At 32.8% G+C, this 72,089-nt stretch overlaps 5 protein-coding genes across 11 annotated transcripts; 2 read left to right on the top strand and 3 right to left on the bottom strand.

The window, feature by feature from the left end:
- Positions 1 to 4,973: 4,973 nt before the first annotated feature.
- On the bottom strand, positions 4,974 to 12,391 carry LOC107901326 (CCR4-NOT transcription complex subunit 10). Of its 6 annotated transcripts, none has more exons than XM_041095217.1 (8): positions 12,234 to 12,391; positions 11,763 to 11,972; positions 9,852 to 9,938; positions 9,041 to 9,223; positions 8,863 to 8,949; positions 8,711 to 8,782; positions 7,654 to 7,698; positions 4,974 to 7,363 (listed from the first exon to the last, which is right to left on the bottom strand). In XM_041095217.1, the coding sequence occupies exons 2-8, from the start codon at positions 11,949 to 11,951 to the stop codon at positions 5,414 to 5,416; spliced, it is 2,613 nt and encodes an 870-aa protein (XP_040951151.1). In that variant the 5' UTR covers positions 11,952 to 11,972; positions 12,234 to 12,391; the 3' UTR covers positions 4,974 to 5,413. The 6 variants fall into 6 exon arrangements, with proteins under 6 accessions (XP_040951151.1, XP_040951150.1, XP_040951153.1 ...); XM_041095216.1 differs by having other exon boundaries at positions 11,763 to 11,976; positions 12,234 to 12,379; XM_041095219.1 differs by lacking the exon at positions 7,654 to 7,698 and having other exon boundaries at positions 12,234 to 12,390.
- Positions 12,392 to 15,063: 2,672 nt separating this feature from the next.
- Positions 15,064 to 16,752, top strand: LOC121218373 (uncharacterized). Its single transcript, XM_041095544.1, has 3 exons — positions 15,064 to 16,237; positions 16,462 to 16,690; positions 16,743 to 16,752. Exons 1-3 carry the CDS (start codon positions 15,064 to 15,066, stop codon positions 16,750 to 16,752), a joined length of 1,413 nt encoding a protein of 470 aa, XP_040951478.1.
- Positions 16,753 to 17,690: 938 nt separating this feature from the next.
- On the top strand, positions 17,691 to 21,847 carry LOC107901329 (vicilin-like seed storage protein At2g18540). The gene is made up of 8 exons (XM_041095214.1): positions 17,691 to 18,232; positions 18,317 to 18,478; positions 18,558 to 19,355; positions 19,435 to 19,563; positions 19,651 to 19,902; positions 20,128 to 20,379; positions 20,605 to 20,841; positions 21,414 to 21,847. Exons 1-8 carry the CDS (start codon positions 17,726 to 17,728, stop codon positions 21,588 to 21,590), a joined length of 2,514 nt encoding a protein of 837 aa, XP_040951148.1. The 5' UTR covers positions 17,691 to 17,725; the 3' UTR covers positions 21,591 to 21,847.
- LOC107901327 (uncharacterized) lies at positions 21,058 to 25,146 on the bottom strand. Of its 2 annotated transcripts, XR_005914456.1 has the most exons (5): positions 24,324 to 25,146; positions 23,491 to 23,675; positions 21,940 to 22,458; positions 21,315 to 21,584; positions 21,058 to 21,239 (listed from the first exon to the last, which is right to left on the bottom strand). XR_005914456.1 is itself a non-coding variant. In XM_016827277.2 (4 exons), exons 1-4 carry the CDS (start codon positions 24,844 to 24,846, stop codon positions 21,543 to 21,545), a joined length of 1,269 nt encoding a protein of 422 aa, XP_016682766.2. In that variant the 5' UTR covers positions 24,847 to 25,146; the 3' UTR covers positions 21,058 to 21,542. The 2 variants fall into 2 exon arrangements, 1 of the variants encoding a protein (XP_016682766.2); XM_016827277.2 differs by having other exon boundaries at positions 21,058 to 21,584.
- A 12,860-nt stretch (positions 25,147 to 38,006) lies between these two features.
- Positions 38,007 to 43,928, bottom strand: LOC107901330 (putative clathrin assembly protein At5g35200). Its single transcript, XM_016827279.2, has 16 exons — positions 43,767 to 43,928; positions 43,062 to 43,186; positions 42,910 to 42,979; positions 42,663 to 42,760; positions 41,674 to 41,815; positions 41,481 to 41,581; positions 40,953 to 41,036; positions 40,765 to 40,815; positions 40,602 to 40,667; positions 40,457 to 40,522; positions 40,283 to 40,363; positions 40,099 to 40,176; positions 39,456 to 39,599; positions 39,177 to 39,252; positions 38,820 to 38,935; positions 38,007 to 38,645 (listed from the first exon to the last, which is right to left on the bottom strand). The coding sequence occupies exons 2-16, from the start codon at positions 43,158 to 43,160 to the stop codon at positions 38,274 to 38,276; spliced, it is 1,644 nt and encodes a 547-aa protein (XP_016682768.1). The 5' UTR covers positions 43,161 to 43,186; positions 43,767 to 43,928; the 3' UTR covers positions 38,007 to 38,273.
- Positions 43,929 to 72,089: the final 28,161 nt, after the last annotated feature.

The following is a 72,089-nucleotide window of genomic DNA, read 5'->3' as shown; positions in this document are numbered from 1 at the left end:
ACTAATTTAATTATATATTGAGTTACAAAACTAAAAATTTAAATCCGTAAATTTTCTCTGAAACTAGACACATATAGCTTCTTACCATAAAATTTTTAGAATTTTTGGTTTAGCCAATTAGTACAGTTTATTCATTAAAGTCTCCCCTTTTTCACTACTTGACAGTTCTGACCTCTTGTCACTAAAAATCAATTATCTCATTGTACATAATTCATATAAGGTTATAATTTATTTATTTTGAAAATAAACTCACTAAGGAATCTAGACATATAAATTATGACCTATAATTATTTCTTTTCAATTTATAATGATTTTCTAAAGTCAAAACAGGGGACTTCAAAAACCATTATGACCCTGTCACACTAAAATTCAATTATCTAAAAATATAAAATTCCTTTGCCTACACCGTTTATTTTATGTAAAAATAGACTTGATAAGCTTTAATTCTATATATCATTCACTCTCTAATTCAATTTATAATATTTATGGTGATTTTTCACATTTACGTCACTGCTGTTGTTAAAGAAACTGCTTCTTTGTATTAACTACCATTTACACATATATAACACCAAAACATAATCTTTACTAACCATTTCAATAGCTAATTTAGCCATATCATATGAACATACTCAAAATGATTAAGAGTCTATACATGCCATAGTTTTAAACATTCTGAAAAACACATAATACCGAGATGGTTATGATAGTGTGATACGAGCTCCGACAATCCCCAATTCGAGCAAGCTTAAATCACTATAAAACGAATGAAATGAGAAAATGTGTAAGCTACAAATAGTTTAGTAAGTTACATGTAAACAATAATTACTCATTTAATAATTAACACTTTTAACATATAACTAATCAAAACATTTCTTAGCAATTTCAATCACTTACACATGCACAATCTTACCAATTCACTTGCATATACATTTTCACACTTAACATTTATCACAAATACTCAATTCTTTCAATTGTACCTGCACACGCACTTCATTTCATATTCACTTTAACTCATTATTAATCCCGTTGAACGCTCGGAATATACACAGATACGTAGAGATTTAGCACATAAGTGCCACACTAATATGTAGCCGAAGCTACCACTGATCAATAACACTGGAAATGTCCACGGGCCTGCTCACACAAGCTGTCAGGTGTCTGCAACACATGCTAGATCACCCAGCACCCGGGACTCACTGTAACAATGTAACACTGTAACACTGATCTCTAGTGACATGTCACTTGTATCCACTTCTATTCCTAAGTTCAACCGGGGATTTACACTTAACACTTTATTTTCAACACTTTATCACTTGAATAATTCATGAACAATTTTCCTTTCACATTCAATATTAATTCACATATCAAATATAATTCACAATTTATAAAAATATAACTATTATTTACACGTAACTTACCTCGGATGCAAAACGACTATTTTTGTAAATTAGTCGATAACCTTCTCTTTTCCCCGATCACTTCCACTATTTCTTCTTTCTTGATCTATATTAACACAATTTAATGCATTTTATCAATATTCCATTCAAATACAACTCATACACAATATTTTGACGAACTTACATTTTTTTCTCATAACTTTTCAAAAATTCCACTTTTGTCCCAAAGCTCGTAAAAATAAAATTCACTAAATTCTTAAATTTCAAACTTCACTAAATCATATTTCATGCTCATAACAGCCCCCAATTTTACAAAATCACAACTTCATGCACACTTTACCATCTTTCACAATTTAGTCCTATTTCAACATTTTCATTGAAATTCATCTAGTAAAACTTGTAATTAACACTTCAAGCATTCATTATCTAACATCACTAATCAGTTTACAATTATATCATGAATGGTTCAATTTTTAAACTTTAATTTCATTTAAATTAAATGGTAGAAACATGAAATTCAAGCTTCAATAAGCATAAAAATACGAAAATAATTAAAAACGGGGCAAGAAATCACTTACAATTGAGCTTAGAAAAATCAAGAACCCTAGCTATGGTAACATGAATTTTTTTGGCCGCAATCGTCTGATTTTGAAGAAGATGGACACTTATTTTCACTTTATTTTGTCTTTTTCTCAATTTTGACAAAAATGCCCTTGACCCATTACTTAGATAGTTTTCTAGAATTACCCTTTTGTGTCCATATCACTAATTTATGGTCTAATTCCACATAAACACTTCCAATTTCATGCAATAATTCCATTAAGTCATTTAGTCACTAATTAGACACACTTTGTATTTTTCTCAATTTAGTCCTAAAAATTCAATTAGGCACTAAATCATTAAAATTTCCTATCCATATTTTCACACAATATTTCAATCAATTGGAAATTAATAAAACTTTATAAAATTAAACTATTTCACTTCAGATTTGTGGTTACGAAACCACTATTCTAATTAGGCCTTATTTCGGGCTATCACAAACATCATGATAAAAGTTAGTAAGACCATAGCTGAAAGACACTATGACATCCTTTGATAGTCCACCGGGACAGTAAACACAAAATAGTCCACTAAGACAATAAAAATAGGATAGTCCGCTGAGACACTAAACACGAGGATCCCAAGGTGTAAGGCCATAGTTAGACTATGGCACTAGTGGAGTCCGCCAGGACATTAAACATGGGGTTGTACTGTGTAAGATCATGGCTCGACTATGGCAGTATAGAGAGTCCACTAGGACAATAAACATGGGTGGAAAATCAAGACAAAAATTGTGGGAAAGTCCCACCACTAAGGAAAAAGGGTTGGAAAAATGGTAAGTAACGAAGACGATAGTGAGCCAGCAGACTATTGGAAAATCAGTTGAATAAGAAAATAGAAAAGTAGAAAGGGAAGCAGCCCGCTAAAACAGTAGTCATAGAAGCTAGAAAGGCATAAGGAAGGTAACCGATGGGAACCAAACATGTGAATTTTTGAGACCATAGTGCTTGGTGTATAAGTAAGAGAAAGAGAAAGTAAATAGGGGATTGCAGTAAGGATCCGCCGTTAAGAACCGTTGAGAGATGCTCAGTGAAATTGGTGGGTTAGAGTCAATATCGTAAGCACCCCAGGTAAAAGGGTCATGGAACAAGAGGGCTTGGTTGGAGACCCAGGATAGAAGAGTACAATGAAGGATAACCCTAGTGACAGGTATGACTGTTAAGACTATTCCTCTTTAAGGGGGAACCGTTAAAGAAGTGTCAGCCAAAAGGCTAGTTACATGGGGATGCTGTATGAAAAAGGAATCGTGAAACCAGATGGCCACTCCTTGATAGTTGGTTGAGTACGATAGGTCATAGCGACTCATAACATGAAGGCGTGTTATGTTTCAAGGTAATTTAATACAACTAAAGCGAATTACAAAATACTAGTTTGACCAAGTTGGAAACTAAGCTGACCTTGATTCGCCAGAGTGGCGAGGGATTGCAATAAGTTATCTTGACAGTTGGGATGCCAGTAAGTCCTTCGAATTAAGGTAAGAGGAGGAGTCGCCTTAGGCTAAACAGGATTGAAATGGTCGCCACGGGGGATATTTAAGGATTAGTAGAAGGATAGGCCAAAAAACAACCTTATAAGAATAAGGTGAAAGGAAGAACCCACAATAAGAATAAGTTGAAGAAAGAATTTAAGTAAAAGAAAGGATAGAGTCCGCAAAGACGACGAGACATTCAGAGGATTTATCAAGGTTGATCGAAGGTTGGTAGAATGGTCAGAAGGAAATCGCTCAACAATCTATCCGTAAAAGGATAGGATCGAGAATAGTAAAAAGTTCACTATGACAGTTTAAGAGAAATATCCCAAATGAGCAGGGAGTTGTATTAGTATTTAATTAAACCCCGACAAGGTAGGGTACATTTTGTGCAATGAAGAAACTCACTAAGTTCATTTGAACTTACAAAGGTTGACTTGTGATTGCAGGATTCACTGACTAAGGAACTCAAGAAGGGACCAATCCAGATCGTGTGGAATCAAGGAAGGGGGGCACCTTTAGGAACTTCGCCATGGGGACAGATATAATGTAATCAAGCGGTTCCCTTAGAGTTTGAAATTAGAGATAGTAAGTCATATTTTCATTTAAGGTTTCAGTTGTAAGAATAATTATTGATGAGTAATGAAATTTGTTCTCCAAAAATAGTTAAGTAGGAAATTTGTAGTTAGGACCAGTCCAGTTCAATTGTGACACTCCATACCCAGATTCGGCGATCGATTCAGGTAAGGGTGTTACTCTTTGAGATTGTATCATATCATCCTCTAAAAAAAAGTTATTTTTCAAACTCAGAGTGCTACATCATCAAACTTTTAAATTTTTCAAGTTTAGGGATCAAAATGGACCTAGTTAAAATGGACAAAAAAAAAGCACATATACTAAAGTGAACCTAATTATCAAGTTCAGGGGCAATATGGACTTGCTTGCCAAGTTCAAGTGCCAAAAGTTATATTATCCTCTATTTTTCACTTTCATTAATAGGATGGACTTAAATACATTATTTTCAAGTTCACAGGTCAAAGGGGATAAAAAAAAAATTAGAGGTCAAAGTGGACCTACTTACCAAATTCAGGAGCCAAAAATTATATTACCTCTTATCATTATTGTTTCGTTTTAGTTTAAGTAAAATGAATTAACTTCACTAGAGATGGGATAATATTGAAAAGAAAAAAAACATTACCAAGAAAATGTAAGACTGTCGAAATAAATAGTATCGAAATTACCTCTATATTCCAAAATCTTGACATAGTTAGCAAGATAAAAGTACCGATTCAAAATAATATTTGTCTTCTGCAAAATCTTACATTGTCTTGTAACCAAACCCACCTTAATTATATTCCCCTTTCATAATATAATAAATGGTTACTGCGAAGGATTATAGTTGGAATTTGGAAGATATATACAAGAGTCGTATCGCAGAACATACCCGTCCACAGATTGAATTAATTGTCAAGTCCAGAAATTAATCCAAGATCGCGAGTGTTCAGACATGGAAAATGAGTTTTTGAATTCTAAAATGATTACAGGGTATTACATATATGAAGAATTAAGAAAATTGGAAGGCAAAGCAATAACCCGTTTTGAATGAATGACTCAGGATTTCAAATCCAAAATGAACAAAAATCTATGCCGTTTAAATCTCTCTATTCTTCAAATACCAGAGGGGATTAGCCACTAGAACACAATATAAGCCTGAATTGGAACTACTACATAATCTCAAATTCACAGGTGGAAAATCAGCCCCATCACTGAAAAATGAACCCTAGATGTGGAAAATTTAAAAGGGAGAAGAAAAAGCCAAAAAACTTATTATCTGAATTTGAACTATATTATATATGATACAAATCCTCTAAAAGGATTGATGATCTATCTGGCTAACTACCGTGTGGTGGTCCACTCCCGGTCGAATTTGTAACCACCCACACAACAATTAAGAGGATTTATTCAACTGTAGACTGCTGGGAAGGAATCTGACGTGACTACAATGTTTTAACTTGGGCAGAGCTTCTTGTGACTTACCGAGCATGAGATCGACGTAAATTGCAGTCATAGTGGCTTTGCTGCTGTTTGGTACCAGGGACAACGCTTGTGTCACAAAATGGTGGGCCCGCTCAAGTTCACCTTGTATTGCAGACACAGCGGCAAGATTAGTGTAAAGCGTTCCACGTGCCTCTTCTGGCTTCAGAAACATGAATTCCTGCAAGCCCTCATGAGAAGGATTCTTGGCAGCTGCTGCTCCTCCAATTGGTTCTTCGCAATCAACAGGTTTTTCTACTCGCCACTGCTCAAAGTCCTCTTGACTAAACGGCAATTCAATGCTATTGCCCCCAGACAAATAAATGGCCAAATGCTCCGCAGCTTCCTTAGGTTTGTTCAGTAAGCAAAGAGCCTCTGCTGCATAGACGTGACCAAGAAAGATATAAATTCTTGAACAACCTGGTGGTTCTAACAGCAATAGTGCAGCAGAGAGGGCCTTCAAAGGATTATCTAGTTCTAACTCTACATATGCCAGATTAGCAAGAAGAGCTTGCTTAATCATCTGATTTTCTCTTCTGTGAATATCTTCATAATAGGAGATGGAGTTCTGAACAATCTCCTGATTAGCTCCCCCCTTTGACTCTTTCAAATCTCCATTTGAGTTAACTAGACCAACTAACATGGTTGAAGCCCTGGATTCGATGACAGGTAACTTCTTATGGATTAGGTTCTTGGAAGATGCACCATCACTTGATTCACTCTCCTCCACGAATGAATTGGAGGGTAAAACAGATTTAGAATTACTCCACTCAGAACGGTTCAGCAAGTGCAATGCATTATAGAGACACTGCCTAGCAAGGGATAATGAAAGTTTAGGCTGCCCATCACCACCTAAAGCCCAACCATTCTTTTCAACAGAATCTACATGTCCATTTCTTGAAACCCCATATTCTATTAGAAGTTTCCTCCACCTACCCTTGCCAATAACATTGGCTCTAATTTCTGATTTGTCTGATGGAGTTTGATTTCCTTTTACAAGTCCTTTTTCTACAGCCATTAGACAACATTCAGCAAGCCGAAGCCACAGGTGGGGTCTTTTGTAGAAAATTGAACTTGCCTTCTGGAAACAGCGAGCAGCAAGTATCGGTTTCCCACATGCCAAGTACTGCAACCCACAGTTATATGTTATGAGCAGAGATTTGTCCTGTGAGAATGTTAATAGCTTTAGAGGCTTCTCCTTCCGAAGAGATGAACAAATACTGAGTGCCTTGGAAAAGAAAACTGCAGATGTATGATACTTCCCAAGCTTATAGTAAATGCAGCCTAGATTGTTGTTGAACATGCTTGAAGTTGCTGCATCTGTCCGATTACTTGATGCCATCAACAACTTGATGGCTTTTCGATGGTTTCCACAAGCATACTCAAGCTGGGCCTTCATAAGGAGAGCCATAGATGAATCTCTCCCTCGAGCAATGTTCATAGCATGCTTCACTTCGCGTTTTGCTAGCTTTACATTTCTAGTGAGCAGCAAAAACCGAACCTTGTAAAGTTGCAACATCAGCTTTAAATCAACACCAGAGATTGATCTATCAACCGTGATCCGGGCATGATCATTTGCAGATGTAAGATCAGTAGGCTGTGGTAAGTTCTGTCCACCAATATCCAGGGTCGAAAACATTTCATCCAGTCGGTCTTCTGATAAAGTTCTAGATAGAGGATTCTCAGAGGCATTTACACTAGCAGCTAAGTCTGAACTAGACGCATCTGAGACGAAAGAGCTGCTAGGAACAGAGGAAGATTTTCCAACTAGATTCGTGGATTGCAGGGTGGTGGTCATGTTACCATTTTCCCCTTGGCTCACATTGCCAACACCAAATGCTTTTTCCAAATAATTTAAAACATCCTGCACATAACTAAAGCTGCTTAGTGTCAAGTGTATAAGATACGAACATTAATTTTAAACAAAACATTAACATGGTAAAACCTCCCATAACATCTAGACCAACAGTGGATGCCGTAAATGATAGTTTTCAAAAGATCAGCAAAGATGCTAGAAATTATCTCCTATTTACATCTTCAAACCAAGTATGACCTACAAGATGTTAAACCATCTTGTCACCAATTTATTACAAAGTACTTTCAAACAATAAGCAACATAAGGTGTATTACATAAGAACTGAACAGAGTACAAACCGGGTTTATAATAATCCGAACTCTGAACAGAGTTAGAGAGCTACGCTGAAATGGAAACCTAAAATATGAAAGAAATCCAAAAGCCAATACCATATAATAAAAATTTAGCCCCAAACTATCTAAATAACCAATGAAAAGCAGTACAGCTATAGAATCCTAAATTCACAACCAGAAAAGACTAAGCATTTTTCATGGGACAAGGAAGTTTAAGATAAATCACTCCATTTCTCTAGGGACATTTAAGCAGGATTGAGAGAAAGGGAAACGCTGAGCAGAACTAGTTCTTTGCTAAGATATAAATGTGACAATTACAAGAAGTGAGGGCTAACAGTAGCATCAAAAGTATGCAATAACATAAGAGCGTTCTGTATATTATTTAAGACATGCTAATACAAACATAAAAAAAAATTACAAAAGAAATAATAACAATAATAACAATAAAGGCTTATCTAATTAATTGTTATTTGTGACAAACTGACAATTCAAGCTAGCCTTATCACAGGACACAGACCACTTTGAAATACCATTAATTACAGAGGCATTGGTGGACAGTGTTGGGTGGTCAGAAAGAAAATGCTGACATCCTATACATAAAATGCAAGATGGAAATAGCAATAAGAACAATGAGCACAAAATAGTAAGGACAAGAAACTGAATGAACATTTACTCTAAAAACGTGCTTATCAAATTTGTAAGGCAGACAAACCACAAATCACAGTATGCAAGCGCCTTTTAATCATATTTTTCTTTCCCCAACCTCCAAGCACAAGGCCAGCAATTAGTCATAGCCATCTTACCATGATCATTCTTAACAATAAAGCACTTCGGTGTCATCTTAAAATGTGCTTATCAAAATTGTAAGTAGACAATTTTGCACATCACTTTACACAAGCTAGTTTTTTATCATCTTTTACTTTCCTCAACCCCCAAGTACAAGGCTAACAGTTAGTCATAGCTATCTTACGGTGGTCTCTAAATTGGTCCAATAGATATTAGCAAGGAATTTTCAATTTGGAAGGAATTCCAAGCAACAACACTACAAATATTTAGAACTTACAGCAGCTTTCGAAGCATCACGGCAAGCTAACAGAACATCCAGCAGCAATAAGCAGATATGAAGGGCTGTTGTCTGCATATAAATAAAAAGGGAAGCAATTAAAACAAACCAACAAATGTTTAAACAAAATGACAATAAATAAAAATAAATACCTCATCTATTGGTTCAATGTTTTGATACAGAGGTTCAAGAACTGATAATGCCTTTGAGTATTCATGAAGGTGGAACCAAATGACTGCCTATATTAAATCAATTCACAACAAACATGTTACTGCAAGCCATTGATGAAAAGATATCCTGAGCTCTTGAAAGTACAAAAAGAGGGCATACTATGTTTAGTGCAGCCACAGAGGCATCAGATTCAACTGTGTAAATAACACTGGCGCTATCTGAAGAAGAAAACTGCTGAATAGTTGTACCACTGCCTTTTGAGCCCGAAGTAAATTTATTACCACCATTGCTACCAGACTCCGCCTGTTCCCTAGATGCATGAACAAGCTCCTCACTTCTCTTCTGAATCAGCAGAAATGAGAGAAAGATGTAAAAAAATATTGCAGGAGTAGATTAAATTAAAATAAATTATGGACATAGCAATGCAAATCTCTATCCAACTAGCAATAAATCTCCTACTCAAAATTGTTTTTCCTATTTAGAGCGACTGGGAGAAATAAAATGAATTCATCACAAGACTCAACTACAGGAGCCTCAGGCCCAAATCAAATGTGATCAAATACATAAATGTCATAGCAAATCTCCTAGTGTAAATACTAACTAGTGGTGATTTCATAATGGTAATCACAGTTCATATTGCTGAAAGTCTAACCCAATTGTGATAGCAATTGAAAAACAACCTATAAACAACTTTCATTTAAGCATAGGAGAATTGCTTCACAAAAAATATTTCAATCAAGTAGAAGATGAAAATAAGTTTTTCATATTTGTTTAAAATTTTGCTATAGTATCTGCAGCAGTAGATGTCCACTCACCTTCCATTTCAACTGGGGAAAACATGACTTCAATGTTATTTAATAGACGGGCCAAGACAATCATTCTTTACAGAAGGTACATAACTTGATTAATAATGAGAAAATTCGTGGGAGAGCACAGCCAAGGAAACCAGGAGGTAAAAAATCATGTGTACCTTGACATCATTCAGGACTTCAAGCAACTTCTTTGGATCTGAGCAACCATCCCGAAATATTTCCGCAATTGCAATATTATGAAGAACCTGTTGAACAATCGATTGGATCAAAATACTTTTAACGGCACCCACAGGGAGGGAAAACTTATAAAAGAAGTAAAAAGCTACTCAAGTGAAGTTATTGATTAATGTATTCATGCTTACAAATCCTGCCGCAGCTGAACTTATTCATGCTGACAAATTTGATAAAATAAAAATCCATTCTGATCAAATAAATACTCAATTTTACTACAGCATGTTATAAGTACTAGTTAGCACTACAAAAACTATTTCGACATGCTACCAAAAGTTCCATCCCAGATATATTTAGATAATTTCTTCACTACATTGAGTAGAATCTGAAAGTTGTATAACAATAATTTCAGCCTTGAAGCCGTCAAATCTTGAATGATAGAACCACTAGCACTTTTTTTGTTTTTTTTTAATTAATTTATTATCCATTCTTTTACTTGGTTCATTTTTGAATTAAGACACTTTCTTGTTTTGGCTTGGATAAAAATTAACATAATCTTTAAAATAGCCTAAAATGGAAAATTAATTTAAAGCTGTTTTAAAATTTTAAAAAATTGCATTTTGAACATCATTAATTTTTATTTTAATAGTAATATAGAATTTTTTTCTAGCCAGAGTAGCCTAAAAAGTTTCAAAAGAAAAAAGCATCTCAATTTAATATAATATACATTCAGCAAAAACTAGTTGCCAGTTAACATTCTCACACTCATTTCATTGAATTTTTTATTTAGTTGACCCAATACGAGTAACTAAACATTGAAATTTATGATATCAACAATTTAGGAGGTCATGAAACATCATTGTACTCAGAAACTACTTAAAAATTAGAGGAACTGGAAATGCTCTTAGTCGACTCCAGCTCAACATTATTTCTTTTGATGCATTACAAAAAGTATCCGTAACATGCTAGTATTTACTAAAACTCTCTGATAACTTGAGAATAAAATATTAACCATTTCCTTGCTGAAAGAGAGAGCCCATAATATTTTGTAACATATCATAGCACATGACACAAATGTCAGTGTATAGTTCTCCAGCCTAACAATAAAACGATGATAGCACTGTAACCAACTCTGAATTTCATCTTTGATAACTACCCTCTAGTCCAACTTGTCATATATTGACTAGGTTTTACTCAATTAAGCACCACAGGATAAATTGCATTTGAAATTCAATTAAACTAAATCATAACTCAAACATCCATGTCATTCATTAGCAGGAGCCTAGGAGGAATTGCAATGGAATACACTGTTTGGTAGTATGCTTAACATAAAAGAATCTACTGTCTCCATGAAAAAAAAAGGACTATTCAGTGCACCACTGGGAAGCTAAAATCTCCACATGGGACACTACTAATCTGCTACATGCTTATTAAGTACACGATTACTATCCTATATGAAAGTTCAAAAACGCCCCAAGCAAGTTAACTGACAGCCATATGCCTTTAAGTGTAGATAATAAAATCGACAATGGAATTAATGGGTTAAATATATATAGTGAAAACACAATACAGCAATAGTAAGAATAGTTATGGGGTTTCTAAAATCCACGGTAACGTATATGATGATAATCATTAACTATACAAAAAAGAAGTGAACATTAGAGTATTAAGCTTAATTCGTTTAAGAAATTCAGCAACCGTAATCAGCTGATAATCAAGTTTTAGTGAGTCGGAAAATTACACAACAAAACGCGATAAAATAAAGTTAAAATTCCAACTTAAGGAATAAACAAATAAAAAAAAGATAAGAGATAAGAAATGAATCGGGTCAATCGCATGGCATCTACTAACGAAACAAATACGTGCATGTGCGAAATAATTTGAAAAAAGAAAAGTACCTTTGGATCGCCTTCCTTTTTCACCTTTAGCTGATCCAAAACATCGACGCACTCGGAGAAATTTCTAGACTGGAAGTGAAGAGCGGCTTCTTTAGCGAGTGCAGCAGTAACGGGAAGGACGCCATCGTCTTCGCCGGCGGAACTATCTCGATTTGGAGCCGGCGACGATGATGAATCTCGCGAATCCATGACCAGATCAGACCAATCAAACTGGCTAAGAAAATTGAAATTAAAATTTAATAATAAAAAAAAGAATCTCAGGCGTAGCGAATAAAAAAACCCTAGCTAAGAATGTGGTATAGCATTTTTAAAAAAAAATCATTTGGGGATTTTTGCTAGTAGAGAGTCCTGAAAAGGTTTAGGAGAAATTGCAAAAGAGGACAATGGGCGAGCGTTATTTTGGGATGGGTGTCTCCTGATTTGCAGAAATGAAGAAATGAGGGATAAATGTAAGAGACAGTAAAAACCTACGCCGACCCAATTCGGGGAGAGATAGACTCCAGGAGGGGGAATGAGAGATTTTGCCTTCCTTTTTTTTTCTTTTCTCTTTTCCTTTGTTTTTTTTTCTTTGAAGTCCAAAATGAGTTGAAGTATTAAACTACGGAAGGGTATGGAATTCTTTTATCTTATAAAGATTCCAACTTAGAGTCTTTGCGATTAGTGTAATAATAATAAGAATGGTGAAATTAGAGATAAACCTCACTCAAAGAGCCTTAAAATTTTCTTTTTCTTTTTTTTTTAATATTTAAAATGAAATTTCGAGATTTACTAATTTTATAAATTATTTAATATTTTAAGAGATAAAAAAAATCTATATTACCAGTAAGAAATTTAATGATTTTATAATATTTCTAATTTACATTGTAAAAGTCCTAATAATTTACTGTATTTTATAATAGTGTAAGAAATTCAATAATTTTGTGAGAAATTTAGTGAATTTGTAAAATAAAAAAATAGTAATCCTGTAAGAAATTCAGTAATTCCGTATGATATTTAGTAAATTACAAAATTGTAATAATTTAGGTAAACATTAACATCGTAAGAAATTATGTTATTTATTAAAATCATCACAAAGTTGTAAGAAATTCAATAATTTTATAAATAAATAAAAAAACCACAAAGTTATATAAAATTGGGTATTTACTAAAATCATTACAAATACCACTGAAAATATTACAAATTGGTAAGAAATCCAATTATTTAAAAAATAAAAATACTTTTTTAAAAAAATGAGTGGCCAAAAAGAAAAATTACTAAAGTTGGGGTGCCTAAAATGAGGGTATGTAGTGACAAACTAATGGCGGATGACTAAAATGATAAAATTACGAAACGAAAATTACTAAAATGATAAAATTATATAATAACAATGGCCATATTGCAAATTTTTTATTTTCGGTGACCAAAGTAAAAATTTGAAAATTAGGTGATTTACTTTTAAACTTTTCACCGAAATTAACAATTGGTTTGAGTGTTTAAAGTAAGGTGAAGATTCAAAATAATTTGCCTCACTCAAAATATTCATAAACTTTTTGAAAAATTTTATGTATTTTTTATTTTTTAAAATCAGAATTAAATCAAATAATTTATAAATGTTGAGTGTTAAATTTATTATTATATCAATTTTGAATTGCAACCTCATCCGTTATAAAGTTAATGATGGTAAATAGAGTTATTTAGATAATTATTTTGTAATTTTTTATAGTTAAAAGAAAAAAAATTACACAATACTTTACTCAATATATAGATGTAAGGGAAGTCAATTAAAAATGTCAAAAACAAATATAATTTATTATACAGGATATTCAAAATTTTTAAAATCAAGCATAGCAAATTATGTTTAGGACAAAAATGTTTTTATACTTTTTTTGTTAGTGGTTTTAGCTTTAATATATGTATGAGATTTTGAAATTGGTGTAAATTGATATTTGTGTACATCTTTCATTATTTTGAAATTTTTTAAAATAAAAACAAAATTTCCTATGATTTTTCAATATAAAATCTTGTATTTTAAAATTTTAAATAAGTAAAATATTTAAGAATGTGGGTTTAACGTATGGCCTAATTTTTTTTCATTTTAGATTTTTTTTTGTCAAAAAGTAACACCTAAATTATATTTAATTTAACCATTAATTAAACCGTTAAGTCTATTTTTTTATAAAATAAGTTTAACTCACAAATTGGTATCTAAAGTATGTTATTTTTCTTATTTTGGTACAATCATTTTTTTTTGCCACAAGGAGTACCTAAATTATTATTTTAATTCAATTATTAGTCATACCGTTAAATTTATTGAAAAAATGATAACCAATTAAAAGTTTTCATGTGTAAAAAAAAAGACAAAAAATCTTATTTTTATATATTTTTTTACTTAATCAAGGTTTTCAGAATTGAACTAATGGTCAAATCGGTTATATCACTAATTTATTGTTTGATTAATTTGTTCTTTCTGATCAAATAAATTATTAAAAAATCATAAAAATAAAAAAATATATATTTAAAAATAGAGAAAATCAATTCAACAATCTTTTGTAGCTCGGATCATTCGGTCTGTACCAACTCGCAAGTCAATTGATTTCAACAACTATCTTTGGACTGACACCCAGTTTAGTTTTCGGTCCAACCGACCCGACCAACCTATCCAGTTGTAAAAGAACTAGTTTTGATTGATGAAAGAACTTTTTTTTATACTGTTGGTCAAACAAGCAAACGATAAAATTTAAAAATATAATTAAACACTAGCGTCTGAACCTTAAGAGGAAGGGAGAATTTTAAATATTGCTAGTATTGTCAAACAATTTTTAAAAAAAAATTATATGATATGATTGTTTATTATTAGCTCAAATTTTTAAATAAAATGCACGATTAAATTAAGAGATATATCAACTTAAGTAAAAAATAAAATAGTTAATACTACACCGATAAACGCACTGTACTTCTAATTGAAATCAGTATGTATTATTTTGAATTTCCCACTATTTTTAAAAGTATTTAATATACTAAATAAATTTCAAATATAAATTATAAGATTAGATTTAAAGCCGAAGCTTTCCCTCCTATTTTCTCACCAAACAAACAGATTCTGAAAGGAAACGGATAGCTACAACCAATTAAAAGAACCCCAAAAAGAAAAACCCTGCATGAACCCCATTTTCTTGTCAAGTTAAAGCTTCTTTTTTCTTTACATATCCCAAGAAACAGTCCTTCTACAAATGTTAACTTAAATACGTCAACGTAAAACCTCGCCAAAACCCAAAACGAAGGAACAAGAACCCACCACGTCATCATCTTCTTCAACCCATCGATGGCGGAACCTGGGATCACCCTAGAGCACCGCGGTAAACATTCATGTCTTGCCAAATGGACAGTCCCTTACAACCCAGAACTTCAGCCCGAGAAAATGATTTACAGTCCTTGGTTTGAAATGGGTGACTTTGAATTCCGCTCCGTGATAGTCCCAGGAAGTGATGCCCTTGCCCTTGCCCTTGCCCTTGGCCCTGACGCTTTCTTTTCTCTCCAAGTTAGAATCAACTCTCCACGTTACTCTTTCAGATTCGGTCCCTTGGCGTCTTATAAACTAAGCATTTTGAACCATGAAGATGAGTCAAAGTCTTTGACCAAAGCGTTTAAGTTTACTTTGTTTACCAGGAATACAAATATTCCTACCGGCGGTAGCTTACAACTTGCTAGTTCTGTTTTTGGTCCAAGATCAGGGTTTTTCAAGAAAGGTTCTTTGCATTGTTCTATTGAAATTTCCATTTTGGATGAGTCATTTTCATTTTCATTTTCAAGGGACGGTAACAATGACACTGAGATGGTCGACTATTCAGCGCATTCTTTAAGTTGTGACACTATTGTTTTGGCCGGGAAATTTAAATGGAAGATTAAAAATTTTAGTTTCTTTAAGGAAATGATCGAGACCCGCCAGCAGATGAGTAGCGCTGTTTTTCTTCTTGGGCGAGGTTTTGCTCATATTAGTGCCTCTACAACCAAGGTTAATGGAGTTGAGTGTCTGTCTTTGTTTTTGGAAGCTAATGAGATGCACACATGTCCTAAATGCATGGGTCATAATAAGCCTTCTTGGTGCTTGTTTCGTATATCTGTTTTGAGTCAAAAGGCATGGCGGAGTCATATGCATAAGGACTCGTATGGGAGATTAAATAAAACAACTCCAGCTCTAGGTTGGAATGATTATATGAAGATATCCGATTTGATTGGACCCAATAATGGATTTGTTATGAACAATACGGTGGAGTTCACGGTATCTTTCAAAGCAATCAAAGATTCTGCTGCTGTCCTTACATCTGGCTTTAAAAAATTTGGTGCCTTCAACAAAAGTGGCAGTTGTACCTGGAAGATTGAAAATTTTACAAGGTTGAAGGATATTCTGAAGAATGAAAAGATGATGGGAGTGTCTGTTGAGAGCAGTAAGTTTCAGGTTGAGGATCACGAATTTCGCTTGATTGTTTTTCCCAGAGGTAACCAATGTGAAGCATTACTTTGAAGTTTTCTTTCTTACATTCATGTCTACATTTTTGCTTTCTGAGTTGTTAATAGAAAAAGATGATGGTCATGCAAGTTTGAAGAATAAATGAGAAAGTAGCTAAACAACGCTTAATCCATATACATGTACAGTTGTACTATTCATACTTACACCTGTTGGAGAATGAAGGACAGAACTGATAGAATTGTTTGACACCAGGGCAATATCAAAAACCGATCTACCTTTCGATGATTATTGAAGCTTCGGGTCCTCAAGATGCCACCCAGGATTGGAGTTGTTTTGCCCGTTGTCGGCTATCCGTTGTGAATAAGAAGAATAAAGACAATTCTATTTTTACGGAAACACAGGGGCGTTTCTCAGAAGCTGCAAAAAGATGGGGGTGGCCTGAATTTTTGACTCTTGCAACTCTCTTTAATAAGGGTTCAGGGTATTTGGTTGAGGATACTGTTATGTTTAATGCAGATATTCTTATATTGAAGGAGAGTTTAGAAATTCAGGATGTCCTAGAGTCGAGCAATAAAGATGGAGAAAAGGGAAGGTGCACAATCACTTGGGAAATGAAAAATTTCGTAGCCTTCCAGCAAACATCATCGATGATTAACGATATATGCAGCAAATATTTCCAGGTTGATAAACTAAAGCTCCGAATCGGTAAGACAGTATGTAACTTTTTGTTGTTTTTCTGTTCCTTTTGCCAGTAGATAGTTTGGTAATTTTCTAATATTATAATATGCAGGGGTATGTGTATTATCTGACAACCTATGTGCATACCTGGAGTGTGATCCATCAGATTTGGTTGAGAATCTTTATGTTAGATACAAGATGACTGTGGTTAATAAAAAGCACCCTGCCAAAAGTATCTCCAAGGGGTCCTGTCTACGTACAGACACTAGTGATAGTCATGGGCGACTGCTGTTCATGGAACTATCTGATATGCTGACAGCCAGTGCTGGGTTTGTTACCGGTGAGATGGCTACTTTTGTTTGCGAGATCCTTGATTACTGTCCGTTGTTGGATCTTTCAAAAGTAAGGGTTAACATGCTTTTGATTTGAGTTTGTTTGGATCTTCGTTCTGTAACTTTTACCTGTTATTTGATGCTATGTTTGTCCAATTATAGCTGAATGTTTCATGCAGGTTCCAAGTGATGTTAAATCACATGAGCTTCAAGAAAATGGAGATAATGAGGACAACACCGGGAAGCTTCTTGCAATGGAAGGAGATCACTCTATTATTCTGAAAAAAGAATTTAGAAACGATCTTTTCATAATGGCTGGAATTTTGATTGGAATGCGGCTTTACCACAACCCTGTAAAACCAAATAATATTTTTCGCAGAATATTTGGATGCATTGATACAGGGCAGATAGATGTTAGTCCAGATAAATTCATGTCCAAGTTAGTTGCTTCAACCACCGGTGTTGAGTGCCTACATCAGCAAATTGAGAATGCACTTTTAGATGTGATGGTTGACTGTTGCCAGCGATTACAAGGAACATCCGGTGAGGATGCACCTGATACAAATGCAGAATCATGTCAAGATACCAATGAAGTTAGCTCTCAAACTAAATTAAATAGGCAAAGTAGTTTAGCAAATACTGTTCGATCATTAATACGTGAGACATTCTTTGGTACTGGAAAGTGTATGGGCAATTGTAGTAATACATCGGGGGAAGCTATTCTTGGACAGCATGATTCTACTTCTGAGTCAGCTGAGGAGACCTTAAGGCTTATTGTAAAGTCATTGAAGGCTCTAAATGATGAAGTTACACAAGTTACCTTAGAGCAAAGCCAAGAGTGTCACTTTGTGCAGAAGGTTTTAGCAGTACTACGAGAAGCTCCCAAGCATCTGCTACCAGATCTTGTTTCTTTATTGCCAAAATTAGCATGTCAGTTTGATCATAATGTTGTTGGTTCTGCTATTTTATGTCAGCTAAAAGAGACAGATGCAGACTATTCAATGCGACTACTTGTGAGACCTCTTCATCTGTTTTCACCTGATGATCTTATAATACTTAGTTTGCTGGAGTTTAGAATCAAACATTTTGTTTTTCAGGTTCTTGAGGCCATGTGTCAATTGAAGTTGGCTATGGATGTTTGGAAAAGTGTATTTCTTCAAGCCTCTAATGTTGTGGATGATTTAAACGGTGAAGCACTTGGAGCTGCAATCGCCTTATTATTTAAAGCTGCATCTCAGTGTCAGGATATCCCTTTAGCAGTGAGAATTAGAACATAGTTTTTATTTATTTCCCTTAGAAACCCCTCTTTGAATGTGTTTATCTTTTCTTTCTTTGTAGGTAAGTATTGTCCGTCAAAAGTTACAGCATTTAGGAGCTGATGTTTCACCTTTTGTGCTGGATCGCCTTGCAAAATCTTTGAATAGTTCTAATGACCTTGCAGTAACCATGTTACAAAAAATTGATTCCGTCTTTTCAGTTGACCAAGAACGCCTGTCATCTGGTGAACATGGGCCGGCAACTGAGAGTTTGCATGCAGGAGGTCACCATTTTTCTGATATCTTTATGTTGTTAAAGATGCTGGCCATACCCTCTATTGCTAATCAAACTATGCGGGCTTTTGAGAAAGGTATTGCAAATGGATTCATCACACATCATTTGGCGGAGATGGAAAAATGGGGTTCTTCATATACTGAAAGAGCTTTTATTTTGGTTTTTGGTATTGCTGATAAGTTGCTCCAATCTAGACGTCCTCCAGTGCTTGAGTTTCTGAGAAAGTTTTATTCAATATTGTTTAAACTGTCTAATGATGAGAATTATCAGAAGAAGATGCTGAGAAAATTGGTTGACCATGCAATGAGTGCGGCTAATAATTGCTTTGAAACTAGTCTGGATGTGTTGGTTTTCTTGGTGCACAAGGAATGTAAAGTTGCTGAACTAGTTGTAAGCATGGCCAGAGATGATTTTCAACTAGCTAATTCTAACCTCTCAGCCCTTCAGAGCAAGTTAGATACTAGAAATGATGAATATAGGCGTGTTGAAGAAGACCTCAAAACTGACCTTGAAAGAAGGAAGATAGAGGAATCAATTTTCTTACAATGTCTTCGTGAGGCTGAAGTTACTTCTCTTCACCATATGGTACTTAAATATAATTTCTTACCAATTCGAATAGTGAAAAACAAACTTGCTTTTTAACTAATTTTTTCTTTGACGACAGACTGAAATGAGCCTTGAAATGGATAGATCTACTCTGGAAAACAAGAAACTTTCTGAAAAGCTTCAAGTAATTCAAGATACTTTGTCTAAACAGAAAGATAAGTTCGTGAAGCTCTCCAATGAGAAAAAGGTTTTTTGAACAAAGCCTCTAATTTCTGTAAAAATGTTTGCATTGGCCCTTTGTTTAGCGTACTGAGGTAAAACTTAAATGATGCAGGAAGTAATTCAAGAGAAGAATGATCTTGCTAAAAAGCTGAGGACCACCGAAGCTGATAAGAACAGCCTCGTTGAAGAATTGAGAACAGAAGTTGAAGCTCAAAACGCAGAACAACAGTCACTTTCAAATGAAGTCCAGATGTTGAAGCAAGAACTTAAGCAGATCAAAAGAGAGAAACAGGAGAAGGAAGAGGAAATTGGACGCTGTAAGAACTATAATGATGAGCTGGAAGTGAAGTTAAATAGTTTGCAGGTTTGTTTCTTCTTACTTTCTCTGGGTCCTACTTATGTTAATGGTTCTTTCTACCGTAAATCTAAAACTTCACATTCAGCTCAATTTTGTTTTGCATCTGACCTGGTTGTCCTTGCTAGATTATCCTCGCAGAAGGACAAAAGCCTCTATTTGCTGTAAAATGTTTCCTAGTGCCCTTTGCCTTTGAGGAGTCATCTTACTGAGGTGAAAACTTAAATGATGCAGGAAGTAGCTCAAGAGAAGAATGATCTTGCTAAAAAGCTGAGGAAGACTGAAGCTGATAAGAACAGATTCGTTGAAGAATTGAGAACAGAAGTTGAAGCTCAAAAAGCAGAACAACAGTCACTTTCAAATGAAGTCCAGACGTTGAAGCAAGAACTTAGGCAGATCAAAAGAGAGAAACAGGAGAAGGAAGAGGAAATTGGACGCTGTAAGAACTATAATGATGAGCTGGAAGTGAAGTTGAATAGTTTGCAGGTTTGTCTCTTCTTACTTTCTCTGGGTCTCAGTTATGATAATGGTTCTTTCTACCATAAATCTAAAACTTCACATTCAGTTCAATTTTGTTTTGCATCTGACCTGGTTGTCCTTGCTAGAGTATCTTCGCAGAAGGACAAAAGCCTCTATTGGCTGTAAAATGTTTCCAAGTGCCCTTTGCCTTTGAGGAGTCATCTTACTGTGGTGAAAACTTAAATGATGCAGGCAGTAGCTCAAGAGAAGAATGATCTTGCTGAAAAGCTGAGGACTGCAGAAGCTGAGAAGAAAAACTTGGCCAAACAATCAAGAAGATTGACTTCACAGAATGAAGCTAAAGAAGCAGCACGACGGCCACTTTTAGATGAATTCCATAGGTTGAGACAGGAGAAACAAAAGGAAGAAGAAATTGAATACTACAAGACCCATAGTTATGAGCTGAAACAGCGGTTGGATATATCGATGGTTTGTTTCTTCTTACTTTCTCTTCATGAAAACTTTCTGGTTTGGATAATCTATATGTAAACTGGCTTCTCCGCTCTTCCTTCTTCCCCAATCACAACCTATGTTGTCCCACTACAACCTATGTTGCTCCGACCTTTTATTTTTTTGAAGCACCTATGCCTGGCACCTATGTTTTAACACATTCCTGGGCATGGTTAGAGGGATATAATCCGCATATACTCGTGTTAGATACATCCATATCTACCAATCAAAGATTACAATGGTGCCAAATTCATGCCAATGTGATGGAATGTCTCTTCCTCTACAACATTCGCACTTGGTTTTCTTGCCCTACATTTGCCTGTGTCCGGTCCATCACTTGTTTTTGCTATTACATTCTAGTACACATGCTTTAGGACCTACAAATTCTTGATTAGGTTCCATGCTTAAATTTAATGATGATTTAAGGGTACATTGGAAAGTAACAGACTAACCTCTCCAACATGGTGATTTAGTTCTATGCCTTGCTGTATTTTGAATTTCTTTATATGGAGATCAAATCCTAAAAATTGGTGTCTAAAAATTTTGTGCAGGGGAAGATCCAATCCCTTGAGAATTCACTGCATGAAGAAAGGCAAAAAATTACCAGCCTCATGGGATTTGTCCAGGAAAATCTGCCAATGGAGCAACTGCAAGCACTGCTAAACATCCATGAAAATTGCTTACGAATATTCCAAGCTACCCAACAACTTCGGAGAAACTTTCTGTGATAAAACCGCAATGAGATTACTCAGTCATGTACACCTGTCTTCCTAATGTAAAGCTGTAACTGAAACAATCACTTAAGAAAATTATACATAATCAACCATCACAATGAGGGAAAAACAATATGGACCAATAAATAAAACAACCAACGCAATGAGTTGGCAGCTGCAATTTACAAACCAATGTATCAAATATTATATACAAATTTTACCAGTAACAGGATTAAAGTTGACCGCTTTTACTTTATTAAAACACAATTATGTGATGGTCTGATTCCCACAAGTACAGAAGTTCTACAGGTAGAAAAGGGTTTATGAAACTTTACAGTGAATCAGAAATTCATTTCCCTCTTACCACGTCGACGAAATCATCATCAGTGAGCCAGTCATTTGACTCCTCAACTTCAGAATCTTTATCTCGACAACTTGTTTGGCCTGCTTTCTGCAAAGCACCACGAGTTTCTAGTCTCTTGTTCAGCTGAACCCAGTCATTGGATCCACTGGATGAAAGAGCTTTGTCATGCTGTGTTGACTTACGCACTGATGCTCTATTAGAAGTATCGGTATCATCGTCTTCCAGATCACTGAATGAAACATCTTCTTCATGTTCCAGGTTTTTCTTGATGCTCAGGGAACTTCCACTGGAAAATTCTGCTTCTTCTAACCATTGCTCAGTGTTGTCCTCGCTGGAGGTAATCTCTAATCCTTCTGCCGCATTTACGATTTCACTGACCTTTTCCTCAGATACAAAAGTTTCTCGTTTTGTCTCACTAAAATTGCCACTCTGTTGAGATGCATCAGGACTACTGTTTTCAACCTGTACATTCTTATTCTTTTGCAGCTTCTGCAAAAGTGCGTCTCTAGTTTCAATAACCTGCAACATAAGTACAACCTTCATTAAAATGGTTTTGATTGCTTAAAACATCCACATAAAGTAGTTAAAATGGAGTGCACAAGAAAAAACACATGCATATCATTGGAGATAAAAGAGAATATACTGAAGGAGAAAATGTTAATTATATATTTTCTAAACGCCCATAGTGGATTTGATTAAATTCCTTTCTCTAGATTTTGGTGGATTTGCTACTGGTAAGTCCCTACCAACTTGGTGAACCAACTTAGTCATTGCTTTGCAGATTAAAGATAGTAGACATGTTCTCGGGATTCACAACATTTCTATACCAGAAAAGAAGGGAACTCCATACAAAATTTAAAATCCTAACCTCAATGCTCTCCCCCATTTGAAAATATTCAGTATGTCTAGACCATTGCTTGTTTCACCACTAAGGTCCAGCCAAGAATGCTTATTCCTTTGTTTGCAATCTTTCAACCAAATCCAAAATCAGCTCCAGTAGCTGATGCCTCAAATATTATAAATTTTCCACTCCAAAATGGAGAGCAACATAAAGGAGAAGCATTTCTTAGGGAAATGAAGAATAGAATGAAGTTGAGGAGGGTGTGATTTTTTTGCTCCATAAGTTGCAGATCATGGATTCAGAAGATAGTGGGCCCATTTCATGGAGTTTTCAGCAGGGCACTCTAGTAGTTGCAAAGATGACCACAAAACTTTCAAAAGTAGTAGCAAGTATATGTATACTATAGACATTATTTACATAAATACAAATTGAGCATAATTACTACACAACGACTGCAGTGTTCATGCACCGACAATGTATACAGGAATATGTAATTGAACAAACAGCATCAGGCTATTAGCTCTTCCAGAAACAAGAACATGTTAAAAAAAAAATAATGTTGGATGAACTAAGTTGAAAAGCAATATAACATGCGTCTATATTAGTCCTACATCTCCCATACCAGAGGTGTGTGTTTTGTGGCAGAAAGGAAGATAAACGGAAAACAAGTACAATTGAACAAAACAATATAAATATATTAGATCTCTTACCTCAGGGCTTGATAGAACCTCAAAATCATGCTCATTCAGTCTTGGAAGCAACAATATGAAATATATCATCCAAAACCTTTCGTCTCCCAAGTTATGCTGAAGGCCAACTCTAAGAGCTTCAAAACTTGGGACTAGGTGTTCGACATTTTCAGCATGTTCTATCTGATCCTCAGACATTTTGAAATCTGCAGTAATAAGCCAATACCTTGTTACCCATAAATTTCCATTAGCTTTCGTGGAAGAACTGGAAAAGAGAAAAGAAGCTAAAGGGTAAGTTCTCCCCAAATACCCTTATATAATATGCTCCTATGACGTGAAGACTATGGTCCAAAGTAGTGGAGCCTTAATCTCATCACAGCGCACAAATCAGAACTTCCCACTTGAATGCCAGCCATAAGCAAGCCAATTCAACCAAACAAGACTAACAACGCCCCCTTGATAATATTGCATTCAATGCATAAGTCACGCTGGCCTTATGCACATTTTACTCTAATGGCGAATTAAGCAACACCAGAAACAGTGCATAGGAAATCCCTTCTAATGATGAAAATAACTAATCTAATGTTCCACAATTGTAGAAAAGGTCAAGTACTGCAAATAATGGAGGAAGCTGCCTCAAATAACAAAACAAATAAGCCTAGTCTATTCTGCATTTGACCTTCCTTGCTACTACAACAGATTATAGATGTGATTTTGAAAACTTAATACTTTGGAGAACCAATTAAAATCCCTAGCTTAAAATCTAACTAGGTGTTAACAATAATGAAGTAAAACAAATGCAATATACAGAAAATTTAGTTTTGAAGAGATTAAAAGGTTTTAAAAGAAAATACCGTTATGTAAAGAGAGAGGAAAATCAGTCCAGAGCTCTGGTCGGTTGGAAATTTCTTCAACAAATTTAATCACCTCATCGGTAATTCCCGGCACTCCGTCATCGTAATCTTCATCGTCATCATCCTCATCATGACCACCATGATCATCTTGATCCGGGAACTGTAATAAACTCGAAGCGAATCTAGAGATCTCCGTCACCGCTCTGTTACTTGATAATAACGAAAGCCCGCTCTTGAAGCTGCCACCGATCTCCGCCAAATCGTTGCGGATCCCCAGGAGCTTATCTGACTGCGGCTCTTGTACTTGTTCCTGTTCTAGTCCTCCCTCGGAGGCGGTGACGGAAGGCTGCGAAGGAGGCGGTGCTAAGAACGCAGCGACTCCACGTAGTTGGCGGCCTATTGTTTCCCCGATGAGAGAAAGATCGTCCTTGACGCCGCCGTTTAGGTTGGTGGGACTGTGATCTGGTGAAGACGTGGGCGAACGAGGAACTTCGGATTGGAGAGACTTCAACAGCCAAGACATTATGGAATATTAGTATTATAATTATTACTTTTTACAGTTAGCTGAAATTTGAGAAAGAAAAAGAGCATAAAGTTCAGCTTTGCTCCCTCTCTCTAGAAATTTATTTTTTCTTTTGTTTATAATAAATAAAATTGAATTAAAAAAGAAAAAGAGTTGAAGTTGAAGAAGTGAGTGGCGGTGGCGGTGGCGGTGGCGGTGTTTTAGCGTTAGTTGGCGGAGAGGAGAGGCTTTAATTTATCTATCCATTGCTTTGTTTGTTAGTTTTTTGCCTTTTTCTGGACACTCTTCTATTTAATTTTCCCTTCATCGCTTTCCCTATTTTCTTTTTTATTTATTGGATTTAACATAACATTACCATATCTCCACACGTGCCGTTTTAGCTCTTCTCCCATCAAGTTAATCAAAATCGTTTTGGTATGCATGTACCTTCTTTTACTAAAATAGGTATTTACTTTTTTTAATGCATGTGTTTTTATTTTCAAATATATAATTCATGAATAAACTTTTATCCCAATGGTAAGAGTATTATGTTGTAGGTATGAATGCTTGAGTAAAACTTATTTAGAAGACCTTTAAGAAGTTTGGATGTGATTCACACCGTAGTAATGAGAGCTGCTAGGAGATTTTCATGTGTTTGGTAAGATACACTTTGAGTTCTTGATAATAATAAAGCCTTGGCCTTCGCTGGTGGAGAGGAGAGAGTTTGAGGCTTATTGTGGGTTTTATTGAGCAAATGTCCTATCACTGAGGTCCTATTGATAGGGTGGTAGTTGATCAGATTAAAGGAGTGTGTTCAAATTAAATTGATATGACCATTAAGATCAGAGCTTTGTTTTTTAGAGTTGCCACCGAAAAGTGATGGAGGGACTAGTGTTGGTCTTCCTAATGGATTCTTTAAGATTCGATAGGTCCTTTCTCGTTGAGACATTTCATTTTGGCAAAATGGGAATGCAAATGAAGGTCACTTAGCAAGGTTTTCGAGTTTTGATGTCAAATAGGGAGAACAAAATAGAAATCTTCTTCCAGTTGAAGGAACTAAAGAGATTGCTATTGGTTGTTTGCTCTTTAACTTATGACAAATTTACCTGGTGCAAATGCTTTCACGTGGTAAAAAAAAGGTGAGGGAACCTCATTAGGGAGAACTAATGGAGTTGAGCAATATCAAAGAGATCATTTTCCTTTTCTGCCTTTTGCTTTTCATCCTTTATTAGACTTTTCTATTTCTCACTAGGATAGTTTTTTCACTTTATTTGCGAGGCCATCAACCATAACGATGTGGAGGAACATATTAGCTCGCTATTCTTGAGGATGATCTCTATATGAATCCCATCTTCTCTCCTAAATGGAGTTAGTTCAAATTTTCGGTGAATAAAATCTCAAACACACGAACGGAACTCGAACAGGAAAAGAAGAAATAGGACAAGGCTCCAAGGCATGTATCAAGCCATTATCTTTAAGGTTATATTCGCCCCCACCTATCTTTGGTGTGCAAATAAGTTCCAAGCAAATTAACCTCAAGGATACAATGAAGCCAATGATTATTTGCGTTTTGCACTGACGAGAATAGTCCACTATGCATTGAGCAATGTATAACTAAAATTCAATTTCTACAAAGGATCTCTGCAGTAATACTTTATAGAATAATCTAATAATATTAGAAAATGAAGGAAGGAATGAAAGAATATTAGAATTTGTTGGTGTGTTTTTCAAATGAAATCACATTCCTATTTATAGGAATTTTTATGTCTCTTCATAGAGATATCTTTCATCAATAGGTGTCTTTCTGAATAATAATGTCTTTAAAATAAATACATAATTATTCATTTAATATTATAACTATTTTATAATATTATTTAAATAGTTATAATTCTTTTTCAAAAAATCGAATAATATAATCTTTTGGTTAATTACACCCATTCATTTATAGTTATTGAAACACTATAAATATTTGAAAATGTTCCAACAATCTCCCTCCATTTTCAAAATATTTTAGATTTTGATATTCTTGTGCATTGACTGATGTTGAAATCATTGTGTGAGATGTGTTCGGTTAATCAAATGGAATAGTTGGTTCAAAGCTTAGTCTACCATACAATTTCGATTAACTTTAACATATGAACTTTGAACCAACTATTCCATTTGATTAACCGAACACATCTCACACAATGATTTCAACATCGGTCAAAGCATAGTATCTAAGGGCACTATTATGGTCATGTGTCTGTGTCCTCTTTTCATGAGTGCTGTCAGAGCCAAGCCTTTAAGCTCCTAGAAGCAGCCACACTTCCACTCACATAGGTAGATCCCATCAAGAGTGTTCTCGTAATTATAACACTCTAACATATTTATGTTATGAGTCCATTAATAATACATTACTCGTCCTTCCCTTATCATTATGGGCACCTAGCACTTTAATCTTAGGATGGATTTATTTATAGTGCTAACAGTCACATACTAATGATGTATTTTGTCTCATTAAACTCAAGACTTGATGTTTTACCAAGCGTTGAGTCGAGTTTCCATCATGGGTAACTCTAATTAATGGGCTTGAGTCTCATCCCTTTTGAGGTCCTTTTTACTGCATCTCTAGCAAGACTTTTTGTTAAAGGATATGCCAAATTTTCACTTGACCTCACATAATTAATAGTGATCACTCCATCAGAGATTAATTGTCAGACATAACTATGTCTTAATCCAATGTGTCTAGATTTTCCATTATATACTTGGTTATATGCCTTTGCTAGAGTAGCCTCAGTATCACAACAGATAGAAATAGGTGAAATTGGCTTAGGCCATAAAGGTATATCATAAAGCAAATTTCTTAACCATTCTGCTTCTTTAGATGCAACAGCTAATGCAAAAAATTCTGCTGCTATGCTGGAATCAGTAATACATGTTTGTTTCTTGGAACCCCAAGAAATAGCTCCTCCAACAAAATAAAGATCCATCCACTAGAAGATGCATGATCTTCTAAACTTGTAATCCAACTAGCATCTGAATACCTTTCTAAAACTGGAGGATATCCATTATAGCACAATCCATAGTTAATAGTTTTATTTAAGTACCTAAGTACTCTATTCAAAGCTTGCCAATGCAAACTACTTAGATTACTTGTGTACTGTAACACCCCAAACCCGACCTAAACATTAGGGCTGAATATGGTGATGTCACATTGTAACACCTCTTACATGTATTCAATGCTGGAATAGGGTACGAGGCATTACCAGAATAAATACACTTATAGACATATTAAACCAAGTTATAAAATTTCATCCAAATTAAAAAATTTCAAATTATTATCTTTGAGTCACTAATTAGGGTATACGAGGCCCAATACATACCCATTCATATGCTCAATATATTCGTTAAATCAATCCAATATTGAAGAATCCACTTTATGTCAAAATCAATATTAATAACAATCATAAATCTTTTCATGTTAATTTCATATATCACTTACCGAACTTCGAATGTTAATTTACAAATATGTAATTCACTAACACATTCTGGTATACACAATGTTTAATTGATGAAATCATTTAATTGAGCTAAATTTCATGTTCATTCCAAATTTCTTCTAAATCCATAAATGCTTCCACTTACCATTTACCTAATCAATTTCTCGAACCAAGCTATCACACAACAATAATACATCACATGTGCTTCATGAATTCAATATTCGATTCTTATCACCATCAAATCCATGTCATTCGAATACTTAAAGTTTATTCAAGCATATATTATTACGTTTCATATACCAAGCATATGTCAAAATTACAAATACACAATCAATTCATTTGTCATTTATTTGACTATCAAATTAACCTCAGAATTTATAACATTCTATTACTTAATATATGCCATAAAACACTCCTTTAACATAAACTAGCACCATGGCCGAATTTTCATTATGCTATTTATTACCCTTTTTCCGAATCACATAGCAAAATATTACAAATATGTTTATATTTGAATACTATAATTATGCATCAACTTACCAACATGAGTTAATTCATTAGTCACTCATGACATCACTTCATGCCAAATATACCACACGCATATGCTATGAAACTTTATTTTCTCTCATGAACTTACCATGACCAGTAATGCACCAATATAAACATCACTCCTATTTCAACGTTTATCGATTATAATCAGGCATATAACCAATTATACACAATTCATTCATATACTTTCTTTTCCTCCTCCTCCTCTCCATCCCACATCCTTTATGTATATAACATACTCAAATAGCATTATACATAATTTTACTATTCACTTTTAATTAAATTCAAAGCTGTCTATTTGAGTCAAAGTCACTAAATCATTTTTATCTGGAGCTACAAAGCTCCAAATTAAGATCCGTTAATTTTTCCCGAAACTAGACTTACATATCTTCTTACATTAAAATTTTCAGAATTTTTTACTTGGCCAATTGTACATTTTATTCTTTAAAGTCACCCCTATTTCACTGCTTAACATCTCTAACCTCTTTTCACTAAAAATGAATTATCTCATTGTATAGAATTCAGATGATATGTCTGTTTGTTTTCTTTGAGAATAGACTCATTAAGGATTCTAAGCATATAAATTATAACTTATAATTATTTCTTTACAATTTTTAATTATTTTCCAAATTCAGAATAGGGGATTCCGAAATCAATCCAACCCTACCTCACTAAAATTAAAATATCTCAAAATATATTACTCTTTTGCTTGCTCTGTTTCTTTTATGTAAAAATAGACTCATTAAGATTTCATTTCATATCTTATTCACTCTCTAATTCAATTTTCATCGTGATTTTTCAAAGTCACACAACTATTGCTGTCTAAACTGTTTTGTTGTAAAATGTATTCTTTCATAATTTCACTTTTTCACTATCTCAATTCCATTGAATTTTTCACATCTCATTCCAATAGTTCATTTCAATTCATATACAATTCATTCAATTTATCACTATATTCAAAACAATCCAATTTCTCATTTCCAATTTCAAGTCAATCTTCAATTCAATTCCACATATATATTCATCACTCAATTACACTTAGTCAATTTCTCGATGAACACTTCGGAATAATAACAGATACACGGTGGAATCAACACATAGCAACCACCTTATAATAAATGATACTCGGTTCACATAGCCTGCACATAGTACTACACACGTGATCGAAGCTATCCGGTACGCATAGTAGCCTGCACATAGTACTACACATGCGACCTATCATTCCGGTACACGTAGTAGCCTGCACATAGTACTACACACGTGACCTAGCAACTTCACTCGTATCTCTTTCATTCCGAAGGTTCAACTGGGAATTTTTACTTTTTCTCACTTTTTTTTACCGATCAATGTCAATTTCTCGTCTTTCTCGATTTATAATAACATATTTATCTTATATAACATTCACATTATTCAATCCAATCCAAAAATCACATTTTGGTAAAATTACATTTTTGCCCCTAAAGTTTCACAAAATTATGATTTTGCCCCTAGGCTTGGAAATTAAACTTTATTCCTTTTTCTTATGTTTTATAACATGCTAAAAATTTTTCCCTTCTATAGCAACATCAAATTATTGCTCTAACATGCACTCATGAACAATAATAATTTTTATCGATTATGCCGTTTCACTTGTTTTCACTGAAAATCGCTTAGCAAAAATTGTTTAACACAATTTCAAGCTTCATATTCTACCATAAAACATCAAAATAAACACATTTCACCTATGAGTATTTTTCCAAATATAAACACTAGGTTAAATTATTGCTAGAATAAGCTAAATTAAGATACCAGGACTTCAAAAACGTAAAGAACATTAAAAACAGGGCTTGGAATCACTTACTACGGAGCTTGGAAGCTTGAAAACCCTAACCATGGCTTCCCCTTGCTATTTTCGTTCATCATGGAAAAGATGGACAAATTTTTGGCTATTTTGGCCTTTTTAATTATTTTAATTACTAAATGACCAAAATGCCCCCAACTTAAAAATATCCTATTTCACTTATCTCTTATCCATTTTTGTCCAAAAATTTAACCAATGGTCTAATTACCATTTAAGGACCTCCAATTTAAAACTTCATAACAACTGGACACTTCTAACATGTAGAACTCAACTTTTGCACTTTTACAATTTAGTCCTTGTAGCTAAATTAAGTGCACAAACGTCAAAATTTTTGAACGAAATTTTTATGAAATCATTTTGTAAAATTTTAGGCCATAAAAATATAATAAAAATAAATTTTTCCTCGTCGAATTTATGGTCCCGAAACCACTGTTCCGACTAGGCCTAAAATCGGGCTCTTACATGTACCTACTCAATTTCCCAACAGCATATGCAATATCTGGTCTTGTACTAGTCATTATGTACATAAGACAACCAATTAGACTTACATATTTCAATTGATCAATTTTCCTACCAGCATTACATACTAATTTTATTTGAGAATCTATAGGTGTAGATGTTGGTATACAGTTGAAAAGATTAAACTTTTTAAGCTCATTTTCAATGTAATGTGATTGTGATAAAGCTATAGTGCTTTCATCTCAGGTTATTTTAATCCCAAAAATAACATCTACTACACCCATATCCTTCATAGCAAAGTTGTTTGACAAGAATTTCTTTGTGTTTTCTATTTGTTCCAAATCCGTGCCAAAAATGAGCATGTCATCTACATATAAGCAAATTATGACACCTTTTCCACTTTTAAATTTGCTATATATGCACTTATAGAATTCATTTATTTTATAGTCATTAGCTAAAACAACATTGTCAAACTTTTGGTGCCATTGTTTTGGTGCTTGTTTAAGTCTATATAAAGATTTAACAAGCTTACATACCTTATGCTATTGTCTTGGAACAACAAAACCTTTCGGTTGTTCCATGTACACTTCTTCTTCCAATTCACCATTTAAAAATACAGTTTTAACATCCATTTGGTGAACAACTAAATTATATATAGAGAGGTAAGTGATATTAAGAGTCTAATTGTAGCAATTCTTGCTACTAGAGCATAGGTATCAAAGTAATCAATACCTTGTTTTTATGTAAAACCTTTGGCTACCAACCTTGCTTTAAATTTATCAATGGTTCCATCGACCTTTATTTTCTTTTTGAAGATCCATTTACAACCTATTGGTTTGGAACCTGGTGGAAGATCAACTAAGATCCAAGTTTGATTTCTCATTATTGAATCCATCTCATCATTTATTGTTTTTTTCTAAAAAGCAGAGTCTTGAGATTTCATTGACTCTTCAAATGTAATAGGATTAGATTCCGTATTATAACAATAAGGTATATTATTACATATACTTTCACCTTTTCCTTCTACAAGAAGCATAATGAAATCTGGTCCAAAATCTTTGACCTTTTTAATCCTCTTACTTCTCCTTAATTCTTGACAAGATTCATCATTATTATCAATTTGTTCCAATGGAATCTCATTCTCATTTGAAGAATAAATCAATTGTTGTGGTTGTAATTGTCTTGATATAGAATTAAATCTATTTTCATCAAAAATAACATCTCTTGATTCAATAACAGTATTAATTGAAATTGAATCATTTGGTTCAATTACCATGAACCTATATGCCTTGTTATTATGTGCATATCCTATAAATATGCATTCAATTCCTCTTTCACCTAACTTTTTACATTTAGGTGTTGGAACTTTGACAATAGCTCTACAACCCCAAACCTTCAAATAATTAAGGTTTGGTTTCCTTTTCTTCCATTGTTCATAGGGGGTTATTTTAGTTTCCTTATTAGGAACTCTATTAAATATATGACGAGCTATTAGAATAGCTTCTCCCCAAAAACCTTGTCCAAGACCTGAATATGATAACATTGAATTTACCATTTCAGTAAAGACTATTTTTCCTTTCAGCTACACCATTTTGTTCTGGTGTGTAAGGGGTTAAAACTTGATGGACAATTCCAGTGGATGCAAAATAACTTGGATTATAGTATTCTCCACCTCTATGCTATCTTAAGCATTTGATAAATATTCACACTAAAGTTCAACTTCAGATTTATAAACTTTAAATTTATCAAGTGATTCATCTTTTGAATGCAATAAATATACATAACAATATCTAGAACAATCATCAATAAAAGTAACAAAATATTTCTTTCCACTTAATGTAAGAGTATTATGCATGTCACATAAATCACTATGTATCAAATCAAGCAATTTTGTTTTCCTTTTAACCTTAGGGAAAAGGTTTCTTGTAATTTTAGTCAACATACGTGTATTGCATTTTTTTAATAATATTATTAAAAACAGTAATTAAATCTAACTTATACATGTCATTCAATTTTCTATAATTCAAATGACCTAATCTATAATGCCATAGATCAAAAGATTCAACCATATAAGCAGAAATAGTATTTTTATACTTATTAATAATATTGAGTTTGAACATATTCTCATACATATATCCTTTCCCTACAAAAAATCCTCCCTTAGACAAAATAAACTTATTTGCCTCAAAAATAAGTTTGAAACCAAACTTATTCAACAGAATTCTAGGCACTAAATTCTTCCTAACTTCTGGTACATAATATACATCATTTAAGGTTAAAACATTTCCAAAAGTGAATTGTAGTTCAACAGACCCTTTGCCTTTGATTGTTGCAGTGGAAGAATTTCCCATGTACAAGACATTGTCATTTTCACATTGTGTGAACTTTGGGAACATGCTTTTGTCTTTGCACACATGTTTGGTTTCTCCGGTATCAATCCACCATGTATTATCATCTTGTGCCATATTAATTTCAGATATCATTGCAACAAACTTTTTGTTATTATCAGCTTTAGAAGATGATTTCTTCTTTAAAAATTGACATTCATTCTTGAAATGTCCCGGCTTACCACAATGATAACATGAGCCCTTTTGTTTCTTTTTGAACTTAGGTGCTCTATCAGTCTGTTTGAACTTTCTCTTGAATGATTTAGTAGTTTGTACTTCCTCCGTAACATGCACTTTAGCATTTTCAAAATTTAGGTTCTGATCTTGCTTTCGATATTCTTCTTCAATACGAAGATGATTTGCCAAAGCCTCAAGAGATATTTCCTCTTTCTTATGTTTTAGACTTCTTTTAAAGTCTTTCCAAGATGGAGAAAGTTTGTCTATTATGGAGGATACAACAATCATTTCATCCATTTTTATATCATATTACTTGAATTGATTCAACATCTTTTCAATGTCACGGAATTTTTCCATAACAAAACGACCATCAACCATTTGATAATTATTGAAACGACTGACAAGAAATTTCTTAATTGTAACATCTTTGGTCATGTATCTTGTCTCCAATTTGTCCCATAATTCTTTAGTAGTGACCTCATTTTGGTAGGTGTCGAACAAACCATCAGATAAACCATTCAATATGTGGCTCATGCACATGTAATCAACATTGTCCCATTTTTGTCTTTCTCGGGTTGCAGCAACAAATTCGTTTTCATTCTCTTCAGGTCATGGAATATCCAAAACATAAGCAATCTTCAAAGTTGATAATAAGAAGTGTATCTTTTTCTGCTATCATCGAAAATTGCCACCATCAAACCGATCAAGTTTGACAAAGTTGGAAGCCAACTCCCTTAGTTTCCACTTTCATGTGTTGTGATAGTCATCATGAAATATAATCTTAAAATTGTTAGTTCAAATTTTCGGTGAGAAAAATCTCGAATACACGAACGAAACTCGAACAAAAAAAGAAGAAATAGGACAAGGCTCTAAGGTGTGTATCAAACCACTAACTTTAAGGTTATATTCGCCCCCACCTATCTTCGGTGTGCAAATAAGTTCCAAACAAATTAACCTCGAGGATACAATGAAGCCAGTGACTATTTGCATTTTGCACTGACGAGAATAGTCCACTACACACTGAGCAATGTATAACTAAAACTCAATTTCTACAAAGGATTTTTGCAGTAATACTTTATAGAATAATCTAATAATATTAGAAAATGAAAGAATGAATGAAAGAATATTAGAATTTGTTGGTGTGTTTTCCAAATGAAATCTCATTCCTATTTATAGGAATTTTCATGTCTCTTCATAGAGACATCTTTCATCAATAGGTGTCTTTCTGAATAATAATATCTTTAAAATAAACACATAATTATTCATTTAATATTATAACTATTCAAATAATATTATTTAAATAGTTATAATTCTTTTTCAAAAAATCAAATAATATAATCTTTTGATTAATTACACCTATTCATTTATAGTTATTGGAACACTTAAAAATGTTCCAACAAATGGGACATTCAACTTTACGTAGTGTCCATGAAATGCTTCTTAAGAGATTCATTGTCATGCATCAATAATTCAATACTTCAAACCCTTTAGGTTTTTATCTAATGGTCTTCATGCCATTGTCTTCCTGGTGACAAGTGGGTTGCTTTATGAAACTTCTCTAGTGTCCTTTTTCAAATGACCATTTCGATAGCATTTTTAGATGAAAGCAAGTTTCTTGCCTTGCTCTTTATCATTGTGAAATAGGGTCTTCGCCTTAGTCTCCCATTTCCATGGATTTGGTAGCATAGGATCCCTTCCTTCTTAATTTATCGTAAGATTTGTTTTAGTGATGTGTTGAGTGGGGTGTAGCTAAAGATGGAATCAAAGATCTCTTTTCAAGTTTTTGGGTCAGTGTCCTTGGTGGAGGGATCTACAATATTGTCGACCCCTCGAATCCAAACCAAAAATTTTGATCTTAATGTAAGATGGTCCTTGTTATTATTAACCCCATGGCTTTTCATCTCAAGCATGTTTAAATTGCCTTGATGAGATGGTCGTGGATTGATATTCTTCATGCTGAGGATGCAAGTGGGCTTAAAGGCATTCATTATAGGCTTGCAGCTCCTACTATTATCAAACAGTAGGTATAAAGAGAATTTCCACCAAGGGATTTTGGCGATAATACTCCTATGGGTGATTTTCCAGAACTTGTAAAGAATCATATCTACAACTTTGGTGAGCTAATTGATAAAAACATGGATTGTATAGTTCATCATAATCAAGACAACCTTGGCCATTCCAACCACTAGGGCTTTACTATTGGGGGAACAAAGTTGTCTAATATTGCTCTCGAGTGTATTCTAGGTTTTGGAAGATATCATTCTTAGGAGGAGAGACATGATTTTTTGCTCTTTTCTCATAGAAAATGTCACTTGTTAATGTAAGATTTATCAGCAAAAGTTTTCATGAGGTTTTAATTGGGGTGAGTGTTTCATTGAATCGAGTGAAAAAAATTCGAGTTAATTAAGTTGACGAATCATATTTTATCATCCTAACTCGATTTGAAATTTTTTTGAGTCGAGTTGAATGAAATGAAATTCGAGTCAAGTCGAATCGAGTGAAATTAAAAAATTAAACATGTCAAATTAAAATCTTATAACAGTATAACTAATTCCATGATAGAGGACATACATTTGAAATCATATATATTTGAAAACATTTTCAAAACAAAATAATAATAATAAAATACATAAACTTGAATCATTAATTAACTTATTTAGCTCCTAAAATTATTATTCTAGAAAATTATTATTTTTAAATTTTTTATATATATTTTAGATTTTTTTTGAAATTTTTATAATTTTTAAAAAATATAAATTTTCAATTTTAAAAATTATTTTGATTTGTTTTTGTAATTTGTGTTGAGAGAGAAACCAATTTACTCATTTTCAAACTTGATAGGGACCAAAAAGGTATTTACACCAATATGTTATTCGAGTTATTCAAATTGTAAAATTCAACTTGATTCGAACTTGAAACTCGAATTACATATTTGAGTTGACTTAAATAATTCGAATAAATCAAATATCTCGATTCGATTAACTCGAAATTTGAATTTTTTCACTTTTTTCGAATCAAATCGAGTTTTGCTCACCCCTAAGTTTCAATATAGTTCGCATCATTGTGCTGAGAGCTATTAGGAGTTTTCTAGGTGCTTAATGAAGTCTGCTTAGAGTTTTTGGTTAATAAATTCTTGGTCTTATTTAGTGAAGAGGAGAGACTTGTATAGAGAGTTTGAGACTTCATAATAACCCTATCGTTTAGGTCCTATTGGTAATGTGGTATTAATCAAATCAAGGAGTGTCCAAGTTGACTTAGTGCGACCAATCAAGGTAGAGCTCAATTCTAGAGAATTGGTATTGAGAAGTAATAAAGAGATAATTATCAATCTTCATAAAGGATTCTTTGAGAATTAGAATATCGTCGCTCATCAAATCTTTAATTTTTAGTTGAGTCAATATATGAAAGAAGTCATGATTTTATAAAGATATTACAAGATTTTTTTTCTCGTTCTTTCAATTAAAAACTTGAACATCTCTATCCAACCACTCATTCAACCTTATGAGCTAAAGCGAATCAATGAAGAAGACGGTGATGTGTACATAAATGAATATAGGAGAAGAAAAGGATTGCAATAAAATTTGAATAAATAATTGCAAACACACATGTAATTGTTGATGGAATGTCCATTTCATTTCTACAATGATCAGTAGCCTAACAATAATAATATAATAAGCCTCCGTTCCTTTCCATCAAACTTTTCTTTTTCTTACACATTCAGTTCTATACGTATATGTTACGCTATATTTGTCAGTTTCCTTGCCTCATAAGTTACAACAACCCGTACTTAATACCAGAAATTTACCTATACCATATTTCTTAAAATTACTTAAAATTTACCGTCCAACATATATTTAAATACAGTATCACCTTGTTAAAACTTTAAGATATTGGTGTTCAAAAGTGAATGATGCATATGTTTAAATTATTTCATCAATGATTAGTAGCCTGATGTAAATTACCATAATTATTGTAAAAAGCCTCTGTTCCTTTCAATCAAACTTCAATCTTTTTCTTGCATGTTAAGTTACATGCTCTGCCTTCTGGTCCCCTTCATATTTCCTCTCTTTTTCTTTTTAAATAATAATAGTAGTAATGGTGGTGATGATTTTCAGTTCCAATACTCATGCATGCCTCCTCATCATGCAAAGTTCAAAATGTTATAAATAATTTCTATCATCTACAACCTTAAAAGAACCAAAAGGGGACAATTCTGAAGGAAACAAACAGGTTAAAGCTCCGGATTCAGCACCAACAATTGATAGGTTTTAGAGAAACAAAAAATAATAATGATAAAAAAGTTACCAAGTCTATAAGCATTATTACCAACCTTGATCAATGAAAACAATCAATAACAAAATGCTCTCTCCCTCTCTCTCTCACTAATTATTTAACAAAGAATCTTAATCTAGCTAACTACAACACATTCACAACATATGGTACACAATTTCCTTTTCTTCAAGCATTTCCCAAGCTCAAAATTCACAACTGACAAAGTTTCACAGTTTCTTTTTTCCTTTGCTTCAAGATATAAAACGTGTTCTTCATGCAACGCATCTACATAAGGCCACCTGTATATGGATTGTACGTTTGAACCGGCATACCTGAGCTGTAAGGGTGTACAGGGGCTCCGTAATTGCCGAATGGATTTGAAGGCTGCTGTTGTGGGGCGGCCGCCATCATCATCTGCTGCTGCTGTTGCTGCTGCTGGAACATAAAAGCCTGCTGCTGATTGGCCATTGCTGCTATCTGGACTGAATGTGGAGCAGCAACCATGTTGGAGGCATAAAAGGGGTCATGCATTGGTTGTTGCATCATAGCACCAGACATGGAAGCTGGTTCCCATGGATTATAGCTAACGTTCTGGTTGCTTCTTCTGATCGCATCGTCGTATAGGCTGTCCAGGGTAAGCTTATCGAGTCCTCCAGCCTTTTAATTAATACAATTAAAATAGTATCAGTGAGATGTGCATGCATACCATGTTATGTATTGTTACCAATGAATGAAGCAGACATGTTTATAATCCTGGACAAAACATTATGCGATAGCCTTCTAATATAGCACACAATTTGAGAGGTTCATATGAGTAGATAATCAAAGTACCAGTTTGCTAGCGGCAGTGGCGTTTTCATTTGAGCTTGGAGCAGTGACAAGTGCTAATTCCCAGCCTGTAGTACCATTTGCTGGAATAGGAGCGGCAGCAGCAGTTGTTTGCTCGGCTGGAATACCATGGGAAACATAAGCACATTTCCCAACAAGAAATAAACCATTGAAGCACAATTGATTCAACTTAAAACAATATAAGAGAAATCGCTTGGGAGCTTATAAATTAAAAGATGTAATAATAATTTGAAACCATTCATATTAGTGTTATGTGGTTAAAACCAGTAGAAAAGCAAGTTAATAAAGTTTTATGCTGTCTGTAATTGAATTATCAAAAAGGAACGAATTGACACTTACCAACAGGAACAATAGCCAATGCCAAGGCATTCTTCTCGTCTAATTCTGAAGCAACTGGGACAGGATCATTTAAACCCTAGCCAAAAAAACAAGAGCACCCAAATGAAACTGGTTAGAGAAAAAAGCATATGAACTGCCAAGTTCTCTTATAAAACTATAGTAGGTAGCAAGAACAAAAAGAGACTACAAAGTTCATCATTAAACTAGAAAAAATGATGTGCCAAGTTCTCATATAACAATATAGTCGGTAACAACAAAAGAAAAAAGACTGGAAGTTACCAACAAATCTGGAGGTTCAACAATAGGCTCTTCCACTTTCTCCACTTTTTCTGGTTCAGGAGGAGGAGGTGATGGTGAACGTTTCTCCTGCTCCTCTGGGGTTTTCTTGTACTCAATGGCCAACACTTCCTTGGGTTTGTCAGCCTGCTAGTTCAAAAATAAAAAGTATTAACAGCAATACTTGCAAACTTTAGTAAAACAAACATAAAGTAGTAAAACTTCAAGCAGGACTTTTATGTAAATAATCACAACGTATATCATAGAGATGGTAATAGACTACTATATATGAGAAATAACCCAATGGATGGAAGAATGAACATTGGTTGATCCTCATATTTTAATTTTTTAAAAAATGTAATTGTCTAGATCTGCACAAATGGGTGAATCATCATTCATTCAAGGAAATGGGCAAACATCATTCTCTTGGCTTACTTTTCATAACAAACTAAAAATCAGATTGCTTTACTTTCCACAAATCAATCAAATAAAACAATTTTTATAAATTCATAAGCTATTGAGGATGATGTTTACAAATACATACAGATCTTATATCACAAAGGTATAGAAATATATGAAATGAAATAAAATAAAATAAATTATATTCTTGTTCAAACAAAAAACCAATTCCACAGAATTTCAAGACCTGATCTTTGCGAACTGCTGAAGACCGTGGAGCTTCTCTTACATACTCTTCCATGGCTTGTAGAAACGATGCAGGAGGCTTCAGCATAGACACCAAAAGAAAATCAGTTTTATGATGACATGTGACTAGAATTCAAGGACAAGCAAATCAGTTTCAGAAGGCACCAAAGGTGGAGGATCCTAACCTGCTCTATCTTAATAAACCTTTCTCCACGCCCTACATCCAGACTTTTACATACTTCGTAAAATTCTGAAAGCCTCTCTGCCTGAAAACAGAAAGTGTTAAATTCCTCCAGAGTTGAAATCCACCTCATTCACAAAAGGAGATGACTTTAGCAAATATTGGCACAGCAATTTACCTGTTGCCCAGATCTCCGGTATATGTCCAAAGCCTTCAAAGCATCAGGACGTTGCATCTCAAAGAACTGTCATTGTTCAGATCATCAAATACACATGGTTCACTAAATAGAAAAGCAGCTTATTTAGATTAAGACCACAGCTTACCTTGTCTACAAGATTGACTGTACCATCACTTATAGCTTGATAAATTTTGATACTTTCGGAAGCAACCTGTTTGAAATGAAAAAAGGACAAAAAGAAGAAAATGTCATCTCCAAATTCACTCTACAAATATGGAGAGTGGTAGTATGTTTAAAAAGTAACATACCATTGAAAGTGCCAACCGGATAACAAAATTATGAACAGCCGCACCTTGTGGCTGCACAAAAATTCAGTTAATACTCCCACTAAATAAAGCGAACAAGAAATAGGAGGTACAACAAGATATGCAATTAACACAAGAAGACACCATTTCCCAAGCGATATCCATGTATACAAGAGGCATTAAATACTCACCAGACAGCCAAGAACACGAAAAAGAAGTTGTTGCAAAGCTGGCAGCTGTTCAAGCAACTCAGCAGTGTCTAAATCTTTGGTTCTCTGCGAGAAGATTTAATCTATGAATATGCCATACAGTTCAGTTTCTATAAAATTAAAGAGCCTACCAGATACATAGTTACAATTCTAACAAGATAATGACAAAAATAAGGTGTTCACAGGGTAGTTTCAGTTAGTCAAACTTTAAGCCCAGTTACAGATGTGCAATCGAGCTTTTTGGCACTAAAAGGTAGAGTATATTACAAAGGGATGCAGGACAGAAGTTTTGAAACTTAATGCAATTTTTTATAAGATAGGTTAAAAAACCATACGTGGTGTCACGGAATGAAGCATGAAAAAAGTAGAAGTGCCATACCAAATACTACCTATGATGTTGCAGAGAGCCATTACAAAAATGGTAACAAAATGCCTCTCAAATGAAAATTGTAAGAGATAAAATTGAAAGGAAGTAGAATAAAGAACAAAGATTATGCATAAGCTTCTTACTGGGCGGTCCATCTCAATATCATACTTCAAGACGCGGAAACATTCCAGCCTCTCCTCCAAGAATAAGGCATAAGTGCGAACCCAGGCAGAGTAATCCCAGGCTGTGCAGCAGATGGTTAAGGATTTCATAAACAAGGAACTACAAATTTATCAAAATTAAGAGCATGGATTCTCAGAAGGGAAGTTAAGGTACCGTTTGGGCTGGAATCATCCTTGAAATGAGACATGTTAAGCATATGGTTTCTACTTCTGCCATAATTAATGAGTTCTTCATGAAATGTGGGATCCACCTCCCTCAGAGCACGATGAATGACTATTAGAGTTTTCAATGCAACCTAAATGCCAAACAAAATTCAGTCAACCAAATTTCACCAACACCCATGAATTAAAATATAATCGTTAATGATTGCAGAGATCGGGCTCCCGATCAAATTAACCAAAGTTCATTGAAGCTCAACAATATTCTTCATATTCCAATCACCATCAAGTTAACAAAGAATCCATAAATAGATCATCTCTCTTATGTTTTCATATTCAAAATGGTAACCTAAGACGCAAGTTTTGAACGTACAACTCCCTTGATAAAAGATGTAAGAGAAACTTGCAATTCCAGCAAGTTTCTGGCATATGATGCAACCAAAATTTTACTAGTCAGAATTTTCTTCTTTAGAACAATGAAGGCATAGAGCATGAAAATTATATAAATCGCATCAAAGACTATGAACCATTCAAAGTTAAATTTACCTTAATAAATATTCTATCCTAATTAGGCTCTTTAGTCTAAGTGCTAGGAAAATGCAGCAGATCATATATTTCTATCAAGCACAAAATTGATGCTCAGCTTCTTCAGAACTGAAACCTTTGCTTGTCTTCAGTTTCTTTTCAGTACAAGAAACATCCCGAAATTTTAAATGTGAAATGTAACATGATGGAAGAGATGGGATTGTTGATGAATCAGATGGTCTCTTGGTACATATTACGAGTTCAATACTGATGGTCGTAGATAACTTTAAATACTATTTAAAGCTTATAGAAAGCATTAATATACACGTTTGGTCGCACGCACACACACACATAACAGATATCTTAGTAGTTAATTAATACTTCCTCTCTAACGGTATAGCCAGAATTTTATTTTTGCAGTAACTCATGTTATAACTCATATTGGCAATATAAACATACCGCCCAATTATGTGTCCTTGATAACCGCCTTGCAAGAGCATGGATGCAATAGGCAACATCAGCCCGAGGCCTAGTAGCTGAAATGGCAGCGAAAATTGCTGCGCAAAGGGAAGAGAGCAAATCTTATATATATAAGTCATCTATAAAGTGCTCTTTCTATGAGCAGATCAAAACTTGAATTAAATAATGTCATCACCATCCACCTTAGAAAGGATAAAAAAATGCAAAACAAAAACCCAGTACACACCTCTAATGTTTTTCTCCCTTGCTGGGCGTTCATAATGATTTGTGGCCTTTACTATAGCAATATCCAATTCCTGCAAAATGCAAAAATCCATAATCAAAGGATCACCCATGGTTGAAATAACCATCTTGATGGTTATTGTTACTAAAATCCACCTTATAATCACTATTGACTTTAGCCAATGAAACGGTGGTGGTATCTTTGATGGCTCCGAGTGCTTTCCTCAAGCTATTTTGTGTGCCTCCGCCAGACATTCTATCTTCCTCTCAATCAAAAAATTCTAACCAAAAGATGTATATTTAAACAACATTACTCCCCTTCATAGAACATAAATTTTACTTGAACATGCAATAAAGTTCATCTTAGAACATCAAATATAAATATTACTTCCTAGATCATTAAAAACATAGACTTTATCCTCAACTCTTGACATTTGCAAAACACCAATTAAGATCTAATCATACCAATAAGCACAATTTGAGAAATTCCCATCACAAACAAAAGTATACACTCAAATATGGAAATTAAGAAATTCAAACAAATCCCCAGCAAAAGTTCACTTCTGATGCCATAAAAAGAACTATACCACACAATAAAAAAAAACAACCAAACAAAACGAAACCCAGAAAGCAAAAGAAGAAAAAAATACATCAAAACGAAAATGAAGCTGAAAAGCTTCAAAATTCAATCAAACGAAAAGTACCCACCTTTGACTTACTGCCAAAAAAAAAATCTAACCAAAGAAAAATGAAAAAGAAAAAGAGAGAAGACAATCGATCAACAAGTCTAGAGTTATCATAATCTAAAGCAGAATATATTGAAGAAAAAAAGAGATCAAGGAGCTTAATAAAAAGTTTTACCAGATGCTGAAACAGAGAGAAAAATTAGCGGGTGGAATTTTGGTCTTCTAGAGACAGCAAAGAAAAGTCGAACAAATAATGAGCTGAGTTTCTGCTGTATTTGGTTGGGTCGTCGGCGTCGCTATTTTTTTATTCTTTTTAATTTTCTTTTTAAATTTTGGAATTTGTTAATATTTAATTTTTTTTCTTTTTTTTTTCTAGATTTTTGGTTTTTTTTTCTATGATCTGTCAGAAAATACGGCATTGTAAGAAATTGTACTGCCGAATTGGTTAGTAAATATTATGCGGGGTTTTCTTACTCTACATTCGCTCCTATTACCATGTGCTGCGCCCACTTCCCAATTTTCTTTTCCTTGCGATTGCAAATGTGTTGGATTTAATTAATTTAAGGGTAAAAAATTAAAATAGTCATTTTTTTTACTTTATATTATATTTTAGTTATTTATATTTGAAATATTATGTTTTAGTTATTTATGTTAATATATTGTAACATTTTAGTAACTCAACCATTAATTGTGTTAATGGTGAATGATAAGCTGATATGATACGTTAAATTATCATTTCAAACAAAAAATTTAGATTAAATTATACAATTGGTCCCCATATTTTTTCGTTTGGAGCAATTTAATTTTTTTCTTTTATGTTCTTTTAACTTTCTTTTTTTCCTCCATTCTTTTCTGCTTCTCTCTCTATTTTCCTCCTTTCCCCGTCTTTTTTAACGTAGTTTTTCTATATTTTTCATTTGTTAAAACTTTTTTATGTTTATGAAAAAAGGAACGGCGAAAGCAAAAACCAAAATAAAACTTGCTTTGCATATTCTCACCCCATAATTACAAACCTTCATCGTTTATCATTGCTTTAACAAACCAATTTGAATTTCTCAATAACTAAGTCCATAAGCTCGCCTCATTCAAAAACCTCATCAATCGTAACTTATGACAGTCCACCTTTAATAAAGTTTCCCGAGCTCGTTCCCTTAAACTCCTAACCAGCCCCCCCGACCACTTTATCTATCTTACCTACAACATTCTCGTCCTCTCGGAACTACATTGCTTTACGGATTCTTCAAACAAGCTTTACACTCTCAATGACTAAAACAACAAAAACACAAAATGGACCTTCAACTTTACCCAAACCAATTTGGTTCCATGCTCTCTTTCTCTCTTTGGTTCATCCATGCTCGGCTTCAATCAAGCTTGCTTGGGAATATCCAAGAAAGTTTAGATCAATTTTATCATTTGCTTGATTTTATTCGTTAGAAAATAAAAGAAAAAGAAATGATTAATCTACGCGATTCTGTAAAAGTTTGGAAACAAAAAAAATTATTTTGAATATAAAGAATTCAATTTATGTTTAGATTTGATTAAGAATATGGTTTTTTATATCGATTAGTTAGATCCAATTTTAGTTTCAAAATTAGGTTTTATTTAAATTGAGATTTGATTAAGAATCATTGATATTCGGTTTTGAGTGAAATTCACTTTAGGAATCATGTGAAAAAATAAGACTTGGTTTATTTGGTGGGCAAAGATAATGTTTCTGCAGTAAAAAATATGAGAAGAGAGAAAAATAAATGGGAAAAAGAAAGGAAAATAAAGAAATAAAAATAAAAAATTAAATTGTTCAAAAAAATAAAAGTATAGAGACTAGTTCAAAGAAAAACTACATTATTATTCACATCATGTGAAAAATAAAGAAATAAACATAGAAAAACTACACTAAAAAGAAAAGGAGAAGAAAATGAAAAAAAAAAGAGGAAAGTTCAAAGAACATAAAAGAAAAAAAATTAAATTGCTCAAAATGAAAAAAAAATATGGACTAATTGTATAATTTGACCAAAAAATTTCATTTGAAATGATTATTTAACGTGCCATGTCAGCTTACCATTACACCGTTAATGACAATTAACGCTCAGTGACTAAAATGTTACAACACGGTAATGTAAGTGACTAAAACGTAATATTTCAAAAATAAGTGACTTAAATGTAACCTGAGACAAACAAAAGTGGCTATTTTGATAATTTACCCTTAATTTTAAATAATTAAATTATGGTACATTGGTGAAAAATTTTCATGTAAATATTATTTTTAAATTTTAAATTTCATTAAGTATTGGTGTTTTTATGAGTTGAAATAAATTTTATAAATTTCATTTAAAAATATAAAACGATAAAAATCATCATAGTATTTATTATTTTATAAAAAAATTAAATCAATTATCAATTAAATTAATATCCATTTTAATTGTGACACTTATATATTTAAAAATTTTATCATCTGAAATTATTACTTTTTATCATTTGAGTTAAATTTATTTTTAAAAAATTTTATATACATGTTTTATATGCCCACAATATATTTGTTTAAAAAATATATATGCTTTAATTTTAATTTTATTCTATTTTTATAAATTTTATAATATATATGAAATAAGTTTAATTGATGTATTTTTATATTGTAAAAAAATATTTAATATGAAAAATATCAAAAGGCTTATGTGGTAAAAGAATTAGAGTAATTAAGTATGTATGATTTTTTAAATATAACTAATTATATGTTATTTTATTAATCTGTTTAAATAATTAGGGAGAACTTACTTGTTAGAATTGTAAAATAAATCTAAAATAAATCTTAATAAACCAGGATCTATCATGTCAAATCATCAAGAATAAATCAAGAATAAAACTAGATGCGGAAGCGTACTTGAATCCATGAATTCCTTGAAGTTTTTTCGGATCTTAGGATTTGATCTTCCAAATTATGACACAAGAAATTTAGAGAATATTTGCTCTTTCCTAATGATGGGATATTAGAAAAGATATATTGTTGTGTAATTTGGGACCATAACCCTAATATTTATAACATTGGCATATTAGTTCTAATTCCTAATTAGCCCATCATTAATTAGAATTTGATTAGAACTCAATTACTAGAGTATCTACACATATTTGACTCATACTTTACTTAACAATTAAAGCTCAGTAAAACTTTAACCAAATTAGATCACTTTTAATTTGGGCTAACCTATTTTGATAGTAAATAATAACATGTAATTACCTTTATTATATATGTGGTGTCCATATTTTTCAATACTTACAAATGATAATAATGATTATATGTTTAATGTTAGAGATTAAATAGTTAACAAATATGTAATGCTAGAATAATTAAATAAAATTATATAAAATATTTATTTTTCTTGTTAATCCCCATCTGTTCATAGTCTGAGTACAATATTATTCACGTCGGGTGATATTTATAATTCAGAGTTAGTCTAAATGCTTAGAAAGAAATCCACTTCCACTTCTTTTTCTTCTCACCATGGATTACATAAGATATTTATTAACATATTACATACTATAATTTTATTTTAAATTTTATTATTTGTTTTATCTCAAATATTATAGATATTTTTTATGACAAAGAGTATAAAACAACATATCAATAAGAATAAACAATCAAATACAAGAAACACTAATTACATTTTCATCATAATCAAAACATGATAAAATCAACATTAGGAGAATAGGAGACCAAATTAATCGAAAAATATTTTAGTTCGATTAATAGTTAAAATTTTTTACATGTCGAATAATTGATTTAATAGTAAATCAGTTCAGATATTAATCGAACTGACCATTTGAACACTTCTACCATGTATAAAAAAATAACCAGATTAATCGAAATTTATATATTTTTGTCTTTTGGCTAAAATAAGTATAAAACATATAAAAAATACATTGGTAATGTTCATTTTCTTTTTTTTTAATAGTTCTAGAAAGTTTAAATGGAGGTGAAAATAACAAAAAAGACATTAGAACCAAACACTATATAATATATAACATATATTATTTATTTCAATTAATTCGATTAATTATTAGGTTTCGAACCGAATTACCCAATAGCTGAAATTTGAAAAAGTCATTAACTGACCTCTGACCAAACTAAATTTAACCACCGATCGATTAATTCTATTTTAACCAAACTGTGAATACTTGTACTAATTGCAAATATATATATATGTAAAGAAAACATGGAAAGAGATGATGGTACGAATAATTGTAGAATCCATAAAAAAAAAAGCAATATTACTAATATTTTATTTGTATTTAAAAATAAGTAAAATTGAAGAATTTATTATGTTTTGGGAATGTAATGGATATCTTTTTCTCTTGATTTGATATTTTTGTTCTAAATTAGTTTTGAAAGCATTGCTTTCGAAAATTGGAAGCTTTTCTTTTTTAAAGTTAATAGAAGAGTGAGGTGAACCATAATTGTCTTTTACAACAAGAAGTCGCTTAGAAACGAGAAAATCTAATGCTGCCAGCTAAGCCTAGTTGAACGACAACGCACCGGCTTTTTTTTTATTCTTTTAAATCTTATTTTACCATTTTTATTTCCTTCTTTTTTGCATTATTTTAAGGTTGGAAGATGATTTTGTATTTGTTTTTATCAAATTTCTTTTCCACTATGCTTATATTTTTTTTACTTTTACAATTTAATTCATTTACTTTTATTTTTAAGAGTTTAGTCTTTTTATTTTTCAAATTTTAAAAATTAAGTCTAATTGCTAGTTCTGTTAAAATTCTTTTCTTAATTTTTTGTCTAATATTTTAAAATAAAAAAATACTCACTTAATGGTGATGTAATAAAAAATGATGTTTGTAATGAAATTGAATTTAACCAAAAAAATATTTATTATTGTACTTGCAATTTTAAATCAGAAAAAAGAAATAACTAAATTCCTCTTCTTAAAGAAAAAGAGTGACTAAATTCCTTGAAACAAAAGTAGAGGTTTAAAATCCAAATATACAAATAGAACATGAACTTGGAGCATATTTTGACCAATTCTTGTTTTATACAATGCCTCCTCTCTAAACTTTTAAATCGGAGGAAAATACGTGCTTAAGCACACTCAAACCTATATCCTCCTAATTGTTATATGAAATTTGATAATCTAGTTAGAAATTGTTATACCTCTACCTTAAACCTCCTTGCCAGAACAATCAACCACTCTAAGGACCAAGCAACACAACCTTGCTATTACTTTGCCAGACGAACTCAGCTTCACACCTTCGCTTAAACATCATACTTAGTAGGCCCACACAATCTATGAAAGATATATTGGGAATAACCCCTAACAACATCCATCAATCTATCATATCTGATAGGTCCATTATCTAGTCCTTTCAAGTCAGCTTCAACAATGCTATAGGTTAACATCTACCACCTTATCACAATGCTTATACTCGAAGGCTAGGGTAAATGAGGATAAGAACACAAACAACCTTATTCTATACCAAAACTTCTCCCAATAACCTTTTTAAAATTCTTAAGTATAGCAGCTTTTTGCTCCTTCCATGATGTGAACTACCCCCGTCTTGGTAACTTTCCACACTCTTGTTGTGCGAATTGCCATAATAAGCCACCTTATATTTTATGTTGTAACAAAAATAATCATTTTTTCCCTTTTAATAACTAATAGTATTTCTTTACAGATATCCCTTCACACTTGGGTAAGCAGATATCCCTCCAACTAAACCTTGCACCAATAGCTTTGATGTTGCTACCCTTCTAGAAGAACCTAGCACACAATTGATTAACTTGCTTCAACAAAGACCGGGGCAACAGAAGCTGCCTACTCCAAAATGCCTAGATTCCAAAGAAAATAGTTTTGATCAATTGAATTCTGCCTGCAAAACTTAGATGTCGAGCAGACCATTGATGAAGTTTATTAGAAATTTTCTCAATAATGAGCTTGCAGTCAATAATAGAGAGCTACTTAGTAAGTAAAGGGACTCCTAAATAGCGAATATGAAGTTGCCTAACCTTAAACCCGGTAACCTGTAACATGTAAGCAACTTTAGTAGTTGGAAACCCTTCCATGAAGACTTCAGTCTTGGAAGCATTGAATTGGAGGCTTGATAGAGCATAGAATTCATCAAGAATTCACCAAACACCCAATACTGAATCTGCAGACCCTTTCACAAAAATTAGAAGGTCATTTGCAAAAGACAAGTGAATAAGATTCACTCTTTTACACTTTGGATGAAAATTGATAGCTCCATGGCTGACATCAATATCCAAAATTCTAGAAAGAACTTTCATAGTTAGTTAAATTGCTTTTATTTCATTTGTAACTAAGATTTCAATAGGGGAGATTTAGTGGAAGAGTGGATTTAGTTAAATGTATAAGATTGGGTTGCAACTTAGTGAATGTGTTGAACTTGAATAATATATTGTACTATTGATTCATAGTTGATCACTCTTTGAATAAGGCCCCCCAAACATGGTAAAAAGTTTTGAACTTAACCAATTCTTGCATGCACCATTATTACTTTTTAGTTTCATTTCTTTTCAATTGTAACTTAAAATACAATTGACAAACAACCCAATACTATATTTTTATTATGGTTAATTAAAAGGATGTTAAGAAGGGCGTTTTCATAGACATGGTTATATTTATTGTTTCTTGAAATGAGATTTTTGTCTCAAAATAAGAGTCATTCTTCTATTGCTGAGTGAGTTGATTGAGTCTAATCTCAGATACATTTTCTTGTTTTGATTTTTCATTTCGCCTCTTTAGGTATTCTTGATTTGGGTATTTTTTTTCTTTTGAATCTCTAGTATATTGAGTCTTGAATTTTGTGAGTCTGCTTTTGTTACCTAGGTTTTGATCCATATTTCTTGACTGATTTCCATTTATTTGCAAAAGGTAAGAAATCCCTTATTCGACATTAACTTTCAATTTTTGTTAAAGAAAATCTTAGTTTTCTGGGTCGGATTGTTCTAGTATGGATGATTTAGAGATTTGTTTAGAGGAATGTGATGATTAGAGTCTTACTTTGACAAGATTCATGGTGGTAGGGAAGATTAAGTCTGATAGGGTGCTTAATCACAAATGGTTTTAAGTATTCTTTAAGGGATCTAAGGTGTTGTCTAGGGAGGTTGGTATCAACATATTTGTTGTTTCTTTTGCTATGGAGAGAAGGACGAATCGAGCTGTGATGGATAGTCCATAGTCGATGATGGGATTCCCTATTCAATTTCAGTAATAGAATAGGGATGTAGCAATTTCAGAGTTGGAGTTCTCTACCATGCAATTTTGGGTTCAAATCCACCATCTTTCTTTGGATGGGTTATCGAGGAAAAACATTGAGATCATTGGAGCCAAATTGGGTATGTTGATTGTTGTTGATGATTTCTTCATGCAAAATGGAATTGGTAGAAGCTTTTCTACGTTTAAAAATTGAATTGAATGTGGATAATCCATTGCTTGTGGATTTTTAGGTTCCTAGATTTAATAAAAATAGAATTTAGGCACAAATTAGATATGAAAAACTTTTTTTTTTATTTTTGTTATAATTACGGATGTATTAGAAATACTTTCAGACAATATACAAATGAGATTTTGATGGGTAAGGACGAATCGACTAAAATAAAATTTGGGGATTATATGAGGGCCTAGGTGATGAGAAGGGGAATTGAAATAGATAAGGGTACCGATATTGGTAGCAGGTTTGGAAAAAGGTTGGTTGAGAACATAAATTTTTTGGGTTCTAATGATTGAATGAGGGTTAAATGGGTGAATGATACTATTGAATTTAGTCAAGTGGAGAGTGTGGGACTAAAATAGAAGGGTTATCAAGATGGGGATGAGGAAATAGTTAGAAGGTTGATCAAGAGAACGGGAAAAATAGGGTAAACATCGATGGGTTTGAAGAGTCTAAAGTTGGAAGTGACGAGTGTTTGAAATTCAATAATAAAGATCATATTCTTCAATCTCAACCTGCTCCACTGAAGAAGTTGAAAAGATGTAAGAAGTATTTAAATGAGCAGTGCAGGAAAAATGCTTAGAGTAGTCAAGTTCAAATTGATGAATTAAAAACGAAATTGATCTGTTAATGGAAAATTTTGCTACTAGTGATAACTTGTGACATGTTAGAGATTTAAAGGAGAAATTGAAACAACTATGGGTAAAAGAGGAGATGTATTGGTGTAACACCCTATACCTAGTCCAGTCGTCAGACTCGAGCTATAGGATGCTACTATAAAATCAAGACAATTGCATACAATTTATATAAATATCATTCACATATAGATTGCAATGTAATAATTTGAAGACTACAAGGAGTATATTATGAAATTTAGGCATGAAATAGGATTGATTTGTAAAATTTCAAAGTTTTAGAGTGTGACACCCCTAATTTGACCCTAGTCGGAAAGCGGTTTCGGGACCGCTAAACCGAGTAACCAAATTATTTGAACATGATATTTATTGTCTAAAATAAATGTGTGAAAATTTTAAGCTTCGATTTAGTAAATTTCATGTGAATTTAGTCAATAGGACTTATGTGTGACATTTTTGAAATGTGATAGATCAAAACATAAGGACCTATTAGTGCATGTTGAAAAAGGGGGGACTTGCATGTCAATTTTCCCCCCCATCTAGTAGTGGCCGGCCATGACATTAGGATGGACAAAGGGTGATGGGCAAAACATGTTATAGACATGTTGTGTTGGTGCATCATGGGAGGAAACAATAAAATAAAGAGCATGGGCAATAAAATATTAGTGTTAGTAGGATGAGAAACAAAAAAAAAAGAAAGGATATGTGTGATTGTCCCCCCCTTGCCGTGAGTTGAAGGAAAGAAAAAAAAAGTGTTCATCCTTTGGTTCATCCTTGGCCAAAAATTTTAAGGAGGAAGGAAGAAGAAAGATTGAAGAGGTTCGGCCATGCATGTAACTAGGCTAAGGTATGTTTGATGATGTTCCATGAGATGCATGCATGTTTTAGTTGTTAGCTTGAGTTCTACCTAGCCCATGGTCTAAATCTTGCTATGTGATGGAAATGACACTCGGCCATGGATGCATCATTCTTGCTTGGTGTTGATGTTGTGTTGGTGAGATATCAAGTTATTTTTGTGACCAAGTTGAGATTTGAATTTTTGGAATGAGTAAGGTTTTCGGTTATGTTGTTTTGTATGAGTAATGGATTGTTGAGTTCATGCTATTATGAATAAAATTGATTAAGAGAGGCTTGAGATAATTAAATATGCATGTTGGTGGTAAGATGAGCATTCGGTTTTTATCATGGAAGCATAGGAAGCTTGTTAAAGTTGAATTTTAGAAAAGTTAAATGTGTGTGTGCTTGTGCTAGTGCCGAATGTGCCTAGGGTGATTTAGCATTGAGTTTGGTGTTATATGAATTGAGTTTTATGGTTTTGGATTTTTAAATGTTGATAAATACTTTGAATAATATATATATGTGATAAGGCCTAATGGCCGATGTGATGAATGTGAAAGTGTATATATATGTGATAAGGCCTAATGGCCGATGTGATGAATGTGAAAGTGTATATGTGTGATAAGGCCTAATAGCCGATGTGATGAATGTGAAAGTGTATATGTGTGATAAGGCCTAATAGCCGATGTGATGAATGTGAAAGTGTATATATGTGATAAGGCCTAATAGCCGATGTGATGAATGTGAAAGTGTATATATGTGATAAGGCCTAATAGCCGATGTGATGAATGTGAAAGTGTATATATGTAATAAGGCCTAATGGCCGATGTGATGAATGTGAAAGTGTATATATGTGATAAGGCCTAATGACCGATGTGATGAATGTGAAGGTGTATATATGTGACAGGGCCGAATGGCCAACGTGATGGATGTGAAAGTGCATAAATGTGATAAGTCCCGAAGGGCATTTGTGTCAGTACTATATCCGGGTTAAAACCCCGCAGGCTTTATGCGAGAATATTATCACTGATTAATGTCCGTAAGCTTCGTGCTCGTACTATATCCGAGCTCTAAAGACCCGATGACTACGTGTGGGAATTTTGTCCGGGTAAGACCCGATAACTTCGAGTGGAGATTATGTCCGGGTAAGACTTCGTAATAAGAATTGCTTATAAATATATTCAATGCGAAAGGTTAAATAGGTATGTACTCCAAGTTTATATGTGAGCTTGATTTGCACTAAATCATAAGGTAGTTATGTGATGCATACGAGAGCAATCTATGAGACTATTCCTATGATTATGTGACATCGGATCAGTGTGAGAGGTGATGTGAAATCATACGATATATCTATGTCACATGAGCTCACTTTTATGTGAAAGTTTATCTGCCTATTGTATATGATGAGATGTGCATATTCGGTAAAGGGATGGTATGCCCGAAGGAAGAGTGAAATAAAAATACGAACAACTATGTTATAATTTGATTGTTATCTGTTGACACTGCTTAAAACTTACTAAGCATTGTAATGCTTACTCCGTTTACTCTGTTTCCTCTGTTTTATAGATCTCATTGCGAAGCTACAGGCTCGGGGATCGTCAGCAACTAGTCACACTATCACTATCCACTGTTTGGTACTGCTATGTTTTGGATTATCTTATGGCATGTATAAAATAGACTAGTGGCGGAAGAATATTTTGGTTAATGTATATAGCCATGCGAAAATGGCTTATATATGTTTGAGCATAATATTATAATCATTTGGTATGGAATGGTTAATCACTATCATAATTTGTGCTATTTATGCTAAAAGGGCTAGTTGAATCATAGAAACTATGAAATAGGTAAAGTCTACCTTAAAGGCAGATGCTGGCAGCAGCAGTGATGTAGATTTGGAAAATCACTAAAAATAGTAGGATTGGAATTAAATAATGAATAAATTATGTAAACGAACCTTGATGAATCTATTTTCATAGGAAAGTAACGAAATGATCATATGGACAGTATGTTAAGAGATATTCAGGTTCTTGTGAGACAGGGCCAGAACGGTTTCTGGATTCCCTGTTCCAACTTTGGAAATTCATTATAAATTAACCAGAGATAATTAGGAGTCATTCCATACATGTATAGATTCCTCTCTGAGTCTAGTTTCTATAGAAACAAACGGTATCAGTATTGAAGCTCTGTGCAGGGAGATATCCAAGTCGTAATGCGCAAAGGTCAGTGTAGTCGATCCCTGTAACATGGGAGACTTTGACTAATAAACTGTACTAATTGGCTCAACCAAAAATTCTAGAAAAAAATATGTAGATGGGCATATGAGTCTAGTTTCAGGAAAAAATTACGAAACTGATTTTCGAGTTGTGAAACTCAAGATATGATTTTTAAGGTGACAGTGTCGCAGTTAGCCAACTGCCTGGAAAATTTTAAAATGGACTGCGATAGTAAGCGAATTTAGTCTGTGAACCCCTCGTGTCCGACTCCGGCAACGGTCTCGGGTACGGGGTGTTACATAGAGTTTTAAAGTTGTTATTGATATTTAATTGCTAGGTATCGATACTGTATCAATATCGTATTTAAATAACAATACCAAATCACGATTCTGTTTGTTATGCAAAAAAAAAGGTATCAATATTTATTTTCTAGTATCGATATTTTGAGAAAAGTATTAATACTCACATAAAAATCGATATCCTTTTGGCATTCTTTTTGTTTTAAAAACTATTCGTATGGCCAAGTATCGATGCCAAATGCCAAAATATCGATACTTAAGCTCAGAAATGGTAAAATCCTATCTTTAAAATGTTTATTTCATGTCAAAATTCACTTGAACTTAAATGGTATAACTTAAATACAATGATATACATGAAAATCATCAACTAAGTGCATACTTATTCATATCCAACATGCCAAAAACATCACTTTAACAATCAACCTAACTGCCTAACCAATATGCCACATTGACACCATAATTTAATCATGAAACAAAAATCATTCCTTACCAATCATGCTAAGTTATTCATTCCTAAACATACATGTGCAACCATCATTTCTATAACTAAAATATCAATAGGAAAAGTTCATCAGATGGTCTAAAACATAAGTATCTATTTCATCAAGCAAAACACACCATTTTTACCAATGCTTTTAACCATTTCAAATCACAATTCAATCACACCAAATACAACATTTACCTAACACAACCAAAGTCCTTTTCCATTATCATCACAAGGTTACATATATAAGTTTATACACAACCAAAATGCCAAAAACATGATCACTATTTGCAAAAACCATCCATCCTTTATACATACCACAAGTAACAACTCAAAACATCAAAAGTCTACCAAAATGAGAAACGGTAGGTATGAGCTTCTCGCTGATTCGATTGACACGATCCAGACATCCAAAATTTATAAGGGACTAAAAAATGAGTAAGTATATAAAATACTTAGTAAGCTCATACATTATAACAATTTCTTACCTCAAATCCATATTACATACAATATCATTTTGAATAATTACACTTATCAATGTTCAACAACATCATTAAACATGTAAGGTTATGAGGTCAAACACAAATATAACAAAAATTTGTTCATATTTTCACTTCAAGCCAACTTATGCTTGTACCCCAAAACATATACATTACTTAGCCAACCTTCAAAGGTATATCGTTGCTTTATATTCTCAATATTTCTCGATGAAAATTTGTAAAAGAACTCCGTATATAGGTTAAGGTAATAGTGTCAGGTTACCCATTAAGGTTAAACCTACATGATGAATAGCCTGGCCAGGTCTTAATATTCCTGTATTCTCGAGTCCACAACATATGCATGAGCTAGAAACCTAAATTTGTATTATCGAGTCCACAACATATACAGGACTCGAAACTTATTCTCATATTCTCAAGTTCGTAACATATGCAGGAGCTTAGAACTTATTCCTGTATTCTCGAGTCCACAACATTGTAAAAGCTTGGAATATGGGCAAAACTCATTACTTGGTATACGAGATTTTTACTAGTTTTATCGAGATTTATCTCACGTTATAACACGATTCCAATTCACCAACAATCGGTATTAAAAATATAATATGACACATCAACGTAAAAAATTTAAATAATACTGCATGAACTTACTTGCTGAAACCGTAGCTATTTAACTAACAGGGACTAGTAGACAATTTTTCCTTTTCCTCGTAGCGATTTAAATAATACTGCACGAACTTACTTGTTGAAATTCTTGATCTAAAGTATAATTTGATTTAATAAACAATCCGAATAACATATAATAGTATATGAACATCATATAATAGTTCAATTTTTTATTATACAACAAATCTCTAAATTTTGTATTTATCACGATTTAGTCGCTAAAACTGAAACTAATATAACTTTCATATTTGAGCTTCGATTTTGAAATCAGTCTCAATTAAATCCTCCTACAGTCCAATAGAACACAAAAATTTAGAATATTCACACACATTTTGAACTTATTGCATTTTAGCCCCTAAGTTCAAAACTAACAACTTTTATCTTACAAACTAGTCTGTTAACATATTTAAGCTTCAAAACTAACCAAATAACCACAAATGCTTCAAGGAAACATCAATGAAAACTTTTAAAAAACTTTAACAATTTCATGAAATAGTCCCTGAGTTAGCTAAATCAAGCTCTCGGGATTCCAAAAACTTGAAAATTATAAGAAAAGGACAAAAATAACTTACTCAATTAAGGACTGAAAGCTTGAATAACCAAACTTAGCTTCCCTTTTTGTTTTTGTGAAAGAAGGTGATGAACCAAGCAAAATATAATGTTTTACCTTTTGATTCTTTATCCTATTAACTATTATAACAGATAAAAATATTTTATACTATAAATTATATCGCATTTAAACTAGTGAAATCTCACTTACTGTCCAACATACTTAAGTATGGTAGAATTACCATTTAAAACCTCAAACAAACTTTAATTTTTTCCTTTTAGATAATAGAATTCAATAGAGATAAATTTTTACATAATTTATGATTTAGTCCATTTTCCTCAATTAACTAGCCAAACGACAAAATTACTGGACCAAACTTTAATATGACACACATATTACTTCATAAATATTAAATAAATAATATGTACTAACTCTCATGTCGAAATTGGGTTCCTGAAAACCATTATTTTCAACACCATTGAAAAAAGGTTGTTATAATTGGTATCATCGTGCAAGGAAAAATTGGTTGGCTATCGGGGATAGGAGAAAAGATAGGGGAACAATATTTTGAAAATATATGAGAATGGTGTCTAGATCTATGAAGAGGATATCATATTGGACAAATTCTGTGTGTTTTATGAATAACTCTTTCAAAGTAGTGCTGTTGAAGGTTTAAAAATATTATGGTAAATGTTCCTATTATTATCTCTAAAGAAATGAATGTCAGGTTAATTGAAGATTTTCAACTGGGAGCTTGTTAGAATTAAGTGACCCAAATCCTTATTTAAATAAAATACAGTGGTTAATAAAATAAAATATCCCTATAGAACTATACTTCTTTTATTTTATTTTAGAATAAGGTTTTTTAAACCTTATTAAACTCCATTTATTTGATATTGATTAGAATAAGGTGTTTCAATCTTACTACACTCCTATTAGAATATGGTTTTACAAACTTATAAATAGACATAGTCTACTCATTTTGTAATAACTGGAATTCGACATAGTGAATTATCTTCTCCTCTGTCCGTGGTTTTTTTCCCGAAAAGGTTTTCACATAAAATCTGTGTGTTCTTTATTTCTCTCTCTTTTTTTCTTTATGATAAATTGTCATTACCGACGTTCTATTTTTTACAAATTTGGTATCTGAGCTTCCGGGCTGTTCATCTCAATCACGGTAAAGGCGTCTTTGAAGTATGAAATTCTACTATTGGATCGCAACACTAGATTCGCGTTGTGGCAGACAAAGATGCAGGCAGTTCTTTCACAGATGGACTTAGAGGAAGGCCTACTAGGGGTAGATAAGATGCCTTCAACATTGACGAAGGAAGAAAAGAAGCGCAATGATCGAAAGACATTAACACAGTTACATCTGCATTTGTCTAACAGAATTTTACAGGATGTGATGAAGGAGAAGACCGCTGCTGGATTATGGAAGAGGTTGGAACAAATATGTATGTCGAAAACTCTAACTAGCAAGTTGCATATGAATCAGCGTCTTTATGCTCATCGTTTGGAGGAATGTGCATCTGTGCACAAACACTTAACAGTGTTTAAAGAAATTCTCTCAAACTTTGAGGCCATGGAGGTTCAGTATGATAAGGAAGATCTAAGGTTTATTCCACTCTGTTCATTGCCCCTGTCTTTTTCAACCTTTAGAGATAAGATTTTATATAGTCGCAAGTCTCTCACAGTTGATGAGGTTTATGATTCTTTAACCTCGTAAGATAAGATGAAGAATTTTATGGTTAAAATTGACTCTTAGAGAGAGTGTTTCGTTGTTCGTGGAAGACAAGATTAGAATGCTGATGATGATCATGAAAGGACACAGGAATGGAATCCTCGCGGTAAATCTAAAGGTAGATTGAAGTCTTCAAATAGAGGTAAACTTATAACTTCTGCAATAAGAAATGACACATTAAATCTGAGTGTTATAAGCTACAAAATAAGATCAAAAGGGAGGCTACGAATCAAAATGAAAAACAACTAGAAAATTTTGGTAAAGCTGATGTTATAGAAGACTACAGCAATGGTAAACTTCTAGTCGCTTTTGTTAACAATTCTCAAGTGAGCGAGGAGTGGATCCTTGATTCGGGTTGTACCTCCCACATGAGTCCCAATCGGGATTGGTTTAGAACTTACGAAATAGTGTCTTAAGGTATTATTTTGATGGGTAATAATGCTACCTGTAAAATTACAGGTGTTGAAACAATTAAAGTTAAGATGTTTGATGGAGTTGTCAGAACACTTAGTGATGTACGACATGTTCCAGAATTAAAGAGAAATTTAATTTCATTAAGTACTCTTGATTCAAAAGGGTACAGATACACAACTGAAAGTGGGGTTTTGAAGATTTCCAAAGATTCCCTCGTTGTGATGAAAGGGCAGAGAAAGACTGCCAAGTTATATGTTTTGTAGGGTTCTACTGTTACCGGTGATGCAGTTGTCGCATCCTCTTCCTTGTCAGATGATGATATTAATAAACTTTGGCATATTCGCATAGGGCATATAAGTGAGAATGACATGACAGAATTGAGCAAAAGAGGACTTCTTGATGGGTAAGGAATTTGCAAACTGAAGTTCTGTGAGCATTGCGTTTTTGGGAAGTAAAAGAGAGTTCAATTCACCAGAGGAATCCATAACACGAAGAGAACATTGGAGTATATTCATTATGATCTATACGGGCCATCCAAAGTGCCTTCGAGAGGTGGAGCTAATTATATGCTAACTTTTGTTGATGATTTTTCCAGAAAAGTGTAGGCATTCTTCCTGAAGCAGAATAGTAATGTGTTTTCCGCATTTAAGTCTTGGAAAACTATGATTGAAAAATAGACGGGAAAATAAAAAATACCTACGCATAGACAATGGCTTAGAGTTTTATTCTGATGAGTTTAATAAACTGTGCAAGTCAGAAGGGATTGTGAGAGACTTGACACTTCGTTATACTCCACGGCAAAATGGCGTTGCAGAATGAATGAATAGAATGATCATGGAGAAAGTTCGATGTATGTTGTCAAATGCCAACTTACCAAAGTCATTTTGGGTCGAAGCAGCCTCTACTGCATATTTTTTGATCAACCAATCTTCAACTGTTGCCATTAAGAAAAAGATTCCATAAGAAGTATGATCTGGTAATCCTGCTAACTATTCTGATTTAAAGATCTTTGGGTGTTCTGTGTATGCTCATGTTGATAATGGAAAATTGGAACCAAGATCCATTAAATGTGTTTTTCTTGGTTAAAAAGTTGGTGTAAAAGGGTATAAGTTATGGTGTCCTGAAAATAGAAAAGTTGTGATTAGCAGAGATGTTGTTTTTGATGAAACTGCTATGCTACCTAACTTATCTCTTAAAGGCTCTTCCAATAAACAAAATCAAAAGTAGGTAGAACATCAAATTAATCCAGAATCTACAATAGAATCGACTCCTCAAGTCAGTACAAAAATTTAAAATAGAGCTGCTTCTTCACCATAATACTCTATCGCCAAAAATAAAACTAGAAGAGAAATTAAACCTCCAAAGAAGTATGCAGAGGCTGATCTAGTTGCTTATGCTTTAAATGTGGCTGAAGATATAGATGCAAACCAAGAGCCATCTAATTATTCTAAGGTGGTTAGTTGTGAAGACTTAGACAACTGGATGTTTTCTATGCAAAAGGAGCTAGAATCACTCCACAAAAACTAAACATAGGATCTTTTGAAACTTCCTAAGGGTAAAAAGGTTGTTCGCTGTAAATGAGTGTTTAAAAAGAAATAGGGGACTCCAGGAGTTGAAGAACCCAGATATAAAGCAACGCTTGTTGCAAAGGGTTACAGTCAAATTCCAGGAGTAGACTTCATAGATGTGTTCTCCCTAGTTGTGAATCATAGTTTGATTCGAGCTTTGCTTGGTATTGTGGCCATGCATGATTTGGAGCTTGAGTAGTTAGATGTAAAATCTGTATTTTTGCATTGAGAACTTGAGGATGATATTTACATGCAACAACCAGAGGGTTTTACAGTCTCAGAAAAAAGATAACTATGTTTGCTTGCTGAAATAATCCCTTTACGGTTTGAAACAGTCACCAAGACAGTGGTACAAGTGGTTTGATTCCTTTATGACTTTTCATGATTTTAAAAGAAGTAGCTTTAACAATTGTGTTTACTTTAAGAAAAACAGTGATGGTTCTTTTGTGTATCTACTCCTTTATGTTGATGACATGTTGATAACAACGAAAGATAAATGAGAGATAAGAAAGGTCAAAGCCTAACTAAGTGAAGAATTTGAGATGAAAGATTTGAGACCAACAAAGAAGATACTTGGTATGAAGTTTCTCAGATATAGAAAAGCAAGTAAATTATACCTAAGTCAAAAGATGTACATTGAGAAAGTTCTTTGCAGATTCAATATGAAGAATGCTAAGCCTGTTAGTACTCCTTTAGCAGCCCATTTTAGACTTTTATCGGCTTTGTCTCCACAATCAGATGATGAGATTGAGTACATGTCACATGTTCCATGTAACAACCATATACCCAGTCCAATCGTATAGACCCGGTATAAGATTATTACATTTGGTTCCAAAACAGTTATGGCTAGATATTGTTTAATTAAAACATTTGTTCATAGAATTTTAACTTACCAACCATATTTGCAAACATACTTATAGTTTCACTAATTCATTTCATATATATCAAAATACTTCAAGCACCTCAAAATAGATAGAATTCCAAGAGTTTACATTTTAGTCCCTAATACATGGGAACACAACTGAACTGCCTATGTACATGCCATTTGAATTCAAAATATGGTACCTACTTTTGAAGCTCTTGAGGATGTGGTAAGATGGGAAATCTTCTAGTCCAACTTTACCTCTTCGAGTCTAACTGAACCTACGCATTAAAATTAAACGTGTTAAGTCAGTGAAGGCTTAGTAAGCACTACAAGAATAAATAGATAAATAAATCCTAATAAAATATTTTAAATTCATTCCGTTAATACATATTTAAATACATATAAGTTTCTTTAGCTATGCTATATATTAATAAAATATAATATATCTTTTTTTTGTAAGTTATAAAACTTACCTTAACACGTTGATGATTTGCTTTTGTTCACAACTCATATTCTTAGCCCAAAGTAGATTTAATAGAACACACTGAATATACAGAACAAATACAGAGGTGCATTATTAAGCACTAATGAACAGAGAGCACTAAAGTGCTATACAGAGAGCATAGATGTGCTAAACAGAGAGCAATGACGTGCTAATAATCAGAGAGCGCGCTAAGGTTCCTTAATGACATGCCACTAATATCCTAGTAGTTCTAAATTTCATCTACTTGGGCATTAAAACTAAACTTCATACATTTAAATACTTTACAAAAATATTTCGAAAAAGATTTCTCATTTCTCCATCATTACAATTAAGTGCATATTTCACAATTCACAAATATCACACCTTTTTCACATATATATATTTTTGTCACAACATGTACTTAACGTTCAAACAATATACCATCTTATATTCTCCATCTATAATTTTCTTTACAAATTTCATAGTTCCATAATATTTTATTTTATAATGATTTTATTTTATAAATTTAAATATATATTTTAAATTTTTTTATTTCTAAATAATTCTATTCTATAATATAAGCATTTAATTAAAAATAATTTAAAAATCTTGTAGTACTTACAACAAAAAGGTTGAGATGATGTCTTCCTTCACTTGTTAGCCTTCTCTTTTCCTTTTTCTTCAATTAGGTCCTCTCATTTCTTTTCTTTCTCTTCAATTTCATATAAAACATATAACATTTATATATTAGAGAAAAACAATCAAATGACTTTCCTATACTATTTAATAAAAATAAACATGTATGATATAATAAATTCATCATTTCTTACCTTAGCTCACATTTCAATTTAATCCATAACTAAAATCATTTCTATTTCTATCACAATCTGTACATTAATTTTACTTAAATTCTACTTGTAACTTAACTTACTCTCAAATTTTCACTAATAAACCCTAATTTCGAATAAGGTTCTATTTCTATCACAATCTTATATTTTATTTTAGAATAAGGTTTTTTAAACCTTATTAAACTCCATCTATTTGATAATGATTAGAATAAGGTGTTTCAATCTTACTACACTCCTATTAGAATATGGTTTTACAAGCCTATAAATAGACATGGTCTACTCCTCTTGTAATAACTGAAATTCGACATAGTGAATTATCTTCTCATCTGCTCGTGGTTTTTTTCCCGAAAGGGTTTCCACGTAAAATATGTGTGATCTTTATTTTTCTCTTTTTTTTGCGATAAATTGTCATTACGGACGTTCTATTTTTTACAGAGCTTTTAAATCTCCAGGACCGAATGGTTTTAGCAGGATGTTCTATCATAGTTATTGGAAAATTATTAAAAGGATGTTTTGAAAGCTACTAAATTTTTTTTAAGGAAGAGAAATTATCGATGGGTTTAAATGAGATAAAGATAGTCTTAATTCCAAAGATTAAATATCCTAAATTAATGACTTAGTTTAGGCCAATTAGTCTTTGTAATTTAGACTATAAAATCATATTGAAGATCATGGCGAATAGATTGAAAGGGATTCTAGGGGGAGTGATTCCGAATAATCAAAGTGCTTTATGATAGGTAGACAAATACATGATAACATCATAATTGCCCAAGAGGTTTTCCATCATTTGAAATTGAAAAAGAGGGGTAAAAAGTGTGAGGTTACTTGGAAGCTCGACATGAATAAAACATATGGCAAGATAATGTGCTGTTTTTTTTAAGTTATTTTAAGAAAAATTAGATTCACTTTAACATGGATTGATTGGATAATGGAGTGTGTGAGGAGTGTTTCTTACACTTTGCAATGGTAAATTTAGTAGAAAAATCTACTCGTTTAGAGGTCTAAGGCAAGGGGAACCTCTATCACCTTACCTTTTTCTTTTTATTGTGGATGTCCTATCTCGTATAATTATTAATAGAGTCGAGTCTAGTTTTATTTATGAGATTAGACTTAGTAATCACTGTCTAGTCGTATCACATTTGTTATTCGAAGATGATTCTTTATTCTTTTTGGAAGCTAGTTCATTAAATTGCAGGAGAATGATTAACTTGATTGAAGAATATTGTGCAACTTCTTGAAAAAGGGTCAATTATGATAAATCAAGCATGATTTTTAATGCGAATACTCCCAAAGATCTTAAAGGTTGATTCAGGCAGAGACTAATATAGTGGTGGCAACTAATCCGAGTGTCTACTAAGGTGTCCCTTCTCTGTGGGGGCTTTCGAAGACATTAGCTTTGAGGTATATCAAAGATAACATCCTTACCAAAATTTAGGACTGGAAGTAGCAAACATTATCTTTAGGGGGAAAGAGGTTCTTATTAAAGTGGTAGCATGCATTGTACCAATGTATACGATGTCTTGTTTCAAATTTCCAAAAATGTAGGGGGCATGGATTTTAAATAGGGGTGAGCAAAACTCGATTCAATTAAAAAAATTTTGAATTTCAAATTAATTGAATCAAGTTGTTCGAGTTATTCAAGTAATTCGAGTTCGAGTCGAGTTGAATTTTACAATTTGAATAACTCGAATAACTTAAATAACAAATTGGTGTAAATATCCCTTTTGTCTTTGTCAATTTTGAAAATGAGCAAATTGGTATCTCTCAACAAAAATTAAAAAAAAATTCAAAATAATTTTCAAAAATTCAAAATAATTTTTAAAATTCTAAATATTTATAAAAATTCTAAAATTTATATTTTTAAAATATTATAATTTTTTTAAAAAATATAAATAAATTTTAAAATTTCTAAAACAACAATTTTTAGACCTAAATAAGTTAATTAATGATTCAAGTTTGTCATACTAAAATATATTATTTTTTATTTTGCTTTGAAAATGTTTCCAAATATCCATGCTTTCAAATTTATGTGTTATAACATGGAATTAGTTATATTGTAAAAATATTTTAATTTTACATGTTTAAAATTTTAATTTAACTCGAACAATTTTACTCGATTCGACTCGACTCAAATTTCATTTCACTCAACTCGATTGGAAAAAAATTCAAATCGAGTTAGGATAATAAAATAGGATCCGTCAACTTGATTAACTCAAAAAAATTTCCCTCTATTTGACTCGATTCGATCAAACTCTCACCCCTAGTTTTAAAGAAATTGAACTATTTAACCTTGCTCCGCTTGTAAAACAACATGGCGGTTAATCCAGGATCCTAGTGCTCTTTGGATTAGGATTTTAAAAGAACTTTATTTCCCGAATTCTAATTTCCTTAAAGGTAAAAAGGTAGTTAGGTTGTCATGGGTGTGGAGTAGCATTCTTGAATGAACAAAGTATTTAAATGAGACTTTGGTTTGGCAGGTGTTAAATGGTGAAAGCATCCACTTTTGAGAAGATAGATGCCTGTTGGAAGTTAAAGATGGGAAACTAAAGCATCTTGGAAATATTAAAAGATTTTTACTAACAAGAATTGCTAAGATCATTTGTTCAAAAGAACTTAATGTGACTTATCTTGTACTTTGATGTGGTTAGAAGATACTGAAATTGCATAATATTTGAAACTTCCTCTTCATAAAATAGATGAACAAGATAGATTGGTGTAGTCGTTTACAGTTGCTGGTCAATATTTGGTGAAGTCAGGGTATAAGAACTGAGAAAGCATTATAGAAATTATTATTCTTTACAACCTTTCAGCTCTCACTCAATTTATAAGAGCACTTGAAGAGCTATTTGGAGCTTATAGGTACCAAAAAAATTAAAATTTTATAGGTACCAAAAAAATTAAAATTTTCTTGTGGAAATTGTGTTGTAATGCTATTCTATCTTGTTTTAATCAGTGGAAAAGAAAGTGTGATCCAAACCCATATTGTTGTTTATGTGATATTGAAGATGAGACTATTCAACATATTATACTTAGTTGTAAGTAGGCTGGGGAAATATGGTATGGATCTTGTTTTGGTCGTCAAGTGTTAAGGGATTGTGTAACACCCCTTACCCATTTCGTTCATCAGACCCGAACTACAGAGTGCTATAGTCAAAGCCAGAATAGAACGCATTCAATTCACATCAATTATTTCAAATAAACATTGAATTGCTTCATAACTACACAATTAACATTCAAATTAAAAATAAATCAAACAATCATAATCATTTCAATGCGCAATCACCAGATATATTTTTTTCTCAGGCTTTATATGAGCTTACATATGCTCTAGTATAAACCTAGAATTTAACTAGGACTAATTTATAAAATTTCAAAAATTACAGATCAATTATATCATAAATAAATTCTTCAAATAATCAATCATATCATTAACATTCAAATATTTTAATATACAATTAAATTCTTGTCTTGATCGAGCTTACGAAAACCCTTAAACTAACACGAGAACAAATAATGACTTAATTGAAAACTTAACAAAAAGTATGAAAATTTTAGCAAAAAGGGGTCACATGGCCGTGTAATAAACTAACCGTATGAAAAAGGAGTTGCACAACTATATAGCTAGGTCGTGTAACTCACTGAAGCCGTGTGGGCCTAAAGCATAAATTCACTAGAAAATATCACGGCCATGTAGTTGGATTGTGTATCCTATTGAAACAGTGTGAAAATTAGATGACCAATTTAACAATGCTTACATGAGCGCGTGGCCAGCCCGTGTAACATTGGGGAAACGTATGAACACATGCTTCATAATTTCTATAGAGCACACGACCGTGTCATTAGCCCGTGTGTAGTGTGTCAAATTGTGTGATGTCAAAAATAAATCACTAATCACATAGCTCAAATCAAACATTCAAAAAGACCTAAAATGCAAATTTATCCAACACCAAAACCTATTCAAACATACACTTTTCATGCCAACAATTTAACTTATAATTCCTCTCTAAATACCAAACCAGTATGCCACACTTGGCACCATAACACAACAACTAATTCAAGCCATTCACTTTTAAACATACCACAACAGGAATGCCTACATATTCACTAAACCGACATCATTTCAAGGTGCTAAAACTCATCAAAAAGAGCATACAAACCTACCTAAGACACATATTCATCTTTATGATTCAAACCAACCAAAATAACATTATTACTCATACACATTACACCTATATTCACATTAAAGAAACTAATATTGCATACCAATAACCATATACACTTATTTATATATCACATACACTTCCCAAAATAAACATTTCATATATAGAATCTTTTCATCATTTTCCAAAATCAACATTTATCCACATCAAGGCCTATGTACATAATCTTACCATTTGACACCATTTTAATATCATTTTTCATATAACAAAACTTATGCTACCTAGTCATATTCAAAGCCAAACAAACCTATCAATCCAAAAAAGACATATCAACGTATGGAACATTAGAACTTAACCATTCACTTGTCTCAAACATGGCTTACCATAATGTTAATGTAACGACTTGAAAGTTCGTGGTGTCAGAAAGTGTGGTTTCAAAACCCTGTTTCTATAAACCGAAATCATAAATATTTTTATTAAATATTTATGGAGTTATATTAGAAGTGAATTGAATTTTGATCGAGTAATTTTTTTTCAAATTAGTATTTGATTAAGGTTTAGGGACTAAACCGCATAAGTGATAAAAGTGTAATTTGCTCAAGGATTTAAAATTAGAACTTAATGTAAAAGGATTAAATAGTAATTATAGCTAATATATATATGGTCAGTTAATGAAGTAAGTATGTATGTTATATTATAAAACATTTGTAATTAAAATTATAAAATGAAAATTTAATTAAATAAAACATAAGTCATAATGAGAATAGGTGGCAAAAACAAAAATATTTCCATCTTTTCTTCATGAAAAATGAACCAAGGGAGAAAGAAGAGAGGAATGTTCGGCTTTAAGGGTTTCGATTTCAAATCCAAAATTGGTTAGTGCAATTTAGTCTTTTTCTTGTAATTTTTATATTTTTGGAATCCTGGGAGCTTAAGCTAACTGACCCATATAGTATTTTCCAATACTGTTAAAGATTGAGGATGTTACCATTTTCGAATAGTTGAAGTTTTAGGTTCTAATTTGATAGATTTTAAGTTTAAAGTTGAAAAAGGACTAAATTATAAATTTAATTGATGCCTTTTTTAATAGGGACTAAAATGCAAAAAATTATAAATTTTTGGTAGAAATGAGAAATAGGAGGTTCAATTAGGCCTAGAGTGAAATCAACATGAAAATTGGAGGCTAAATTTAAAAGTTAAGTTAGTTCCGATTTTAAGGACTAAATTGAATAAAATGAAAAGGTTATATAAATTAGAAATTGAATGTGAAAATGGTTGTATATTGATAATTTTATATGTTTGTCTTAATCTTAGGCTAATGTCGACCCAAATTCCTCGGAAAAGAAAGAAAAAGACAAAGTCATCGACAAATAGCTCGGAGTTTATGGTTTGTATTTCTATAATCTAAACTATCTTGTAATTGTTGCATATTGACTAGTTTGTGCATGGTAAGAACAAAAGGTGAGATAATTAGCTAAAAGGATATGTATTGGTTTGATTTAAATTGATTGATGTTTATGAGGACTAAATTGAATATATGTGAAAAATGTATATGTTTATATAAATGTGAAATTCAGTAAATATTGAGATGATTTATGCTGAAATATGTTTAGATAAATGAATTCATGAAGAAAATTCACGTGAATTGAGGTATTGTTTGATAATGAGATATGTAATGAATATCATATTAACTATTCAGGCAAAGTCAGATATAGCTGGAATGTTATAGGATAGGAAAAGTTCAGGGTTACTTTGAATACAAGTCGATGAGGCACTGGGTGCCAAATTACTTTGGTTATATCAATGAGACACTGAGTGTCAAACTTATTAATGAGCCTGGGCGCAACTATTTACTTCGGATTTATCCGATGATGCATTAGGTGTCAAACTGGTGTGTTGGTCGGATTCGTGTATCTGTCTGAGTCCAAATCGTTTTAATTGGGAGATAAAGGATAAAAATGAAGTGTTTATAATTGAAATGATGATGTTGAATGAGTCCTCAAAATCCAAGTGATTGAATAATATATAAGAGATGTGAAATTTGATATTGAGATGGCAAATGGATAAGAAATGAAAGTGACATGTGAAAAGGAATATGCATTTGTTAAATATGTTGAAACAATGATAGATATGTTCATTGACTACATGAATATGGAAATTGTAATGGAATGTGCCACTTTATGAATTGAAATATCAAATGATATGTGAAGTGGTTTTGTCATAATTTAATATTAGTAAAATGTATTAGATTTGATCAAAGAATGTGAGAAATGGTATAAATGACATGTTAATTACATATCATTATTAATTTTTAACTTATGCATTTAAAATGATTTATGTTATGTTTTAATGTTCGGATTATAGAAATACCACTGAGTTATACTCAGCGTACGGGTTTGCTTTTTCTGAACAAGCTAGGTACTTTTCGATTCAATTGTTAATTCAGCATCCGGCGGCAATACCATACTCAAGTGATGGTGATGTTTTTATTTTGGTCATGGCATGTACCTAAGGTGTCATTTGTACATATAATGTTCTATTTTGGATTTTGTTGGCCTTTTTGGGAATCATGTATATATATGTGTGATGAAAAAGTTATCTTGTTGAATGGTTTGGAATTTATGTTTATAAGTTGGCTAAATAATATGCTATACAATAGGTATGAAAAGTGCATGCTTATAATGTTAAATTGATGTTGCTTGAATAGCTAAATAGATGTAAATTTGTTGATTGTATTGAGGTGTCTTTGAAGGCATATTGGAATGGTATGTATGTGTTGTTTTGATGGATTTTGAATTGTTGAATTGATGTGTCAATTATGGCATATTGGTTAGGCACTTAAGATTATTGTTATAAGTGATGTTTTTGGCATAACTTCGATAATTTTGAATTGGTCGAGATATGATATAATATTTACTTGTGGCATAAGTGAACTAGGGTTAGAAAGCTTGTTTAGAAATGTTTCTTCAGGTATACATGATCTGATACACAGGCTGATGCATGAACGTATGCCATACATGAGCATTTGTCACGGTTGTGTGGTTTGTATGTTTTTGGGTGATATTTTGTGCACACGGACACATTCTGTTACACGGCCCAGTGACACGACTGTGTGAAATATTTTGAATAATTTCACTTTTGACCCACATGACATCAGTGAGTTACACAGTTTGTTCCTACGACCATGTGACTCCAACCCCACACGACATTAGATTGTTACACAGCTTGCCCACACGGTCGTGTGTCCCATCCCTAGACAACCTTAGCCTTCCACACGGTCAGGGGACAAGACCATGTGACCCTTGTTGCAAAATTTTTCTTATCTTTTTGTTTTTGTTTCAAATTGATCACTATTTGATATCGAGTTTATTTTAAGCTTTCTTATGTTCGATATAAAACTGAATTTGGTTGTAATGGTTGTTATTCTTGATTATATGTGATGTATTGATATTTAATTTAAATTTTAAATAATAAATTACATGTAAATGATTTGTATTTGTCTGTAGCATTCTATTACTCGGGTACAATGACTGAACTGAGTAAGGGGTGTTACAGTCAATTTCCACAAACTTTTGCACAATTTACCAAGTCATCCTAAACTCAATATAATCATTAGACCAAACTTATAATTATTCAAGAAAATATAAGTACAAAACCAATCCTAAATACATGTCACATAACTGAGTCTGGAACAATTAAAAGACTATTGAATCAGGGGTTGGATAGTGTGAACAATTTCAGGGGTTGGATAGTGTGAGCTCCAAATAGATCTGATTGACACCTTCTGCAAAATAACCTATATAGAGACAGGAAAGCAAACAAGATAATCATTACGATTGCTTAGTAAACTCATATGAAATTAACACAACATACATTGATGTTAAGCTAACTTAAACTATTAAACCAATTTGATAATTAATATGTCATCCTTGTCTTCCTTGTACTTTTGTATACATTTCCACAAAAACAACCATTAGGTTAGTTTACTTATACATCAAGAACTACTAATGCAAATCACATATATCCACGCAACAATTTAATATAGTAAAACCTATGATATCCAATTCATACTCAATTTAATTAACACAAATATTTAAGTTCTCTTTCATATCACGTTCAAATCATGCTCGTTTTGCAACATAATAATTTAATTTATTCAATCTTTTTAATCACACTCAATTCATATGTGTAATAACCGATTTCACATTTAATCTTTCTATTAATTTTGAATTCATTTACTTACTTTTTTCGTCAGGAGAATTGTAGCAAATTAACTTCGGATACAAGGGATTGAAATTGCTCACACGTGCTATAAATTGGGACATTAACCTTTATTCAATTGTACTCACACAAGCTATGGTGAATCTGCAACACAAGCAGGATCGCAGCCATCGGTAAGATATCCAACATTAGTACATAGTGCTTGATACAATATAAACACCGATACAAAGTACCTGCTGCATTTAAAACCCTAATGACATGCCATTTGTATCCTAATTGTTTACTAAGTTCACGCGGGCCTTAACATTGTATTAATAACATTTTAATCATTGTAACATCATTTCATACAAATCATCATATCATATAAACATTTCATATTTGCATAGTACTAATATTGTATTCATACCAACTCAATCATTGTAGCCGTATACATGTTTTTCGTGCTTCAGAAAGCAATCTAAATACATTTTAAACTATGTGATATCATCAAATGCACATAATACAATCATATAACAATTTCACATTCATTCAATATCACACATCTATTCCTATTGATCATATATTTCATATTATATGATTTAATCCATCTAA

This window comes from Gossypium hirsutum, chromosome D06 (assembly GCF_007990345.1).
Source record: "Gossypium hirsutum isolate 1008001.06 chromosome D06, Gossypium_hirsutum_v2.1, whole genome shotgun sequence".
NCBI lineage: Eukaryota > Viridiplantae > Streptophyta > Magnoliopsida > Malvales > Malvaceae > Gossypium > Gossypium hirsutum.
This window is presented reverse-complemented; position numbering and strand designations above follow the sequence as displayed.

Excerpts from the sequence above, each read along its gene's own strand:
- LOC121218373 (XM_041095544.1), top strand. The coding sequence starts at position 15,064 with ATGGCGGAACCTGGGATCACCCTAGAGCACCGCGGTAAACATTCATGT. Across the intron at positions 16,238-16,461 it reads CTTGATTGTTTTTCCCAGAG|GGCAATATCAAAAACCGATC; the intron begins GTAACCAATGTG and ends GTTTGACACCAG.
- LOC107901329 (XM_041095214.1), top strand. The coding sequence starts at position 17,726 with ATGGTTGACTGTTGCCAGCGATTACAAGGAACATCCGGTGAGGATGCA. Across the intron at positions 20,380-20,604 it reads TGAAGTTGAATAGTTTGCAG|GCAGTAGCTCAAGAGAAGAA; the intron begins GTTTGTCTCTTC and ends TAAATGATGCAG. Across the intron at positions 20,842-21,413 it reads AGCGGTTGGATATATCGATG|GGGAAGATCCAATCCCTTGA; the intron begins GTTTGTTTCTTC and ends AATTTTGTGCAG.
- LOC107901326 (XM_041095217.1), bottom strand. The coding sequence starts at position 11,951 with ATGGATTCGCGAGATTCATCATCGTCGCCGGCTCCAAATCGAGATAGT. Across the intron at positions 8,783-8,862 it reads ACATTGAACCAATAGATGAG|ACAACAGCCCTTCATATCTG; the intron begins GTATTTATTTTT and ends ATTTATATGCAG. Across the intron at positions 7,699-8,710 it reads GTGATGCTTCGAAAGCTGCT|CGTAGCTCTCTAACTCTGTT; the intron begins GTAAGTTCTAAA and ends TTTCCATTTCAG.
- LOC107901330 (XM_016827279.2), bottom strand. The coding sequence starts at position 43,160 with ATGTCTGGCGGAGGCACACAAAATAGCTTGAGGAAAGCACTCGGAGCC. Across the intron at positions 41,582-41,673 it reads GGATGATTCCAGCCCAAACG|CCTGGGATTACTCTGCCTGG; the intron begins GTACCTTAACTT and ends TCTGCTGCACAG. Across the intron at positions 40,177-40,282 it reads GGTTTATTAAGATAGAGCAG|CCTCCTGCATCGTTTCTACA; the intron begins GTTAGGATCCTC and ends TCTATGCTGAAG.
- LOC107901327 (XM_016827277.2), bottom strand. The coding sequence starts at position 24,846 with ATGTCTTGGCTGTTGAAGTCTCTCCAATCCGAAGTTCCTCGTTCGCCC. Across the intron at positions 23,676-24,323 it reads TCCTCTCTCTTTACATAACG|ATTTCAAAATGTCTGAGGAT; the intron begins GTATTTTCTTTT and ends TTATTACTGCAG. Across the intron at positions 22,459-23,490 it reads AGGTTCTATCAAGCCCTGAG|GTTATTGAAACTAGAGACGC; the intron begins GTAAGAGATCTA and ends CTTATGTTGCAG.